Source organism: Rissa tridactyla, chromosome 2, assembly GCF_028500815.1.
Source record: "Rissa tridactyla isolate bRisTri1 chromosome 2, bRisTri1.patW.cur.20221130, whole genome shotgun sequence".
Classification (NCBI taxonomy): domain Eukaryota; kingdom Metazoa; phylum Chordata; class Aves; order Charadriiformes; family Laridae; genus Rissa; species Rissa tridactyla.
This window is the reverse complement of record NC_071467.1, coordinates 1026023-1096079: the sequence shown is the minus strand read 5'-3', so window position 1 is coordinate 1096079 and position 70057 is coordinate 1026023. Positions and strand designations below refer to the sequence as shown.

The window sequence follows — 70057 nt, the reverse complement described above, 5'->3', positions numbered from 1 at the left end:
AACGAGCCCTGCGTCAGGCAGTGCGAGGACTCACGCGTCGTCATCCAGCCCCCCACTGTGGTGGTCACCCTGCCAGGACCCATCCTCAGCTCCTTCCCCCAGAGCACCTTTGTCGGATCCTCCGCATCCGCTGCCGTGGGCAATGAACTCAGCGCCCAGGGAGTGCCCCTCTCCTCCGGTGGCTTCGGCTATGGCTACGGCTATGGCTTGGGAGGCCTTGGCTGCTACGGTGGCAGAAGAGGCTGCTACCCCTGCTAAGGGCCCTCGCCACCACCCCTGACACCAACCATGGCAAACTTGAACCAACAGCATAAATGGAGAACACACCTCCGGGCCCTTCCTAGCACACAGACCTGCTGGCCACGGATCATGCTCTCAAGGCACCAAGGAAACAGGGAAAGGCCAGCGCCAACTGCCTGGAACCACGGCCCATGCACTTCCTCCTCTTCTCTCACTTCCTTCTTTGCATCGCCCCTTCTCCTATGTCCACTACTCTCCGCTGCAACCACTCCCGGACAAGCCAAAGCCCAACAATGATCTCCACTATGCCACTCCCACTGTGGGCCAAGAAGACCTCGGTGCTTCGGCAAGATCTACTGCACTTAAGGGACTTCGCCTGATGGTTGCCCTACTAACACCTCAGACCATCTCCCTTCCCCTTAGCACCTCTGCCTTTGCAATCTTTTCCCTCAATAAAGTTCTCTTGCATCGCAGCCTAAGACGCCTCCACTTCCTTTCTTCTCACAAGGTTCTTCCAACCTCACCCAACACAAGGCCAGGGCTACAGAGACCATTAGGGTGCCTGGAAAAGGGCTACAGGATCTCTCTTAGGAAGTATGTCCCCAGCAAATAAAAACAGCACAGGGCAGAACAGGGGAGCTTCCAGAACCTCACACAAGACCTTCACTTGACCAAACAAAGCTTGGACATGTTAATGCACTTCTACCCAAGACTCTCACACAAGCTCCCCATGGCAGCGTGCACTTCACAGAATCACAGAATCACAGAAACTTCAGACTTGGAAGGGACCTCTAGAGATCATCTAGTCCAACTCCCCTGCTAAAGCAGGGTTGCCTAGAGCCCATTACTCAGGACTGCATCCAGGCGAGTCTTGAAAATCACCAGAGAAGGGGACTCCACACCCTCCCTGGGCAGCCTGTTCCAGTGCTCTGTCACCCTCACTGTAAAGAAGTTTTTCCCTGTATTTGAATGGAACTTCCTATGTTCTAACTTGTGCCCGTTGCCCCTCGTCCTGTCACTGGGAACCAATGAAGAGAGTCTGGCACCATCCTCCTTCAACCCACCCTTTAGATACTTATATGCCATAATAAGGTCTTCCCTCGGCCTTCTCTTCTACAGGCTAAAGAGTCCCAGCTCTCTCAGCCTTTCCTCGTAAGGGAGATGCTCCAGTCCCTCAATCATCTTAGTTGCCCTACGCTGGACCCGCTCCAGTACTTCCCTGTCTCTCTTGAACTGGGGAGCCCAAAACTGGATGCAGTATTCCAGTTGTGGCCTCAGCAGTGCAGAGTAGAGGGGGAGAATGACCTCCTTTGACCTACTGGCCACACTCTTCCCTATGCAGCCCAGGATTCCCTTGGCCTTTTTGGCAACAAGGGCATATTGTTGGCTCATGGATAATTTCTTGTCTACACTTCACCAGCTCTCCTCCCCAGCATGACACCGTGGCCAGCACAGCAGGCAGAATCACAGCAAACACAATCATTGACTGCACAAGAAACCACTGGAGATCATCTGCTTCAACACAGACTTCTAAAACGGGGTCATCTCGAGGAGGCTCTCCACGACCATGTCAAGTCAGCTTTTCAGTATCTCCAAGGATGGAGTCTCCAAAACCTCCCTGCACACCCAACTCCACTATTTGACCACCCTCCCACGGAAAAAGCCTTGCCTTCTCTTCCAAGGAAATGGCACGTCTTTTCAGCTTGCTCCATTCCCCCTTGCCCTGGCTGTGGGCGCCCATGAGGAGACTCTGACTCCCCTCTCCTCATTCCCTCCTGTCGTAGTTTCAGCTGGGCTAGAGTTGACTCTCTTACTAGCAGCTCGTACAGTGCTATGTTCTGGATTTGGGATGAGAAGGCGGTTGATAGGCTACTAATGTTTCCGGGTATTTCTAAGCACTCAAGGCCTTTTCTGCTCCTCAAACCGCCCCGCCAGCAAGTACGCTGGGAGTGCAAAAAAAAGGCTGGAGGTGACACGGCTGGGACAACTGACCCCAACTGACCAAAGACGTAGTCCATGCCATATGACGGCATGCTCGGTATATAAAGCTGATGGAAAAAAGAGGCGGGGGATGTTCAGACTTACGACATTTGCCTTCCCAGCAACCAGTATGTGTTGTGGAGCCCTGCTTTCCCGGAGACGGCTGAACACCTGCCTGCCACGGGAAGTAGTGAATTAACTCCATGTTTTGCTTTGCTTCATGCACAGCTGTTGCTCTACCTATTAAACTGTCTTTATCTCAACCCATGTGTCTTTTCACTTTTATACTTCTGATTCTCTTTCCCATCCTGCCATGGCAGGAGTGAGCACGCGGCTGCGGGATCCTAGTTGCTGGCTGGGGTTCTGGAATCATAGAATGGTTTACATTAGTAGGGACAGAATCCCAGAATCCCAGAATCCCAGAATGACAGGGGTTGGAAGGGACCTCTGGAGATCATCTAGTCCAACCCCCCTGCCAAAGCAGGGTCACTTGGAGCAGGTGGCACAGGAACACGTCCAGGTGGGTTTTGAATATCTCCAGAGACGGAGACGCCACACTCTCTCTGGGCACTCTCTTCCAGTGCTCTGCCACCCTCAAAGGCAAGAAGTTCCTCCTCATGTTTAGATGGCACTTCCTATGTTCAAGTTTGTGTATATTACCTGAACCTTACAGATCATCTAATTCCAACCCCCTGCCATGGGCAGGGACACCGCCCACCAGACCAGGTTGCTCAAAGCCCCACCCAGCCTGGCCTTGAACACCTCCAGGGATGGGGCCTTCGCAGCTGCCCTGTGCAACATGTTCCAGTGTCTCACCACCCTCAGAGGGAAAAATGTATTTCTCATATCTCATTTCAATCTACCCGCGTCCCGTGTGAAGCCATTACCCCTCCTCCTATCACTACGTGCCCTTGTAAAAAGTTCCTCTCCAACTTTCGTGGAGGCACCATTCAGACATTGGAAAGCTGCTATAAGGTCTCCCTGGTGTCTTCTCTTCTCCAGGCTGAACAACCCCAACTCTCTCAGCCTGTCCTCACAGCAGAGGGGCTCCAGCCCCCTCATCGTCTTCGTGGCCCTCCTCTGGCCCTCCTCCAACAGGGCCATGTCCTTCTTCTGTTGGGAACTCCACAGCTGGACGCAGTACTCCAGGTGGGGTCTCACGAGAGAAGAGCAGAGGGGCAGAGTCACCTCCCTCCACCTGATGGTCCTGCTTCTTTTGACACAGCCCATTATGCTGACACAGCCCAAAACCCGTTGGATTGCTGGCCTTCCAGCGCACACTGCCCGCTCATCTTGAGCTTCTCATCCACCAGCACCCCCAAGTCCCTCTCCTCAGGCCTCTTCTCAAGCCATTCTCTGCCCAACCTGAATTTGGGATTGGGATTGCCGTGACCCACGTGCATGACCTTGCGCTTGGCCTGCTTGAACTTCACGAGGTTTACACGGGCCCTCCTCTCAAGCCTCTCCAGGTCCCTCTGGATGGCATCCCTTCCCTCCAGCATGTCAACCGCACCACACACCTTGGTCTCATCGGTAAACTTTCTGAGGGTGCACTCGATCATAGAATCATAGAATCATAGAATTGCTGAGGTTGGAAGGGACCTTTAAGATCATCAAGTCCAACCTTTAACCTACCCTGACAAAAGCCACTTCTAAACCATGTCCCTAAGTGCCCCATCTACCCTTTTTTTAAACACCTCCAGGGGTGGTGAATCCACCACCTCCCTGGGCAGCCTATTCCAATGTTTAATAACCCTTTCAGTGAAAAAATGTTTCCTGATATCCAATCTAAACCTCCCCTGACATAACGTGAACCCATTTCCTCTCGTCCTATCACTTGTCACCAGGGAGGTCAGCCCCCATCTCTCTACAGCCACCTTTCAGGTAGTTGTAGAGGGTGATAAGGTCTCCCCTCAGCCTCCTCTTCTCCAGGCTAAACAACCCCAGCTCCCTCAGTCGTTCTTCATAAGGTTTGTCCTCCAGACCCCTCACCAGCTTTGTAGCCCTTCTCTGGACACCCTCCAACACCTCGATGTCCCTCTTGTAGCGAGGGGCCCAAAACTGAATGCAGTACTCGAGGTGGGGCCTCACCAGTGCCGAGTACAGGGGGACGATCACTTCCCTAGTCCGGCTCACCACACTATTCCTGATACAGGCTAGGATGCTGTTGGCCTTCTTGGCCACCTGGCCACACTGCTGGCTCATATTCAGCAGGCTGTCCACAAACACCCCCAGGTCCTTTTCTGCCGGGCTGCTTTCGAGCCACTCTGCCCCAATCCTGTAGCGCTGCATGGGGTTGTTGTGACCCAAGTGCAGCACCCGGCACTCGGCCTTGTTGAACCTCATACCATTGGTCTCAGCCCATCGGTCCAGCCTGTCCAGATCCCTCTGCAGAGCCAACCTACCCTCAAGCAGATCAACACGCCCGCCCAGTTTAGTGTCATCTGCAAACTTACTGAGGGTGCATTCGATCCCTTCATCCAGATCATTGATAAAGATATTAAAGAGAACCAGCCGCAGCACCAAGCCCTGGGGGACACCACATGTGACCGGACACCAACTGGATTTAACTCCATTTACCACCACTCTCTGGGCACGGCCATCCAGACAGTTTTTTACCCAGCAAAGAGTACACCTGTCCAGGCCATGAGCAGCCAGTTTCTCCAGGAGAATGCTGTGGGAAACAGTGTCAAGCGCTTTGCAAAACTCCAAGTAGATAACATCCACGGCTTTTCCCTCATCCACTAAGTGGGTCACCTTATCATAGAAGGATATTACGTTTGATAGGCACCACCTGCCCTTCACAAACCCATGCTGACTGGGCCTGATCACCCTGTTCTCCTGCATGTGCCGTGTAATGGCACCGAGGAGGATCTGTTCCATGACCTTCCCAGGCACCGAGGTCAGACTGACCGGCCTGTAGTTCCCCGGATCCTCCTTCCGGCCCTTCTTGTGGATGGGTGTCACATTGCCGACCTCCCGGGTTCTCCAGGACTGCTCATAAATGATGCAAAGTGGCCTGGCGAGCACTTCCGCCAGCTCTTTCGTACTGTCCATGGCACCGACAAAGACGTTAAACAGCACCGCTCCCAGTACCGACTCCTGAGGAACGTCACTCCTCACTGCTCACCACTTGGACATCAAACCCTTAATCAAAAGCCTTCGAGTGCGGCCATCCATCCAGTTCCTTATCCTCCGAGTGCTCCATTGGTCAAATCCATGTCGCTCCAATTTCGGGACCAGCATGTTGTGTGGGACAGTGTCAGACGCTTTGCACATATCCAGGTACATGACGTCTTTTGCTCTTCCCTTATCCACCAACACTGTAACCCTGTCAGAGAACGCCTTGCTGAAGCCATGTTGACTGTCACCGATCACCTCCAAATATTCCATGTGACTTAGCAGAGTTTCCAGGAGGATCTGCTCCATGATCTTGCCGGGCACAGAGGTAAAACTGACCGGACCGTACTTCCCCGCATCTTCCTTGTTTCTTTTTTGAAAAATGGGCGTCATGGTACCCCTTTTCCAAACAGTGGGAACTTCATCCACAGCCTTTCCCTCATCCATCCACTCAGAGGGTCCCCTTGACAAAGAAGGAGATCAGAGTGGTCAGGCAGGACCTGCCCCTCATAAAGCCATGCCGACCTCTCATACGGTTTGTCTGCGTCTGCTGAATGCCTTGAAAAATGCCAATACAACCAAGGCTTTGGCCTCTAAGACTGGCAATTAAAAGCTTCCACCAGGGGCCAACTGGACATGTCCTCAAGACGGGGCCATGAAAATGGAGAATTAGGGAAAAGAAAAGACAACCCACCTCATGACTCACCAGGCTGTGGCATGCAAGAGCTGCTTGCTGAAAAAACACTCTCGTGCGCAAAGCCTGTCCCGCTCCCCCACGACCAGCATAAAAGCCGGCCCAGCGCCTCTCTCCCTCACACACTTCTCCTCACGCCTTCTCCTCCACCCTCAACAAGGTGAGTCTCAACCCATGACCCTCCTTCTCCTCACCCACCTGGCCCCTCTCCTCCACCATGCTGTGCCCACAGCCTCAACAGCCCTCACGCCTCCACACTGCCACGCTCCCCACAGCCCCACAACAGCCCTCCACACTCCCTCGCCCTCCTCCAATACCGACCCTCACACCCCCACGACCCTCACCTTTCTCAACACCCTCTCTTCCAGGGACCCTCCACACCACACACATGGCCTACAACGACCTCTGCGGCCCATGCGGACCCACCCCGCTGGCTAACAGCTGCAACGAGCCCTGCGTCAGGCAGTGTGAGGCCTCCCGCATCGTCATCCAGCCCCCCACTGTAGTGGTCACCCTGACAGGACCCATTCTCACCTCCTTCCCCCAGAGCACTGCCGTCGCATCCTCTGCATCCGCTGCCGTGGGCAATGAACTCAGCGCCCAGGGAGTGCCCGTCTCCTCCGGCGGCTTCAGCTTCGGCTACGGCTATGGCTTGGGAGGCCTTGGCTGCTACGGTGGCAGAAGAGGCTGCTACCCCTGCTAAGGGCCCTCACCACCACCCCTGACAACAACCACCCACACCATGGAAGCCACGGCATGGATTGAGGAGGCAACTCAGGGCTGTTCTGGCACATGGCTTCACCATCCACAGCTCCTCCTCTCAAGGCACCAAGCAAGGAAGCAGGGAAGGGGCCAACCCAGACTGTCTGCAACCATGGCCCATGTACCTCCTCCTCTTCTAACACTTCCTTCTTTCCATCGCCCCTTCTGCTACGTTCACAACTCTCCGCTGCAAGCACTTGCTGAAGAGGCAAATACCACGTGGGACCTCCAGGGTGCCGCTCCTACTGCAGGCCAGGAAGATCTTGATGCTCTGGCAAGACCTAGCTCACACAGGGGACCTTGGATGATGGTCACCCTACCTGCAACTCAGACCGTCTCTCTCGCACTTAGCGCTTCTACCTTTGAACTTCTCTCTTCCCTCAATAAAGTTCTTCCGCATCCCAGTCTAAGACGCCTCCACTTCCTTTCTTCTCACAAAGTTCTTCCAACCTCACCCAACAGAAAGCCAGGGCTACAGTGCCCATCGGGGTGGGTGCAAGAGGGCCACAGGACCGGTCTTAGGAACTATGGCCCCAGCAACAGCAACAGCACAACAGAGGGGGCTTCCAGAACCTCACACAAGCCCTTCACTTAACAAAAGAAAGCCTTGGGCAACCTCACGCACTTCTACTCATGCCTCCAATGAAAGCTCCTCATGGCAGCACGCACTTCACCAGCTCTCTTCCCCAGCAAGACCCTCTGGCCAACACAGCAGGCAGAGTCACAGAAAACAGAATCCTTGACTGCACAAGGAACCTCTGGAGATAACCTCATTACACCCGACCTTCTCAAACGTGGTCAGATTGAGCACGCTGTTCAGCACCAGATCCAGTCAGCTTTTCAGTTTCTACATGATGGAGACTCCAACACCTCTCTGCGCAACCGCTTCCACTCTTGGACCACCCTCCCACGGAAAAAGCCTTGCCTTCTCTTCCAAGGAAATGGCACGTCTTTTCAGCTTTCTCCATTCACCCTTGCCCTGTCTGACTCCCCTCTCCTCATTCCCTCCTGACATGGCTGCAGCTGGGATAGAGTTGACTTGCTCAGCAGCTGGTAGAGTGCTAGGTTTTGCATTTGCGATGAGAATGGCGTTGAGAGCCCACTAATGGTTTTTGGTTGTTGCTAAGCACTCAAGGCCTTTTCTACTCTTCATACCACCCCACCACCAAGTAGGCTGGGCGTACAGAAAAAGCTGGGAGGTGAGGCGGCCGGTACAGCTGACCCCAGCTGACCAAAGGCATAGTCCATGCCACATGAGAGCACAGTGAGGGAAGAAAGAAGCGGGGAATGTTCAGAGTTATGGCATTTGTCTTCCAAGTAACCGTTATGTCTCATGGAGCCCTTCTTTCCTGGAGACGGCTGAACGCCTGCCTGCCTTGGGAAGTAGTGAAGGAACTCCTTCTTTTGCTTTGCTTGCTTGTGCATCTTTTGCTTTACTTATTAAACTGACATCTCAACGCACAAATTTTTTCACTTTTCCTCTTCGGATTCTCTTTCCCAGCCTGTTGTAGTGGGGAGTGAGCGAGTGGCTGCATGGTTCAGATTGCTGGCTGGCGTGAAACCAAGACACCTCCCATCCGGGATTTAGAGACATTGATGACATCTCCCCTACGCGGCCTTTTCTCCTGGCTGAAGAAACTCCCAGCTCTCTCAGCTTCTCCTCAAGGGAAGGATGCTCCAGTCCCTTCAGCGTCTTGGTGGCCCTGCACTCCACTTGCTCCACCACGTCCATGGCCTTCAAAAACTCACAGAATCGCTGAGGTTGGGAAAGACACTTAAGATCACTGATTCCATCCCTTAACCTAACACTACCAAGTGCCCCACCAAAGCAAGTCCCTTGGGGCCAAGTCTACTCTCTTCTAGATACCTCCAGGGCTGGTGACTCAACCGCTTCCCTGGGAAGCCTATTCCAGTGCTTGACAACCATTTCAGTGAAGACATTTTTCACCAGTGCCCATTACAGGGGGACGATCACTTCCATAGTCCTCCTGGACTCATGACTTCTGATACAGGCCACGATGCTACTGGCCGCCTTGGGCTCCAGGACACACTGCTGGCTCATACTCAGCTGGCTGTCAAACAACACCCCCAGCTCCTTTTCCAACGGGCAGCTTTCCAGCCGCTCTTCCCCAAGCCTGTAGTGTTGCATGGGGTTCTTGTGACCCAAGTGCAGGACCCGGCACTCAGCTTTTCTGAACCCCACACCACTGGCCTCCTCCCATCGATCCAGCCTGTCCAGATCGCTCTCTAAAGCGTCTTACCCTCAAGCAGATCCACACACTCACCCAACTTGGTGTTGCCTGCAAACATTCTGAGGGTGCACTCGACCCCCTTGTCCAGGTCGTTCGTAAAGATACTAAAGAGAACCAGCCCCAGTACTCAGCCCTGGGGAACACCACCTGTGGTGGCAACAATCTGGATTTACCTCCATTCACCTCTATGGGCCTGGCCATCCAGCCCGTTTTTTAGCCAGCGAAGTGTACGCCCGTCAGAGCCATGAGCAGGCAGTTTCTGCAGGAGAACGCTCTGGGAAACAGTGTCAACGGCTTTACTAAAGTCCAGTTAACAACACTCACAGCCCTTCACTCATCCACCCACTAAGCGCGTCCCCTTGACATAGAAGGAGATCAGGTTAGGCAAGCAGGACCTGCCCTTCATAAAGCCATGCTGGCTGGGCCTCATCACCTGGTTGGCCTCTATGTGCCATACGAAGGCGATCAAGATGATTAGCTCCATAACATTTCCCAGCTCCCAGGTCAGAAAGACAGACCTTTCTCTCAGCTACAAACTTACAAGCAATGGGGGCATCAAAGTGCCCACAGGGCACATCAACAGGGTGATGTGCCAGGCCTAAAGACAGGCTTAGCCAGCCACAAACGTGCCGCGAGATGATGTCACTGGAGATACCCCACCTCTCCTACGCCTTGCCTGTGACTGCTGAATTCCCTGACACACAGCATCCATGCACGTCCTCCAAAATACCTACTCACACTTAAAAGCTACCACCAGGGCCAAGTGGACACATTCACAAGACGACAACATGTAAAGGGAGCGTTGTGGGAAGGAAAACACACCCACCTCAGCACTTGACAGGCTGTGGCATGAAAGAGATGCTTGCTCAAAAATGCAGTCGTGCACGAAATTATGGCCGCAGCTCCGTACTCACGTGCTGCGTGCTTGCCTCCAACTCTCCTCAACAAGCTCCACCTTCCCTTTCTTCCCGTCACACACTGTGCAGAGAAATGGCCTCATCCATCGGCACTCGCCCCAAGTAAACAACCCAAAGGCCCTGGCCCACCAGTATCCCCTGCATGCCGATCCCACTCCCCCTCTGTCTCTTGACACACTCTCGGCCTCTCCAGGAACTCGCCTGCTTTTGCACGCTGCCTCATATGCAATCATGGAGGCACTTGGGTTGGAAAAGACCCTGAACAATCTTGACACCGTTCACCTATGACTACCAACTTCACCAAAAAAACATAGCCCTAAGTCCCACATCTACACGTCTTGTCATTACCTCCAGGGATGGTGATTCAACCACTTCCCGGAGGAGCCTCTTCCAGTGCTTCATAACCCTTCTGGGGATGACATTTTTCCCAGCATCCAAACTGAGCATCCCTATGCACCCTTTAAAGACCTTAATTCTTCTCCTATCACTTGTTACTTGGGATAAGGGACTGACACCTACCTCATTACCACCTCTTTTCAGGTGGGTGTAGTGAGCGATAAGGCGTGCCCTCAGCCTTTTTCTTTCTGCAAACTAAACATGCCCAGTTCCCTAAACTGCTCCTAGCAAGTCTTGTTCTCTACATCCTTCACCAGCTTCGTTGCTCATCTTCAGATGTGTCGCACCAGAGCCCAGGTTGCAAACTTGCCGGCCACAACTAAGGGGATCCCTACATAAGAGCCAAGAGGAGCCTTTGGGGAGCACGACCAGCCTCCCTACAGCACAGGGCTGCCACGATAATGCCCTGCTCTCACAAACAGCCCTCCTCTGCCTGCTTGAACTGCCTCCACCAGGGACGGCCCCAGCGGGGCACAAACCCAAACACGCAGCCTCCGTTCTCCCACCTACAACCTTAAAAACAAAAGGGGCACCAAGGCAGCCACAGAGCACACCCAACGGGAAAGGCCATGCCCAAAGACAGGCTTAGTGAGCTGGCAGCAAGGCAGGGAAGGAACAAGCGCAATGCAAGGGGCAGCGCCTAATGCCTGGCCCCCCTCCAAAGCCCAGACCAGCCTGCCAGGGCTGCGAGGAAATGACGCCCCCTCTTCACAATGCACCCACAAACCACACCACACAACTGCCACGGCATGAACTCCCTGATGACACCCCACCTCTCTTACGCTTTGGTCACGTCTTCTGACAACCCTGACGCGTGCCATCAACACAATGTTTAGGGCCTCTACTACTGGCACTTAAAAGTTGCCGCCAGGGCCGAGTGGACACATCATCAATAAGAGAACATGGAATTGGAGAATTTCAGAAAACAAAGAACACAACCACGTCATTACTCGTGAGGCTGTGTCATGCAAAAGTTGTTTGTGGAAAAGGCCATCATGCGCCAAGCCTGTCCCGCCCCTCCACGACCAGCATAAAAGCCGGCCCAGCGCCTCTCTCCCTCACACACTTCTCCTCACGCCGCCTCCTCCACCCTCAACAAGGTGAGTCTCAACACACTGACCCTCCTTGTCCTCACTCACTTGGCCCTTCTCCTCCAGCTCCCCACAGCCCCACACCACCCCTCCACACTCCCTCACCCTCCTCCAACACTGACCCACACATCCCCACGACCCTCACCTTTCTCCACACCCTCTCTTCCAGGGACCCTCCACACCACACACATGGCTTGCAACAACCTCTGCAGCCCCTGTGGACCCACCCCTCTGGCTAACAGCTGCAACGAGCCCTGCGTCAGGCAGTGCGAGGCCTCCCACGTCGTCATCCAGCCTTCCACCGTGCAGGTCACCCTGCCAGGACCCATCCTCACCTCCTTCCCCCAGAGCACCTTTGTCGGATCCTCTGCATCCGCTGCCGTGGGCAATGAACTCAGTGCCCAGGGAGTGCCCATCTCCTCCGGCGGCTTCGGCTTCGGGTACGGCTACGGCTTGGGAGGCCTGGGCTGCTTCAGCGGCAGGAGAGGCTGCTACCCCTGCTAAGGGCACTCACCACCACCCCTGACAAAACCCTGACATCCTGGAAGCCACGGTATTGATGGAGGACACATCCCTGGGTCTTTCCTAGCACATAGGCCTGCTGTCCAGGCATCTTTATCTCAAGGCTCCAAGGAAGAGGGATGGGGACAGTCCTTCTCTTCTCCCACTTCCTTCTTTGCAGTTCAACTTCTGCTATATCCACTACTCTCCGCTGCAACCACATTCTGACAAGCCAGAGACCAACAACGAGCTCCACTGTGCAACTCCCACTGCGGGGCAGGAAGACCTTGCTGCTCTGGCAAGATCTCTCTCACACAAGGGAGCTTGGATGATGGTCACCCTACCTGCAACTCTGACTAGCTCCCTTGCACTTGGCATTCCTGCCTTTGCATTCTTTTCCATCAATAAAGTTCTCCTGCATTCCACCTGAGATGCCTCCGTTTCCTTTTTTTCTCACAAGGCTCTTCCAGCCTCACTCAACACAAAGCCACAGCTACAGAGACCATCGGGGTGGGTGGAAAAGGGCCACAGGGCCGGTCTTAGGAACTACGGCCCCAGCAACAGGGGGGAGCAGCACAGGGGGGCTTCCAGAACCTGACACAAGCCCTTCACTTACCCAAACGCTTGGGCATATTAACGCACTTCCAACCAAGGCTCTGACACAAGCTCCCCATGCCAGCACGCACTTCACCAACTCTCTTCCGCAGCATGACCCTCTCACCAGCACAGCAGGCAGAATCACAGCAAACACAATCATTCACTGCACAAGGAACCTCTGGACATCATCTACCTCAACAACACCCGCTCAAAGAGAGTCAACTCAAGCAGGCACTCCACAGCCTTGTCCAGTCAGCTTTTCAGTATCTCCAAGGATGAAGTCTCCAACACCTCTCTCTACAACCCCTTTTCACCTGTTAGACCACCGTCACGGTCATACTGAAAAAGGCTGGCCTTCTCTTCCATGGAAGTGGCACGTCTTTTCAGCTTTTCTCATTCCCCATGCCTCGGCCATGGGCACCCATGACAAGAGTCTGACTCCCCTCTCCTCCTTCCCTCCTGACATCGCTTCACCTGCGATAGAGTTGACTTTCTCACTAGCAGCTGGTAGACTGCTAGGTTTTGCATGTGGGATGAGAATGGCGTTGAGAGCCCACTACTCTTTCTGGTTGTTGCTAAGCGCTCAAGGCCTTTTCTGCTCCTCACACTGCCCTGCCAGCGAGTAGGCTGGGAGTGCACAAAAGGCTGGGAAGTGACACGGCCAGGACAGCTGACCCCAACTGACCAAATGATAGTCCATGCCATGTGAAGGCGTGCTCGGTATGTAATGCATGGCAAAGATGAAAGAACGGTGTAATGAACGGACGTACGGCGTTTGTCTTTCCAAATAACTGATGTGCATCATGGAGCCCTTCTTTCCTGGAGACATGGCTGAACACTTGCATTCCAATGGGAAGTATTCAAAGAATTGTGTGGTTTCTTTGATGCCACTCATGGCTTTTGCTCTACCTACAGAACTATTTCTACCTCAGCACACGCATTTTTTCACTTTTCCTCTTCTGATTCTCTTCCCCATCCTGCCGAGGGGGAAGCGAGCGAGCGGCTGCATGGTTCTCAATGCTCGCTGGGTTTGCACCACGGAAACTCCCATCTGGGATTTAGAGACATTGATGACAGCTCATCAATGAACGTGGCCTTGCCTCCTGGCTGAGAAACCTCCCAGCTCTCTCTGCTTCTCCTCAATGAAGGATGCTTCAGTCCCTTCAGCATCTGGGTGGCCCTGCACTCCCCTTGCTCCACTAAGTCCATGGCCTTCCAGAAATCACAGAATCATTGAGGTTGTGTTTTGGGTGAATGCCAGCTGGCAACAAAGAACCATGCGGCCACTCGTTCACCACCCCCACAGCTGCAGGATGTGGGGGAGAATCGGAAGAAAGAGGGAAAACTCACGGCTTGAGATAAAGGCAGTTTAACAGAACAGCAGACGATAGAGGAAATCAAGAACAACAGAACTTGCAGAGGAATGTACAAAAAACGATTCATTTATCACCACTCACCAGCCTGACCTGGGAAGTCCCAAGCCCACTCCCAAGCAGCGATCTCCAACTCCCTCCCCCTGGAAGCTCCCCCAGCTATACACTGGGCACGGCATCTCATGGCATCGAGTACCTGTGTCCTGTCCTTCACTACTTCCCATGGGCAGGCAGGAGTTCAGCTGCCTGCAGGAAAGCAGGGCTCCATAATGCGTGATGTTTCTTGGGAAGACTAATGTCATAACTCCAAGAGTGCCTCCCGCCTTCTTTGTTCTTCCCCCAGCATTATGTATTGAGCATAATGTCGTACGGCACGGACTATCCCTTTGGTGAGTTCTGATCAGCTGTGCTGGCTGTGTCTCCTCCCAGCTTTTTGTGCCCTCCCAGCCTACTTGCTGGCAGGGTGGTGTGAGGAGCAGAAAAGGCCTTGAGTGCTTAGCAAGAGCTGAAAACAGTAGTGGGCTGTCAATAGCATTCTCATCCCAAATGCAAAACAGAGCACCCTACCAGCTGCCAGGAAGGGAGTCACTTCTATCCCAGCTGAAACCTTACTAAGGAGGGAATGAGGAGAGGGGAGTCAGACTCTTCTCTCAGGTGCCCACAACCAGGGCAAGTGATGATGGAGAAAGATGAAAAGAGGCGCCTTTTCCTTGGAAGACAAGGCATGCTGTTTTCAGCGTGAGTGTGGTCAAAGATTGGAACCGGCTGTGCAGAGAGGCGTTGGACCCTCCATCCTTGGAAATACTGAAGACCTGTGTGGACATGGTTGCGGAGAGCCTGCTTGAGCTGATGCTGTTTGAGCAGGTTCGGTTGAAGTAGAGGATGTCCATAGGATCCTTGGGCAGTCAATGATTCTCGTTGCTGTGATTCTGCCTGCTGTGCTGGCCACAGGGTCATGCTGGGGAAGAGAGTTGGCAAAGTGTGTGCTGCCATGGGGAGCTTGTGTCAGAGGCTGCAGTAGAAGTGCATTAGCATGTGCAAGCCTTTGTTTGGGTAAGTGAAGGGCTTGTGTCACGTTCTGGAAACCGCCCTGTGCTGCTCTGTGCTGCTGTTGTAGCTGGGGACATACTTCCTAAGAGAGGTCCTCTTGCCTTTTTACACCCACTGTGATGGTGCGTGGAGCCCTGTCATTGTGCCGGCTGCAGTTGGGAGCAACTGGAGACAAGTGTCCTGGTTTGAGGTAAAACAGAACCAATTTTCTGGTTTGTATTTTTACGTTTTAGCTGGGCCTCTTCTAACTGACTAAACCGGGAAATTAACAGCATATTGTTTAGGAAGTGTTCACTCTCACTGAGTGACAAGACCTGATTATACCAAGGAATGGTACGCAGAGACGCTCTCGCTTAGACGTATTCCTATAACAAGCGAGGTCAGCTAACTTCGTTATTTGCCTCGTTAGAGGGTCAGAAGTGGAAAAGCATAGAAGGGTGACACCTGTAAGGAGGAGCGGACAGGACAGGTCCTCTTATCTCTTCCTCTCCTCTCTTTGGGAAGGGGGGACATCTGTCATTGTGATTGGCCAATCCGGCCAAAACCACGGAAGAAGAAAGTGAAGGCGTCTCAGTTTTGGATGCAGAACTTTATTGAGGCAAAGCAGTGCACAGGCAGGAATGCCACGTGGAAGGGAGCCAGTCTGAGCTGCAGGTAGGCTGACCTTCATTCGAGGTCGCTTGTGAGAGACAGATCTTGCCAGAGCATCAAGGTCTTCCTGGCTGGGAGGGGAAATGGCACCCTGGAGGTCTTTGAGTTGTCAGCAAGTGTTTGCAGCAGAGTGTAGTGGACATAGCCGAAGGGGCGATGCAAAGAAGGAAGTGGGAGAAGAGGAGGAGGTACATGGGCCATGGTTGCAGACAGCTTGGGCTTGCCCCTTCCCTCCTCCCTTGCTTGGTGTCTTGAGAGGAGGAGCCATGGACGATAAAATCCTGTGCCAGCAACTACCTAGAAGTGCGTCTTCAATGCAAGCCGTGGCTTCCATGGTGTGGGTGGCTGGTGCCAGGGTTAGTGGCGAGGGCCCTTAGCAGGGGTAGCAGCCTCTTCTGCCACCGTAGCAGCCAAGGCCTCCCAAGCCGTAGCCGTAGCCGAAGCCGAAACCGCCAGAGGAGATGGGCACTCCCTGGGCGCTGAGTTCATTGCCCACGGCAGCAGATGCGGAGGATCCGACGGCGGTGCTCTGGGGGAAGGAGGTGAGGATGGGTCCTGGCAGGGTGACCTGCACGGCGGGAGGCTGGATGACGACGCGGGAGGCCTCGCACTGCCTGACGCAGGGCTCGTTGCAGCTGTTAGCCAGCGGGGTGGGTCCGCAGGGGCGGCAGAGGTCGTTGCAGGCCATGTCTGTGGTGTGGAGGGTGCCTGGAAGAGAGGGTGTGGAGAAAGGTGAGGGTCATGGGCGTGTGAGGGTCAGTGTTGGAAGAGGACGAGGGAGTGTGGAGGGCTGTTGTGGGGCTGTGGGGAGCGTGGCAGTAAGGAGGCGTGAGGGCTGCTGAGGCTGTCGGCACAGCATGGTGGAGGACAGGGGCCAGGTGGGTGAGGAAAAGGGGGGTCAGGGGGTTGAGGCTCACCTTATTGAGGCTGGAGGAGAAGGCGTGAGGAGAAGTGTGTGAGGGAGAGAGGCACTGGGCCGGCTTTTATGTTGGTCCTGGAGGGGCGGGACAGGCTTCGCGCATGACTTTTTTTTCACCAAGCAGCTCTTGCATGCTACAGGCACTCAAGTAATGACATGGGGTGTGTCTTCCTTCCCACAACAGTCCCTTTTCATGTCATCCTCTTGAGGTCGTCTCCATTTGGCCCTGGCAGCAGCTTCTGAGTGAGTGTAGGTAGTTGGGAGGGTTTGGATGGATGCTGTGTCACGGAATTCAGCAGACGCCACCAAAGCATAGAGAGGTCGGGTGTCTTCAGTGAGGTCATCCCACGGCAGTCCTGTGGTGTGGTTTGTGGTTGCGTTTTGAAGAGGGGGCCTCATTTTCTTGCAGCACTGCCAGGGTGGTTGAAACTTTGATGGTGTTGCAGGCGTGAGGTGCTGCCCCTTCCATGGCATTCGCTCCCTCCCTGCGCTGCTGCCAGCTCGCTCAGCCTGTCTTTAGGCCTGGCCTTTCTCCCTGCATCTGTTCTGTGGGTGTCTTAGTGCTTCTCTTGTTTGAGGGCTTGGTACAAAGGCGTTTTACAAAGCATGAGGGAAAGGCCGTGGATGTTGGTAACCTGGGCTTTAGAAAAGTCTTTCATGCCATTTCCCACAGCATTCTGCTGGAGAAACTGCCAGCTCATGGCTCGGATCGGGGTCCAGAAAAGCAAGGCTTCATGAGGCGTCCTGTTTTCTTGGGAATAGAAACCTCATAACACCAAACGTCCACCTGTTCTTTCTTCTTCCCCAGCATTTTATACTGAGCATGATGTCATATGGCATGGACTATCCCTTTGGTCAGCTAGGATCAGCTGTATCGGCCATGTCACCTCCAAAGTTCTTGTGCACTGCCAGCCTACTTGCTGGTTGGGCGGTATGAGGAGCAGAAAAAGCCTTGAGTACTTACAACAACCAAAACCTCTAATGGGCTGTCAACAGCATTCTCAACCCAAATGCAAGGGAGTCAGACTCTTCCCATGGGCACCCACGGCCAGGGAATGTGTTAATGGAGAAAGATGAAAAGTTGTGCCATTTCCTTGGAAGAGGAGGCAAGCCTTTTTCAGCATGAGGCTGGTCAAGCAGTGGGAAAAAGATTGCACTGGGAGGTGTTGGAGTCTCCATCCTTGGAGATTGTGAAAACCTGACTGGACGTGGTCCTGTAGAGCCTGCTGGAGGCGACCCCTTTGAGAAGTTTGGGTTGAAGTAGATGATGTCCAGAGGTTCCTTATGCAGTCGATGATTCTGTTTGCTGTGATTCTGCCTGCTGTGCTGGCCAAGGGGTGGTGCTGGGGGAGAGAGTTAGTGAAGTGTGTGCTGCCATGGGGAGCCTTTGTCAGAATGGTGGTTCAAAGTGCCTTAGTATTGCAAAGGCTTTGTTTGGTCAAGTGGAGGGCTTGTGTCAGGTTCTGGAAGCCCCCCTGTGCTGCCCTGTGCTGCTGTTCTTGGGGACATACTTCCTAAGAGGGGTCCTGTAGCCCTTTTCGCACTCACCCCAGTTGCCTCCTGAGCCCTGGCTTTGTGTTGCATGAGGTTGGAAGAGCCTTGGGAAAAGAAAGGAAGTGGAGGCATCTCATGCTGGGATGCAGAACTTTAACGAGTTTATTGCCAAAAGACCTGCTCCAGCATTGGTTTCTCTCCATGGGATCAAAGCCTCCTTTGGGAATCCACCTGCTTCGACAGGGGTTCCTCCACAGGCTGTAGGTAGATATCTGCTCCGCTGCGGACCGCCATGGGCTGCATATCTACAACATGCTTGACCATGGTCTTCAAAACGAGATGCAGGGAAATCTCTGCTCCAGTGCCTGGAGCACCTCCTCCCACTCCGTCTTCACTGACCTTGGGGCAGCGCCGAATGCCTGGCACCCCTCCAAAGCCCAGGCCGGCCTGCCAGGGCTGTGAGGAAATGGGGCCCCCTCTTCACAACGCACCCGCAAACCACACCACACAACTGACACAAAATGACCTCACTTATGACACACCACCTCTGGAATGCTTTGGCCATGTCTCCTGAATACCCTGAAACGCTGCATGCATGCACATCCTTCAAACTACTTACTCTAACTTAAAAGCTGCCACCAGGGTGAGATGGACATGAGGAGAAGATGAAAAGGGGCTGTTATGGTAAGGAAAACGCAACGCACATCATTCCTTGAGTGGCTGCAGCATGGAATGACTCATTGCTGAAAAACACAGTCAGGCGCCAAGCCTGTCCCACCCCTCCACGACCAGCATAAAAGCCGGCCCAGCGCCTCTCTCCCTCACACACTTCTCCTCACGCCTTCTCCTCCACCCTCAACAAGGTGAGTCTCAACCCCATGACCCTCCTTCTTCTCAACCACCTGGTCCCTCTCCTCCACCAAGCTCTGCCCACAGCCTCAAGAGCGCTCACGCCTCCACACTGCCACGCTCCCCACAGCCCCACAACAGCCCTCCACACTCCCTCGCCCTCCTCCAACACCGACCCTCAAACCCCCACCACCCTCACCTTTCTCAACACCCTCTCTTCCAGGGAAACTCCACACCACACACATGGCCTGCAACGACCTCTGCGGACCCTGCGGACCCACCCCGCTGGCTAACAGCTGCAACGAGCCCTGCGTCAGGCAGTGCGAGGCCTCCCGCGTCGTCATCCAGCCTTCCACCGTGCAGGTCACCCTGCCAGGACCCATTCTCAGCTCCTTCCCCCAGAGCACCTTTGTCGGATCCTCCGCATCCGCTGCCGTGGGCAATGAACTCAGCGCCCAGGGAGTGCCCATCTCCTCCGGCGGCTTCGGCTTCGGCTACGGCCACGGCTTGGGAGGCCTTGGCTGCTACGGTGGCAGAAGAGGCTGCTACCCCTGCTAAGGGCCATCGCCACCACCCCTCGTAGCTGATCTCTCTCGTGCAGGGGACTTTGGTTGATGGTTGCCCTACTAATACCTCAGACCATCTCCCTTCCCCTTAGCACCTCTGCCTTTGCAATCTTTTCCCTCAATAAAGTTCTCTTGCATCTCAGCCTCAAACGCCTCCACTTCCTTTCTTCTCACAAGGCTCTTCCAACGTCACCCAACACAAGGCCAGGGCTACAGAGACCATTGGGGTGGGTGGAAAAGGGCTAGAAGACCTCTCGTAGGAACTATGGCCCCAGCAAAAACAACAGCACAGGGCAGCGCAGGGGAGCTCCCAGAACCTGACACAAGCCCTTCACTTGCCCAAACAAAGGCTTGCACATAATAATCACAGAATCACAGAATCTTACTGGTTGGAAGGGACCTCTGAGATCATCGAGTCCAACCACAAAAAAAAAAAAAAAAAAAAAAAAAAAGCACCCACCTACTAAACTCCACACCCACAACCCCACACACAACACCCCACCACAAACAATAATCTTGGGCACTAGAGCATGCCCTGAAGAGCCATGTCTACACATTTCTTAAATACCTCCAGGGATGGTGACTCCACCACCTCCCTGGGCAGGCTGTTCCAGTGCCTGACCACTCTTTCAGTAAAGTCATTCTTCCTAATATCTAATCTAAATCTCCCTTGCCGCAGCTTCATACCATTTCCTCTGGTCCTGTCGCTATTCCCTTGGGAGAAGAGGCCAACCCCTGCCTCTCTACAGTTTCCTTTCAGGTAGCTGTAGAGGGCAATGAGGTCTCCCCTCAGCCTCCTCTTCTCCAAACTAAACATGCCCAGCTCCCTCAGCCTCTCCTCGTAGGACTTGTTCTCCAGACCCCTCACCAGCTTGGTGACTCTCCTCTGGACGCACTCCAGCACTTCAATGTCTTTCCTGTAGTGAGGGGCCCAAAACTGAACACAGTACTCGAGGTGAGGCCTCACCAGTGCCGAGTACAGAGGCACGATGACTTCCCTACTCCTGCTGGCCACGCTATTCCTGATACAAGCCAGGATGCCATTGGCCCCCTTGGCCACCTGGGCACACTGCTGGCTCATGTTAAGCCAGCTGTCCACTAACACTCCCAGGTCCTTTTCTGCCGGGCAGCTTTCCAGCCACTCTTCCCCAAGCCTGTAGCGTTGCCCGGGGTTGTTGTGACCAAAATGCAGGACCCGGCACCTGGCCTTCTTAAACCTCATCCCATTGGCCTTGGCCCATTGATCCAACCTGTCTAGATCCCTCTGTAAAGCCTTCCGACCCTCAAGCAGATCAACACTCCCACCTAGTTTGGTGTCATCCGCAAACTTACTGAGGGTGCATTCAATCCCCTTGTCTAGATCATCAATAAAGATATTGAACAAGACTGGCCCCAAGACTGAGCCCTGAGGGACACCACTGATGACCGGCCGCCAACCAGATTTTGCTCCATTAATCACAACTCTCTGGACACGGCCATCCAGCCAGTTTTTTATCCAGCGGAGGGTACACTTGTCTATGCCATGATTCTCCAGTTTCTCCAGGAGAATGCCGTGGGGGACGGTGTCGAAGGCCTTACCAAAGTCCAGGTAGACAACATCCACAGCCTTGCCCTCATCGAGAAAGCGGGTCACATGGTCATAGAAAGAGATCAAGTTGGTCAGGCAGGACCTCCCTTTCCTAAACCCATGCTGGCTGGCCCTGATCCCTTGGCTGCCCTGCACTTGCCTTGAGAGCTCACTCAGGATGATCCTCTCCATGATCTTTCCCGGTACCGAGGCCAGGCTGACAGGCCTGTAGTTTCCGGGATCCTCCTTCCGGCCCTTCTTGTAGATGGGCGTCACGTTGGCCACCCTCCAGTCATCCGGCACCTCTCCTGTTGACCAGGATTGTTGATAGATAATGGAGAGAGGCTTGGTGAGCTCTCCTGCCAGCTCCCTGAGAACTTTTGGGTGAATCCCGTCCGGCCCCATAGACTTATGCGTGTCCAGGTGCATAAGCAAATCATTAACTACTTCCTCCTGGATTACAGGGGAGTTGTCCTGTTCTCCGTTCTTATCTTCCAGCCCAAGAAGCTGAACACCCTGGGGGTAGCTGGTCTGACTATTAAAGACAGAGGCAAAGAAGGCATTAAGTAGCTCAGCCTTCTCCTCCTCCTTGGTTGCAAGGTTTCCCCCCGCATCCAGTAAGGGATGGACATTCTCTGTCACTCTCTTTTTGTTGATGTATTTATAGAAACTTTTTTTGTTGTCCCTTATGTTAATTGCCAGGTTGAGTTCCAGCTGGGCTTTTGCCTTCCTGATTTTTTCTCTGTATGACCTAACACGATCTCTGTACTCCTCCTGAGTTGCCTGTCCCCTCTTCCAAAGGTGGTAAACCTTCCTTTTTTCCTTAAGTCCCATCAAGAGCTCTTTGTTCATCCAGGCCGGCCATTTTCCCCGCCCTTTAATTGTGCGCCTCATGGGGACAGCCTGCTCCTGGGCCTTTAGGATTTCCCTCTTAAAGAGCGTCCAGCCTTCCTGGGCTCCTTTGTCTCTCAGGACTACCTCCCACGGGACTCTCCCAACCAGGGTTCTGAACAGGCTAAAGTCTGCCCACCGGAAGTCCAAGATGGAGGTTTTGTTAACCCCCTTCCTTACCTCACTATGGATGGAAAACTTAACCATTTCATGGTCACTAAGCCCAAGACGGCCTCCGACCTCCACGTCCCCCACTAGCCCTTCTTTGTTTGTGAACAGTAGGTCTAGCAAGGCACCTCCCCTGGTAGGCTCACCTACCATTTGTGTCAGGAAGTTATCCTCCATACACTCGAGGAACCTCCTAGCCTGCCTGCTCTCTGCTGTGTTATATTTCCAGCAGATGTCTGGTAAGTTGAAGTCCCCAACTAGAACAAGGGCTGGCGTTTGCGAGACTGCAGCCAGCCGCTTATAGAATACCTCATCAACCTGCTCATCCTGGTTGGGTGGTCTATAGCAGACTCCCAGCACAAAATCACCTTTGTTAGCCTTCCCTTTCACCCTTACCCATAAACACTCAACTTCTTCATCACTGGAGTCTACCTCTATAGAGTCAAACAACTCCCTAATGTACAGAGCCACACACACCCCCCCTCCTTCCTTGCCTATTCCTTCTGAAGAGCTTATAGCCACTCATTGCAGCATTCCAGTCATGACCATCATCCCACCACGTTTCCGTGATGGTGACTATGTCGCAGTTGTCCTGCTGCACAATGGCATATAGCTCATCCTGTTTGTTGCCCATGCTACGTGCATTAGCGTAGATGCACTTGACCTGGGCTACTGATTTCACCCCCATCTTTGGCCCTTGACACTCAGGTTCATTACCAGCAGGCCTGGTTTTATCCCCTTTCCCCTTAACTTTCGGCTTAAAGCTCTGTCCATGAGCTTTGTTAACTCTTAGCCTAGTACCCTTTTCCCCTTCTAGGAAAGGGTTTTCCCAATGTTCTCTAGCAGTAATTTCTAAACGTCTATCACCGTTCTCTGATGAAATGTCAGAGTGGGAGTCCTCACTAATGTGGTCTCCTTCAAACCATGGCATGCTTTCCTCAGGTTTAATCTTGACAGGCCCAGTTATCTCCCCTTCCCCCCTCCTATCTAGTTTAAAGACCGGTCAATGAGCCCTGCTAACTCCTGCCCCAAAATTCTTTTCCCCCTCTGCACTCCGCTATGTCCATGGCCTTCATAAACTCATAGAATCACTGGGGTTTGGAAAGACCCTTGCGATCATTGAATCCCACCCTTCATCTAACCCTACCAAGTCTACCACTAAAGTGTCCCTAAGTGCCAAGCCTACTGTCTTCTACAGACCTCCAGTGATGGTGAGTCAACCATTTCCCTGGCCAGCCTCTTCCAGTGCTTGACAAGCGCTAGCGTTGCAAGGAATTGTTGTAACCCAAGTGCAGGACCCAGCACTCAGCCTTGTTGAACTTCATACCATTGGCCTCGGCCACTTGATCCAGCCTGTCCACAGCCCTCTGTAGAACCATCCACCCTCAGGCACATCAACAAACCCACACAATATGGGTCACCAGCAAACTTAATGAGGGTGCACTCGATCCCGTCGTCCACATCGTTGATAAAGATATTAAACAGAAGTGGCCCCAATACTCAGCCTTGAGGAACACATCTTCTGACCAGCCACCACACTGAATTTAACTCCATTCACCAGAACTCTTTGGGCATAGCCACCCAAACGGTTTTTTAGGCAGTCAAGAGTATGCCCATCAGAGACATGAGCAGGCACTTTCTGCAGCAGAATAATGTGAGAAACAGTGTCAAAGGCTTTAGTAAAGCCAGGCTTAACAACATCCACAGCCTTGCCCTCATCCATCCACTAAGCGGCTCTCCTTGTCAAAGGACGAGATCAGGTTAGGCCAGCAGGACTCTTCATAAAGCCACGCTGACTGGGCCTCATCACCTGGGTGTCCTGTATGTGCCATGTGATGGCACTCAACATGATCAGCTCCATAACATTTCCAAGCACCAAGGTAAAACAGAGAGGCCTTTCTCTCTTATACTTACCAACAAGAGGGTCACCAAGGCACCCACAAAACACACCCAACGGGAAAAGCCAGCCTCAAAGACAGCCGCAGTCACCTGGGATCAAGGCCGGGATGGAGCAAATGCAGGGGAAGGGGCAGAACCTCATGACTGCCACACCATCAAAGTGCACAACAGACAGGGCTGCGAGGAAACGGGGGCCCCTCTTCGCAACACACCCACAAACCACACCACACCAGTGCCACGGCATGACCTCACTGAACACACGCCACCTCTCCTACGCTTTAGTCCCGTCTTCTGTTCAGCCTGACAAGCGACAACAAAACCAAGTCTTTGGCCTCTAATACTGGAACTTGAAAGCTGCCGGCGCGGCCAACTGGACACGTCCTCAAGTGGAGGACACGAAAAGGGAGTGATGTGGGAAGGAAATGACACCCCACCTGATTACTCGCCAGGCTGTGGCATGCAAGAGCTGCTTGCTGCAGAAAAGCATCATGCGCAAAGTCTCTCCCACCCCTCCAGGACCAGCATAAAAGCCGGCCCAGCAACTCTCCCTCACACACTTCTCCTCACGCCTTCTCCTCCACCCTCAACAAGGTGAGCCTCAACCCCATGACCCTCCTTCTCCTCACCCACCTGACCCCTCTCCTCCACCACGCTCTGCCCACAGCCTCAACACCCCTCATTCCGCCCCACCACCACACTCCCCACAACCCCACACCATCCTCCACACTCCCTCGCCCTCCTCCAACACTGACTCTCACACCCCCACAACCCTTCTCTTTCTCAACACCCTCTCTTCCAGGGACCCTCCACACCACACCCATGGCCTGCAACGACCTCTGCCGCCCCTGCGGACCCACCCCGCTGGCTAACAGCTGCAACGAGCCCTGCGTCAGGCAATGCGAGGACTCACGCGTCGTCATCCAGCCCCCCACTGTGGTGGTCACCCTGCCAGGACCCATCCTCACCTCCTTCCCCCAGAGCACCTTTGTCGGATCCTCCGCATCCGCTGCCGTGGGCAATGAACTCAGCGCCCAGGGAGTGCCCGTCTCCTCCGGTGGCTTCGGCTATGGCTACGGCTATGGCTTGGGAGGCCTTGGCTGCTACGGTGGCAGAAGAGGCTGCTACCCCTGCTAAGGGCCCTCGCCACCACCCCTGACACCAACCATGGCAAACTTGAACCAACAGCATAAATGGAGAACACACCTCCGGGCCCTTCCTAGCACACAGACCTGCTGGCCACGGATCATGCTCTCAAGGCACCAAGGAAACAGGGAAAGGCCAGCGCCAACTGCCTGGAACCACGGCCCATGCACTTCCTCCTCTTCTCCCACTTCCTTCTTTGCATCGCCCCTTCTCCTATGTCCACTACTCTCCGCTGCAACCATTCCCGGACAAGCCAAAGCCCACCAATGATGTCCACTATGCCACTCCCACTGTGGGCCAAGAAGACCTCGGTGCTTCGGCAAGATCTACTGCACTCAAGGGACTTCGCCTGATGGTTGCCCTACTAACACCTCAGACCATCTCCCTTCCCCTTAGCACCTCTGCCTTTGCAATCTTTTCCCTCAATAAAGTTCTCTTGCATCGCAGCCTAAGACGCCTCCACTTCCTTTCTTCTCACAAGGTTCATCCAACCTCACCCAACACAAGGCCAGGGCTACAGAGACCATTAGGGTGCCTGGAAAAGGGCTACAGGATCTCTCTTAGGAAGTATGTCCCCAGCAAATAAAAACAGCACAGGGCAGAACAGGGGAGCTTCCAGAACCTCACACAAGACCTTCACTTGACCAAACAAAGCTTGGACATGTTAATGCACTTCTACCCAAGACTCTCACACAAGCTCCCCATGGCAGCGTGCACTTCACAGAATCACAGAATCACAGAAACTTCAGACTTGGAAGGGACCTCTAGAGATCATCTAGTCCAACTCCCCTGCTAAAGCAGGGTTGCCTAGTGCCCATTACTCAGGACTGCATCCAGGCGAGTCTTGAAAATCTCCAGAGAAGGGGACTCCACACCCTCCCTGGGCAGCCTGTTCCAGTGCTCTGTCACCCTCACTGTAAAGAAGTTTTTCCCTGTATTTGAATGGAACTTCCTATGTTCTAACTTGTGCCCGTTGCCCCTCGTCCTGTCACTGGGAACCAATGAAGAGAGTCTGGCACCATCCTCCTTCAACCCACCCTTTAGATACTTATATGCCATAATAAGGTCTTCCCTCGGCCTTCTCTTCTCCAGGCTAAAGAGTCCCAGCTCTCTCAGCCTTTCCTCATAAGGGAGATGCTCCAGTCCCTCAATCATCTTAGTTGCCCTACGCTGGACCCGCTCCAATAGTTCTCTGTCTCTCTTGAACTGGGGAGCCCAAAACTGGATGCAGTATTCCAGTTGTGGCCTCAGCAGTGCAGAGTAGAGGGGGAGAATGACCTCCTTTGACCTACTGGCCACACTCTTCCCTATGCAGCCCAGGATTCCCTTGGCCTTTTTGGCAACAAGGGCACATTGTTGGCTCATGGATAATTTCTTGTCTACACTTCACCGGCTCTCCTCCCCAGCATGACACCGTGGCCAGCACAGCAGGCAGAATCACAGCAAACACAATCATTGACTGCACAAGAAACCACTGGAGATCATCTGCTTCAACACAGACTTCTAAAACGGGGTCATCTCGAGGAGGCTCTCCACGACCATGTCAAGTCAGCTTTTCAGTATCTCCAAGGACGGAGTCTCCAAAACCTCCCTGCACACCCAACTCCACTATTTGACCACCCTCCCACGGAAAAAGCCTTGCCTTCTCTTCCAAGGAAATGGCACGTCTTTTCAGCTTGCTCCATTCCCCCTTGCCCTGGCTGTGGGCGCCCATGAGGAGACTCTGACTCCCCTCTCCTCATTCCCTCCTGTCGTAGTTTCAGCTGGGCTAGAGTTGACTCTCTTACTAGCAGCTCGTACAGTGCTATGTTCTGGATTTGGGATGAGAAGGCGGTTGATAGGCTACTAATGTTTCCGGGTATTTCTAAGCACTCAAGGCCTTTTCTGCTCCTCAAACCGCCCCGCCAGCAAGTACGCTGGGAGTGCAAAAAAAAGGCTGGAGGTGACACGGCTGGGACAACTGACCCCAACTGACCAAAGACGTAGTCCATGCCATATGACGGCATGCTCGGTATATAAAGCTGATGGAAAAAAGAGGCGGGGGATGTTCAGACTTACGACATTTGCCTTCCCAGCAACCAGTATGTGTTGTGGAGCCCTGCTTTCCCGGAGACGGCTGAACACTTGCCTGCCACGGGAAGTAGTGAATTAACTCCATGTTTTGCTTTGCTTCATGCACAGCTGTTGTTCTACCTATTAAACTGTCTTTATCTCAACCCATGTGTCTTTTCACTTTTATACTTCTGATTCTCTTTCCCATCCTGCCATGGCAGGAGTGAGCACGCAGCTGCGGGATCCTAGTTGCTGGCTGGGGTTCTGGAATCATAGAATGGTTTACATTAGTAGGGACAGAATCCCAGAATCCCAGAATCCCAGAATGACAGGGGTTGGAAGGGACCTCTGGAGATCATCTAGTCCAACCCCCCTGCCAAAGCAGGGTCACTTGGAGCAGGTGGCACAGGAGGCACAGGAACACGTCCAGGTGGGTTTTGAATATCTCCAGAGATGGAGACGCCACACTCTCTCTGGGCACTCTCTTCCAGTGCTCTGCCACCCTCAAAGGCAAGAAGTTCCTCCTCATGTTTAGATGGCACTTCCTATGTTCAAGTTTGTGTATATTACCTGAACCTTACAGATCATCTAATTCCAACCCCCTGCCATGGGCAGGGACACCGCCCACCAGACCAGGTTGCTCAAAGCCCCACCCAGCCTGGCCTTGAACACCTCCAGGGATGGGGCCTTCGCAGCTGCCCTGTGCAACATGTTCCAGTGTCTCACCACCCTCAGAGGGAAAAATGTATTTCTCATATCTCATTTCAATCTACCCGCGTCCCGTGTGAAGCCATTACCCCTCCTCCTATCACTACGTGCCCTTGTAAAAAGTTCCTCTCCAACTTTCGTGGAGGCACCATTCAGACATTGGAAAGCTGCTATAAGGTCTCCCTGGTGTCTTCTCTTCTCCAGGCTGAACAACCCCAACTCTCTCAGCCTGTCCTCACAGCAGAGGGGCTCCAGCCCCCTCATCGTCTTCGTGGCCCTCCTCTGGCCCTCCTCCAACAGGGCCATGTCCTTCTTCTGTTGGGAACTCCACAGCTGGACGCAGTACTCCAGGTGGGGTCTCATGAGAGAAGAGCAGAGGGGCAGAGTCACCTCCCTCCACCTGATGGTCCTGCTTCTTTTGACACAGCCCATTATGCTGACACAGCCCAAAACCTGTTGGATTGCTGGCCTTCCAGCGCACACTGCCCGCTCATCTTGAGCTTCTCATCCACCAGCACCCCCAAGTCCCTCTCCTCAGGCCTCTTCTCAAGCCATTCTCTGCCCAACCTGAATTTGGGATTGGGATTGCCGTGACCCACGTGCATGACCTTGCGCTTGGCCTGCTTGAACTTCACGAGGTTTACACGGGCCCTCCTCTCAAGCCTCTCCAGGTCCCTCTGGATGGCATCCCTTCCCTCCAGCATGTCAACCGCACCACACACCTTGGTCTCATCGGTAAACTTTCTGAGGGTGCACTCGATCATAGAATCATAGAATCATAGAATTGCTGAGGTTGGAAGGGACCTTTAAGATCATCAAGTCCAACCTTTAACCTACCCTGACAAAAGCCACTTCTAAACCATGTCCCTAAGTGCCCCATCTACCCTTTTTTTAAACACCTCCAGGGGTGGTGAATCCACCACCTCCCTGGGCAGCCTATTCCAATGTTTAATAACCCTTTCAGTGAAAAAATGTTTCCTGATATCCAATCTAAACCTCCCCTGACATAACGTGAACCCATTTCCTCTCGTCCTATCACTTGTCACCAGGGAGGTCAGCCCCCATCTCTCTACAGCCACCTTTCAGGTAGTTGTAGAGGGTGATAAGGTCTCCCCTCAGCCTCCTCTTCTCCAGGCTAAACAACCCCAGCTCCCTCAGTCGTTCTTCATAAGGTTTGTCCTCCAGACCCCTCACCAGCTTTGTAGCCCTTCTCTGGACACCCTCCAACACCTCGATGTCCCTCTTGTAGCGAGGGGCCCAAAACTGAATGCAGTACTCGAGGTGGGGCCTCACCAGTGCCGAGTACAGGGGGATGATCACTTCCCTAGTCCGGCTCACCACACTATTCCTGATACAGGCTAGGATGCTGTTGGCCTTCTTGGCCACCTGGCCACACTGCTGGCTCATATTCAGCCGGCTGTCCACAAACACCCCCAGGTCCTTTTCTGCCGGGCTGCTTTCGAGCCACTCTGCCCCAACCCTGTAGCGCTGCATGGGGTTGTTGTGACCCAAGTGCAGCACCCGGCACTCGGCCTTGTTGAACCTCATACCATTGGTCTCAGCCCATCGGTCCAGCCTGTCCAGATCCCTCTGCAGAGCCAACCTACCCTCAAGCAGATCAACACGCCCGCCCAGTTTAGTGTCATCTGCAAACTTACTGAGGGTGCATTCGATCCCTTCATCCAGATCATTGATAAAGATATTAAAGAGAACCGGCCCCAGCACCGAGCCCTGGGGGACACCACATGTGACCGGACACCAACTGGATTGAACTCCATTTACCACCACTCTCTGGGCACGGCCATCCAGACAGTTTTTCACCCAGCAAAGAGTACACCTGTCCAGGCCATGAGCAGCCAGTTTCTCCAGGAGAATGCTGTGGGAAACAGTGTCAAGCGCTTTGCAAAACTCCAAGTAGATAACATCCACAGCTTTTCCCTCATCCACTAAGTGGGTCACCTTATCATAGAAGGATATTAGGTTTGATAGGCACCACCTGCCCTTCACAAACCCATGCTGACTGGGCCTGATCACCCTGTTCTCCTGCATGTGCCGTGTAATGGCACCGAGGAGGATCTGTTCCATGACCTTCCCAGGCACCGAGGTCAGACTGACCGGCCTGTAGTTCCCCGGATCCTCCTTCCGGCCCTTCTTGTGGATGGGTGTCACATTGCCGACCTCCCGGGTTCTCCAGGACTGCTCATAAATGATGCAAAGTGGCCTGGCGAGCACTTCCGCCAGCTCTTTCGTACTGTCCATGGCACCGACAAAGACGTTAAACAGCACCACTCCCGGTACCGACTCCTGAGGAACGTCACTCCTCACTGCTCACCACTTGGACATCAAACCCTTAATCAAAAGCCTTCGAGTGCGGCCATCCATCCAGTTCCTTATCCTCCGAGTGCTCCATTGGTCAAATCCATGTCGCTCCAATTTCGGGACCAGCATGTTGTGTGGGACAGTGTCAGACGCTTTGCACATATCCAGGTACATGACGTCTTTTGCTCTTCCCTTATCCACCAACACTGTAACCCTGTCAGAGAACGCCTTGCTGAAGCCATGTTGACTGTCACCGATCACCTCCAAATATTCCATGTGACTTAGCAGAGTTTCCAGGAGGATCTGCTCCATGATCTTGCCGGGCACAGAGGTAAAACTGACCGGACCGTACTTCCCCGCATCTTCCTTGTTTCTTTTTTGAAAAATGGGCGTCATGGTACCCCTTTTCCAAACAGTGGGAACTTCATCCACAGCCTTTCCCTCATCCATCCACTCAGAGGGTCCCCTTGACAAAGAAGGAGATCAGAGTGGTCAGGCAGGACCTGCCCCTCATAAAGCCATGCCGATCTCTCATACGGTTTGTCTGCGTCTGCTGAATGCCTTGAAAAATGCCAATACAACCAAGTCTTTGGCCTCTAAGACTGGCAATTAAAAGCTTCCACCAGGGGCCAACTGGACACGTCCTCAAGACGGGGCCATGAAAATGGAGAATTAGGGAAAAGAAAAGACAACCCACCTCATGACTCACCAGGCTGTGGCATGCAAGAGCTGCTTGCTGAAAAAACACTCTCGTGCGCAAAGCCTGTCCCGCTCCCCCACGACCAGCATAAAAGCCGGCCCAGCGCCTCTCTCCCTCACACACTTCTCCTCACGCCTTCTCCTCCACCATCAACAAGGTGAGTCTCAACCCCATGACCCTCCTTCTCCTCACCCACCTGGCCCCTCTCCTCCACCACGCTCTGCCCACAGCCTCAACAGCCCTCACGCCTCCACACTGCCACGCTCCCCACAGCACCACAACAGCCCTCCACACTCGCTCACCCTCCTCCAACACTGACCCTCACACCCCCACGACCCTCACCTTTCTCAACACCCTCTCTTCCAGGCACCCTCCACACCACAGGCATGGCCTACAATGACCTCTGCCGCCCCTGCGGACCCACCCCGCTGGCTAACAGCTGCAATGAGCCCTGCGTCAGGCAGTGTGAGGCCTCCCGCATCGTCATCCAGCCCCCCACTGTAGTGGTCACCCTGCCAGGACCCATCCTCACCTCCTTCCCCCGGAGCACTGCTGTAGGATCCTCCGCATCCGCTGCCGTGGGCAATGAACTCAGCGCCCAGGGAGTGCCCGTCTCTTCCGGCGGCTTCAGCTTCGGCTACGGCTATGGCTTGGGAGGCCTTGGCTGCTACGGTGGCAGAAGAGGCTGCTACCCCTGCTAAGGGCCCTCACCACCACCCCTGACAACAACCACCCACACCATGGAAGCCACGGCATGGATTGAGGAGGCAACTCAAGCATGTTCTGGCACATGGCTTCACCATCCACAGCTCCTCCTCTCAAGGCACCAAGCAAGGAAGCAGGGAAGGGGCCAACCCAGACTGTCTGCAACCATGGCCCATGTACCTCCTCCTCTTCTAACACTTCCTTCTTTCCATCGCCCCTTCTGCTACGTTCACAACTCTCCGCTGCAAGCACTTGCTGAAGAGGCAAATACCACGTGGGACCTCCAGGGTGCCGCTCCTACTGCAGGCCAGGAAGACCTTGATGCTCTGGCAAGACCTAGCTCACACAGGGGACCTTGGATGATGGTCACCCTACCTGCAACTCAGACCGTCTCTCTCGCACTTAGCGCTTCTACCTTTCAACTTCTCTCTTCCCTCAATAAAGTTCTTCCGCATCCCAGTCTAAGACGCCTCCACTTCCTTTCTTCTCACAAAGTTCTTCCAACCTCACCCAACAGAAAGCCAGGGCTACAGTGCCCATCGGGGTGGGTGCAAGAGGGCCACAGGACCGGTCTTAGGAACTATGGCCCCAGCAACAGCAACAGCACAACAGAGGGGGCTTCCAGAACCTCACACAAGCCCTTCACTTAACAAAAGAAAGCCTTGGGCAACCTCACGCACTTCTACTCATGCCTCCAATGAAAGCTCCTCATGGCAGCATGCACTTCACCAGCTCTCTTCCCCAGCAAGACCCTCTGGCCAACACAGCAGGCAGTCACAGAAAACAGAATCCTTGACTGCACAAGGAACCTCTGGAGATAACCTCATTACACCCGACCTTCTCAAACGTGGTCAGATTGAGCACGCTGTTCAGCACCAGATCCAGTCAGCTTTTCAGTTTCTACATGATGGAGACTCCAACACCTCTCTGCGCAACCGCTTCCACTCTTGGACCACCCTCCCACGGAAAAAGCCTTGCCTTCTCTTCCAAGGAAATGGCACGTCTTTTCAGCTTTCTCCATTCACCCTTGCCCTGTCTGACTCCCCTCTCCTCATTCCCTCCTGACATGGCTGCAGCTGGGATAGAGTTGACTTGCTCAGCAGCTGGTAGAGTGCTAGGTTTTGTGTTTGCGATGAGAATGGCGTTGAGAGCCCACTAATGGTTTTTGGTTGTTGCTAAGCTCTCAAGGCCTTTTCTGCTCTTCATACCACCCCACCACCAAGTAGGCCCGGTGTACAGAAAAAGCTGGGAGGTGAGGCGGCCGGTACAGCTGACCCCAGCTGACCAAAGGCATAGTCCATGCCACATGAGAGCACAGTGAGGGAAGAAAGAAGCGGGGAATGTTCAGAGTTATGGCATTTGTCTTCCAAGTAACCGTTATGTCTCATGGAGCCCTTCTTTCCTGGAGACGGCTGAACGCCTGCCTGCCTTGGGAAGTAGTGAAGGAACTCCTTCTTTTGCTTTGCTTGCTTGTGCATCTTTTGCTTTACTTATTAAACTGACATCTCAACGCACAAATTTTTTCACTTTTCCTCTTTGGATTCTCTTTCCCAGCCTGTTGTAGTGGGGAGTGTGCAAGTGGCTGCATGGTTCAGATTGCTGGCTAGCGTGAAACCAAGACACCTCCCATCCGGGATTTAGAGACATTGATGACATCTCCCCTACACGGCCTTTTCTCCTGGCTGAAGAAACTCCCAGCTCTCTCAGCTTCTCCTCAAGGGAAGGATGCTCCAGTCCCTTCAGCGTCTTGGTGGCCCTGCACTCCACTTGCTCCACCACGTCCATGGCCTTCAAAAACTCACAGAATCGCTGAGGTTGGGAAAGACACTTAAGATCACTGATTCCATCCCTTAACCTAACAATACCAAGTGCCCCACCAAAGCAAGTCCCTTGGGGCCAAGTCTACTGTCTTCTAGATACCTCCAGGGCTGGTGACTCAACCGCTTCCCTGGGAAGCCTATTCCAGTGCTTGACAACCATTTCAGTGAAGACATTTTTCACCAGTGCCCACTACAGGGGGACGATCACTTCCATAGTCCTCCTGGACTCATGACTTCTGATACAGGCCACGATGCTACTGGCCGCCTTGGGCTCCAGGGCACACTGCTGGCTCATACTCAGCTGGCTGTCAAACAACACCCCCAGCTCCTTTTCCAACGGGCAGCTTTCCAGCCGCTCTTCCCCAAGCCTGTAGTGTTGCATGGGGTTCTTGTGACCCAAGTGCAGGACCCGGCACTCAGCTTTTCTGAACCCCACACCACTGGCCTCCTCCCATCGATCCAGCCTGTCCAGATCGCTCTCTAAAGCGTCTTACCCTCAAGCAGATCCACACACTCACCCAACTTGGTGTTGCCTGCAAACATTCGGAGGGTGCACTCGACCCCCTTGTCCAGGTCGTTGGTAAAGATACTAAAGAGAACCAGCCCCAGTACTCAGCCCTGGGGAACACCACCTGTGGTGGCAACAATCTGGATTTACCTCCATTCACCTCTATGGGCCTGGCCATCCAGCCCGTTTTTTAGCCAGCAAAGTGTACGCCCGTCAGAGCCATGAGCAGGCAGTTTCTGCAGGAGAACGCTCTGGGAAACAGTGTCAACGGCTTTACTAAAGTCCAGTTAACAACACTCACAGCCCTTCACTCATCCACCCACTAAGCGCGTCCCCTTGACATAGAAGGAGATCAGGTTAGGCAAGCAGGACCTGCCCTTCATAAAGCCATGCTGACTGGGCCTCATCACCTGGTTGGCCTCTATGTGCCATACGAAGGCGATCAAGATGATTAGCTCCATAACATTTCCCAGCTCCCAGGTCAGAAAGACAGACCTTTCTCTCAGCTACAAACTTACAAGCAATGGGGGCATCAAAGTGCCCACAGGGCACATCAACAGGATGTGGCAGGCCTAAAGACAGGCTTAGCCAGCCACAAACGTGCCACGAGATGATGTCACTGGAGATACCCCACCTCTCCTACGCCTTGCCTGTGACTGCTGAATTCCCTGACACACAGCATCCATGCACGTCCTCCAAAATACCTACTCACACTTAAAAGCTACCACCAGGGCCAAGTGGACATATTCACAAGACGACAACATGTAAAGGGAGCGTTGTGGGAAGGAAAACACACCCACCTCAGCACTTGACAGGCTGTGGCATGAAAGAGATGCTTGCTCAAAAATGCAGTCGTGCACGAAATCATGGCCGCAGCTCCGTACTCACGTGCTGCGTGCTTGCCTCCAACTCTCCTCAACAAGCTCCACCTTCCCTTTCTTCCCGTCACACACTGTGCAGAGAAATGGCCTCATCCATCGGCACTCGCCCCAAGTAAACAACCCAAAGGCCCTGGCCCACCAGTATCCCCTGCATGCCGATCCCACTCCCCCTCTGTCTCTTGACACACTCTCGGCCTCTCCAGGAACTCGCCTGCTTTTGCACGCTGCCTCATATGCAATCATGGAGGCACTTGGGTTGGAAAAGACCCTGAACAATCTTGACACCGTTCACCTATGACTACCAACTTCACCAAAAAAACATAGCCCTAAGTCCCACATCTCCACGTCTTGTCATTACCTCCAGGGATGGTGATTCAACCACTTCCCGGAGGAGCCTCTTCCAGTGCTTCATAACCCTTCTGGGATGACATTTTTCCCAGCATCCAAACTGAGCATCCCTATGCACCCTTTAAAGACGTTAATTCTTCTCCTATCACTTGTTACTTGGGATAAGGGACTGACACCTACCTCATTACCACCTCTTTTCAGGTGGGTGTAGTGAGCAATAAGGCGTGCCCACAGCCTTTTTCTTTCTGCAAACTAAACATGCCCAGTTCCCTAAACTGCTCCTAGCAAGTCTTGTTCTCTACATCCTTCACCAGCTTCGTTGCTTATCTTCAGATGTGTCGCACCAGAGCCCAGGTTGCAAACTTGCCGGCCACAACTAAGGGGATCCCTACATAAGAGCCAAGAGGAGCCTTTGGGGAGCACGACCAGCCTCCCTACAGCACAGGGCTGCCACGATAATGCCCTCCTCTCACAAACAGCCCTCCTCTGCCTGCTTGAACTGCCTCCACCAGGGACGGCCCCAGCGGGGCACAAACCCAAACACGCAGCCTCCGTTCTCCCACCTACAACCTTAAAAACAAAAGGGGCACCAAGGCAGCCACAGAGCACACCCAACGGGAAAGGCCATGCCCAAAGACAGGCTTAGTGAGCTGGCAGCAAGGCAGGGAAGGAACAAGCGCAATGCAAGGCACAGCGCCTAATGCCTGGCCCCCCTCCAAAGCCCAGACCAGCCTGCCACGGCTGCAAGAAAATGACGCCCCCTCTTCACAACGCACCCACAAACCATACCACACAAGTGCCACGGCATGAACTCCCTGATGACACCCCACCTCTCTTACGCTTTGGTCACGTCTTCTGACAACCCTGATGCGTGCCATCAACACAATGTTTAGGGCCTCTACTACTGGCACTTAAAAGTTGCCGCCAGGGCCGAGTGGACACATCATCAATAAGAGAACATGGAATTGGAGAATTTCAGAAAACAAAGAACACAACCACGTCATTACTCGTGAGGCTGTGTCATGCAAAAGTTGTTTGTGGAAAAGGCCATCATGCGCCAAGCCTGTCCCGCCCCTCCACGACCAGCATAAAAGCCGGCCCAGCGCCTCTCTCCCTCACACACTTCTCCTCACGCCGCCTCCTCCACCCTCAACAAGGTGAGTCTCAACACACTGACCCTCCTTGTCCTCACTCACTTGGCCCTTCTCCTCCAGCTCCCCACAGCCCCACACCACCCCTCCACACTCCCTCGCCCTCCTCCAACACTGACCCACACATCCCCACGACCCTCACCTTTCTCCACACCCTCTCTTCCAGGGACCCTCCACACCACAGACATGGCTTGCAACAACCTCTGCCGCCCCTGCGGACCCACCCCGCTGGCTAACAGCTGCAACGAGCCCTGCGTCAGGCAGTGCGAGGCCTCCCGCGTGGTCATCCAGCCTTCCACCGTGCAGGTCACCCTGCCAGGACCCATCCTCACCTCCTTCCCCCAGAGCACCTTTGTCGGATCCTCCGCATCCGCTGCCGTGGGCAATGAACTCAGTGCCCAGGGAGTGCCTGTCTCCTCCGGCGGCTTCGGCTTCGGGTACGGCTACGGCTTGGGAGGCCTTGGCTGCTTCAGCGGCAGGAGAGGCTGCTACCCCTGCTAAGGGCACTCACCACCACCCCTGACAAAACCCTCACAGCCTGGAAGCCACGGTATTGATGGAGGACACATCCCTGGGTCTTTCCTAGCACATAGGCCTGCTGTCCATGCATCTTTATCTCAAGGCTCCAAGGAAGAGGGATGGGGACAGTCCGTCTCGTCTCCCACTTCCTTCTTTGCAGTTCAACTTCTGCTATATCCACTACTCTCCGCTGCAACCACATTCTGACAAGCCAGAGACCAACAACGAGCTCCACTGTGCAACTCCCACTGCGGGGCAGGAAGACCTTGCTGCTCTGGCAAGATCTCTCTCACACAAGGGAGCTTGGATGATGGTCACCCTACCTGCAACTCTGACTAGCTCCCTTGCACTTGGCATTCCTGCCTTTGCATTCTTTTCCATCAATAAAGTTCTCCTGCATTCCACCTGAGATGCCTCCGTTTTCTTTTTTTCTCACAAGGCTCTTCCAGCCTCACTCAACACAAAGCCACAGCTACAGAGACCATCGGGGTGGGTGGGAAAGGGCCACAGGGCCGGTCTTAGGAACTATGGCCCCAGCAACAACCACAGCACAGAGCAGCACAGGGGGGCTTCCAGAACCTGACACAAGCCCTTCACTTACCCAAACGCTTGGGCATATTAACGCACTTCCAACCAAGGCTCTGACACAAGCTCCCCATGCCAGCACGCACTTCACCAACTCTCTTCCGCAGCATGACCCTCTCACCAGCACAGCAGGCAGAATCACAGCAAACACAATCATTCACTGCACAAGGAACCTCTGGACATCATCTACTTCAACAACACCCGCTCAAAGAGAGTCAACTCAAGCAGGCGCTCCACAGCCTTGTCCAGTCAGCTTTTCAGTATCTCCAAGGATGAAGTCTCCAACACCTCTCTCTACAACCCCTTTTCACCTGTTAGACCACCGTCACGGTCATACTGAAAAAGGCTGGCCTTCTCTTCCATGGAAGTGGCACGTCTTTTCAGCTTTTCTCATTCCCCATGCCTCGGCCATGGGCACCCATGACAAGAGTCTGACTCCCCTCTCCTCGTTCCCTCCTGACATCGCTTCACCTGCGATAGAGTTGACTTTCTCACTAGCAGCTGGTAGACTGCTAGGTTTTGCATGTGGGATGAGAATGGCGTTGAGAGCCCACTACTCTTTCTGGTTGTTGCTAAGCGCTCAAGGCCTTTTCTGCTCCTCACACTGCCCTGCCAGCAAGTAGGCTGGGAGTGCACAAAAGGCTGGGAAGTGACACGGCCAGGATAGCTGACCCCAACTGACCAAATGATAGTCCATGCCAGGTGAAGGCGTGCTCAGTATATAATGCATGGCAAAGATGAAAGAACGGTGTAATGAACGGACGTACGGCATTTGTCTTTCCAAATAACTGATGTGCATCATGGAGCCCTTCTTTCCTGGAGACATGGCTGAACACTTGCATTCCAATGGGAAGTATTCAAAGAATTGTGTGGTTTCTTTGATGCCACTCATGGCTTTTGCTCTACCTACAGAACTATTTCTACCTCAGCACACGCATTTTTTCACTTTTCCTCTTCTGATTCTCTTCCCCATCCTGCCGAGGGGGAAGCGAGCGAGCGGCTGCATGGTTCTCAATGCTCGCTGGGTTTGCACCACGGAAACTCCCATCTGGGATTTAGAGACATTGATGACAGCTCATCAATGAACGTGGCCTTGCCTCCTGGCTGAGAAACCTCCCAGCTCTCTCTGCTTCTCCTCAATGAAGGATGCTTCAGTCCCTTCAGCATCTGGGTGGCCCTGCACTCCCCTTGCTCCACTAAGTCCATGGCCTTCCAGAAATCACAGAATCATTGAGGTTGTGTTTTGGGTGAATGCCAGCTGGCAACAAAGAACCATGCGGCCACTCGTTCACCACCCCCACAGCTGCAGGATGTGGGGGAGAATCGGAAGAAAGAGGGAAAACTCACGGCTTGAGATAAAGGCAGTTTAACAGAACAGCAGACGATAGAGGAAATCAAGAACAACAGAACTTGCAGAGGAATGTACAAAAAACGATTCATTTATCACCACTCACCAGCCTGACCTGGGAAGTCCCAAGCCCACTCCCAAGCAGCGATCTCCAACTCCCTCCCCCTGGAAGCTCCCCCAGCTATACACTGGGCACGGCATCTCATGGCATCGAGTACCTGTGTCCTGTCCTTCACTACTTCCCATGGGCAGGCAGGAGTTCAGCTGCCTGCAGGAAAGCAGGGCTCCATAATGCGTGATGTTTCTTGGGAAGACTAATGTCATAACTCCAAGAGTGCCTCCCGCCTTCTTTGTTCTTCCCCCAGCATTATGTATTGAGCATAATGTCGTACGGCACGGACTATCCCTTTGGTGAGTTCTGATCAGCTGTGCTGGCTCTGTCTCCTCCCAGCTTTTTGTGCCCTCCCAGCCTACTTGCTGGCAGGGTGGTGTGAGGAGCAGAAAAGGCCTTGAGTGCTTAGCAAGAACTGAAAACAGTAGTGGGCTGTCAATAGCATTCTCATCCCAAATGCAAAACAGAGCACCCTACCAGCTGCCAGGAAGGGAGTCGCTTCTATCCCAGCTGAAACCTTACTAAGGAGGGAATGAGGAGAGGGGAGTCAGACTCTTCTCTCAGGTGCCCACAACCAGGGCAAGTGATGATGGAGAAAGATGAAAAGAGGCGCCTTTTCCTTGGAAGAGAAGGCATGCTGTTTTCAGCGTGAGTGTGGTCAAAGATTGGAACCGGCTGTGCAGAGAGGCGTTGGACCCTCCATCCTTGGAAATACTGAAGACCTGTGTGGACATGGTTGCGGAGAGCCTGCTTGAGCTGATGCTGTTTGAGCAGGTTCGGTTGAAGTAGAGGATGTCCATAGGATCCTTGGGCAGTCAATGATTCTCGTTGCTGTGATTCTGCCTGCTGTGCTGGCCACAGGGTCATGCTGGGGAAGAGAGTTGGCAAAGTGTGTGCTGCCATGGGGAGCTTGTGTCAGAGGCTGCAGTAGAAGTGCATTAGCATGTGCAAGCCTTTGTTTGGGTAAGTGAAGGGCTTGTGTCACGTTCTGGAAACCGCCCTGTGCTGCTCTGTGCTGCTGTTGTAGCTGGGGACATACTTCCTAAGAGAGGTCCTCTTGCCTTTTTAAACCCACTGTGATGGTGCGTGGAGCCCTGTCACTGTGCCGGCTGCAGTTGGGAGCAACTGGAGACAAGTGTCCTGGTTTGAGGTAAAACAGAACCAATTTTCTGGTTTGTATTTTTACGTTTTAGCTGGGCCTCTTCTAACTGACTAAACCGGGAAATTAACAGCATATTGTTTAGAAAGTGTTCACTCTCACTGAGTGACAAGACCTGATTATACCAAGGAATGGTACGCAGAGACGCTCTCGCTTAGACGTATTCCTATAACAAGCGAGGTCAGCTAACTTCGTTATTTGCCTCGTTAGAGGGTCAGAAGTGGAAAAGCATAGAAGGGTGACACCTGTAAGGAGGAGCGGACAGGACAGGTCCTCTTATCTCTTCCTCTCCTCTCTTTGGGAAGGGGGGACATCTGTCATTGTGATTGGCCAATCCGGCCAAAACCACGGAAGAAGAAAGTGAAGGCGTCTCAGTTTTGGATGCAGGAGAACTTTATTGAGGCAAAGCAGTGCACAGGCAGGAATGCCACGTGGAAGGGAGCCAGTCTGAGCTGCAGGTAGGCTGACCTTCATTCGAGGTCGCTGGTGAGAGACAGATCTTGCCAGAGCATCAAGGTCTTCCTGGCTGGGAGGGGAAATGGCACCCTGGAGGTCTTTGAGTTGTCAGCAAGTGTTTGCAGCAGAGTGTAGTGGACATAGCCGAAGGGGCGATGCAAAGAAGGAAGTGGGAGAAGAGGAGGAGGTACATGGGCCATGGTTGCAGACAGCTTGGGCTTGCCCCTTCCCTCCTCCCTTGCTTGGTGTCTTGAGAGGAGGAGCCATGGACGATAAAATCCTGTGCCAGCAACTACCTAGAAGTGCGTCTTCAATGCAAGCCGTGGCTTCCATGGTGTGGGTGGCTGGTGCCAGGGTTAGTGGCGAGGGCCCTTAGCAGGGGTAGCAGCCTCTTCTGCCACCGTAGCAGCCAAGGCCTCCCAAGCCGTAGCCGTAGCCGAAGCCGAAGCCGCCGGAGGAGATGGGCACTCCCTGGGCGCTGAGTTCATTGCCCACGGCAGCGGATGCGGAGGATCCGACGGCGGTGCTCTGGGGGAAGGAGGTGAGGATGGGTCCTGGCAGGGTGACCTGCACGGCGGGAGGCTGGATGACGACGCGGGAGGCCTCGCACTGCCTGACGCAGGGCTCGTTGCAGCTGTTAGCCAGCGGGGTGGGTCCGCAGGGTCCGCAGAGGTCGTTGCAGGCCATGTCTGTGGTGTGGAGGGTGCCTGGAAGAGAGGGTGTGGAGAAAGGTGAGGGTCATGGGCGTGTGAGGGTCAGTGTTGGAAGAGGACGAGGGAGTGTGGAGGGCTGTTGTGGGGCTGTGGGGAGCGTGGCAGTAAGGAGGCGTGAGGGCTGCTGAGGCTGTCGGCACAGCATGGTGGAGGACAGGGGCCAGGTGGGTGAGGAAAAGGGGGGTCAGGGGGTTGAGGCTCACCTTATTGAGGGTGGAGGAGAAGGCGTGAGGAGAAGCGTGTGAGGGAGAGAGGCACTGGGCCGGCTTTTATGTTGGTCCTGGAGGGGCGGGACAGGCTTCGCGCATGACTTTTTTTTCACCAAGCAGCTCTTGCATGGTACAGGCACTCAAGTAATGACATGGGGTGTGTCTTCCTTCCCACAACAGTCCCTTTTCATGTCATCCTCTTGAGGTCGTCTCCATTTGGCCCTGGCAGCAGCTTCTGAGTGAGTGTAGGTAGTTGGGAGGGTTTGGATGGATGCTGTGTCACGGAATTCAGCAGACGCCACCAAAGCATAGAGAGGTCGGGTGTCTTCAGTGAGGTCATCCCACGGCAGTCCTGTGGTGTGGTTTGTGGTTGCGTTTTGAAGAGGGGGCCTCATTTTCTTGCAGCGCTGCCAGGGTGGTTGAAACTTTGATGGTGTTGCAGGCGTGAGGTGCTGCCCCTTCCATGGCATTCGCTCCCTCCCTGCGCTGCTGCCAGCTCGCTCAGCCTGTCTTTAGGCCTGGCCTTTCTCCCTGCATCTGTTCTGTGGGTGTCTTAGTGCTTCTCTTGTTTGAGGGCTTGGTACAAAGGCGTTTTACAAAGCATGAGGGAAAGGCCGTGGATGTTGGTAACCTGGGCTTTAGAAAAGTCTTTCATGCCATTTCCCACAGCATTCTGCTGGAGAAACTGCCAGCTCATGGCTCGGATCGGGGTCCAGAAAAGCAAGGCTTCATGAGGCGTCCTGTTTTCTTGGGAATAGAAACCTCATAACACCAAACGTCCACCTGTTCTTTCTTCTTCCCCAGCATTTTATACTGAGCATGATGTCATATGGCATGGACTATCCCTTTGGTCAGCTAGGATCAGCTGTATCGGCCATGTCACCTCCAAAGTTCTTGTGCACTGCCAGCCTACTTGCTGGTTGGGCGGTATGAGGAGCAGAAAAAGCCTTGAGTACTTACAACAACCAAAACCTCTAATGGGCTGTCAACAGCATTCTCAACCCAAATGCAAGGGAGTCAGACTCTTCCCATGGGCACCCACGGCCAGGGAATGTGTTAATGGAGAAAGATGAAAAGTTGTGCCATTTCCTTGGAAGAGGAGGCAAGCCTTTTTCAGCATGAGGCTGGTCAAGCAGTGGGAAAAAGATTGCACTGGGAGGTGTTGGAGTCTCCATCCTTGGAGATTGTGAAAACCTGACTGGACGTGGTCCTGTAGAGCCTGCTGGAGGCGACCCCTTTGAGAAGTTTGGGTTGAAGTAGATGATGTCCAGAGGTTCCTTATGCAGTCGATGATTCTGTTTGCTGTGATTCTGCCTGCTGTGCTGGCCAAGGGGTGGTGCTGGGGGAGAGAGTTAGTGAAGTGTGTGCTGCCATGGGGAGCCTTTGTCAGAATGGTGGTTCAAAGTGCCTTAGTATTGCAAAGGCTTTGTTTGGTCAAGTGGAGGGCTTGTGTCAGGTTCTGGAAGCTCCCCTGTGCTGCCCTGTGCTGCTGTTGTTGGGGACATACTTCCTAAGAGGGGTCCTGTAGCCCTTTTCGCACTCACCCCAGTTGCCTCCCGAGCCCTGGCTTTGTGTTGCATGAGGTTGGAAGAGCCTTGGGAAAAGAAAGGAAGTGGAGGCATCTCATGCTGGGATGCAGAACTTTAACGAGTTTATTGCCAAAAGACCTGCTCCAGCATTGGTTTCTCTCCATGGGATCAAAGCCTCCTTTGGGAATCCACCTGCTTCGACAGGGGTTCCTCCACAGGCTGTAGGTAGATATCTGCTCCGCTGCGGACCGCCATGGGCTGCATATCTACAACATGCTTGACCATGGTCTTCAAAACGAGATGCAGGGAAATCTCTGCTCCAGTGCCTGGAGCACCTCCTCCCACTCCGTCTTCCCTGACCTTGGGGCAGCGCCGAATGCCTGGCACCCCTCCAAAGCCCAGGCCGGCCTGCCAGGGCTGTGAGGAAATGGGGCCCCCTCTTCACAACGCACCCGCAAACCACACCACACAACTGACACAAAATGACCTCACTTATGACACACCACCTCTGGAATGCTTTGGCCATGTCTCCTGAATACCCTGAAACGCTGCATGCATGCACATCCTTCAAACTACTTACTCTAACTTAAAAGCTGCCACCAGGGTGAGATGGACATGAGGAGAAGATGAAAAGGGGCTGTTATGGTAAGGAAAACGCAACGCACATCATTCCTTGAGTGGCTGCAGCATGGAATGACTCATTGCTGAAAAACACAGTCAGGCGCCAAGCCTGTCCCACCCCTCCACGACCAGCATAAAAGCCGGCCCAGCGCCTCTCTCCCTCACACACTTCTCCTCACGCCTTCTCCTCCACCCTCAACAAGGTGAGTCTCAACCCCATGACCCTCCTTCTTCTCAACCACCTGGTCCCTCTCCTCCACCAAGCTCTGCCCACAGCCTCAAGAGCGCTCACGCCTCCACACTGCCACGCTCCCCACAGCCCCACAACAGCCCTCCACACTCCCTCGCCCTCCTCCAAAACCGACCCTCACACCCCCACCACCCTCACCTTTCTCAACACCCTCTCTTCCAGGGAAACTCCACACCACACACATGGCCTGCAACGACCTCTGCGGCCCATGCGGACCCACCCCGCTGGCTAACAGCTGCAACGAGCCCTGCGTCAGGCAGTGCGAGGCCTCCCGCGTCGTCATCCAGCCTTCCACCGTGCAGGTCACCCTGCCAGGACCCATTCTCACCTCCTTCCCCCAGAGCACCTTTGTCGGATCCTCCGCATCCGCTGCCGTGGGCAGTGAACTCAGCGCCCAGGGAGTGCCCGTCTCCTCCGGCGGCTTCGGCTTCGGCTACGGCTACGGCTTGGGAGGCCTTGGCTGCTACGGTGGCAGAAGAGGCTGCTACCCCTGCTAAGGGCCACCGCCACCACCCTTCGTAGCTGATCTCTCTCGTGCAGGGGACTTTGGTTGATGGTTGCCCTACTAATACCTCAGACCATCTCCCTTCCCCTTAGCACCTCTGCCTTTGCAATCTTTTCCCTCAATAAAGTTCTCTTGCATCTCAGCCTCAAACGCCTCCACTTCCTTTCTTCTCACAAGGCTCTTCCAACCTCACCCAACACAAGGCCAGGGCTACAGAGACCATTGGGGTGGGTGGAAAAGGGCTAGAAGACCTCTCGTAGGAACTATGGCCCCAGCAAAAACAACAGCACAGGGCAGCGCAGGGGAGCTCCCAGAACCTGACACAAGCCCTTCACTTGCCCAAACAAAGGCTTGCACATAATAATCACAGAATCACAGAATCTTACTGGTTGGAAGGGACCTCTGAGATCATCGAGTCCAACCACAAAAAAAAAAAAAAAAAAAAAAAAAAGCACCCACCTACTAAACTCCACACCCACAACCCCACACACAACTCCCCACCACAAACAATAATCTTGGGCACTAGAGCATGCCCTGAAGAGCCATGTCTACACATTTCTTAAATACCTCCAGGGATGGTGACTCCACCACCTCCCTGGGCAGGCTGTTCCAGTGCCTGACCACTCTTTCAGTAAAGTCATTCTTCCTAATATCTAATCTAAATCTCCCTTGCCGCAGCTTCATACCATTTCCTCTGGTCCTGTCGCTATTCCCTTGGGAGAAGAGGCCAACCCCTGCCTCTCTACAGTTTCCTTTCAGGTAGCTGTAGAGGGCAATGAGGTCTCCCCTCAGCCTCCTCTTCTCCAAACTAAACATGCCCAGCTCCCTCAGCCTCTCCTCATAGGACTTGTTCTCCAGACCCCTCACCAGCTTGGTGACTCTCCTCTGGACGCACTCCAGCACTTCAATGTCTTTCCTGTAGTGAGGGGCCCAAAACTGAACACAGTACTCGAGGTGAGGCCTCACCAGTGCCGAGTACAGAGGCACGATGACTTCCCTACTCCTGCTGGCCACGCTATTCCTGATACAAGCCAGGATGCCATTGGCCCCCTTGGCCACCTGGGCACACTGCTGGCTCATGTTAAGCCGGTTGTCCACTAACACTCCCAGGTCCTTTTCTGCCGGGCAGCTTTCCAGCCACTCTTCCCCAAGCCTGTAGCGTTGCCCGGGGTTGTTGTGACCAAAATGCAGGACCCGGCACCTGGCCTTCTTAAACCTCATCCCATTGGCCTTGGCCCATTGATCCAACCTGTCTAGATCCCTCTGTAAAGCCTTCCGACCCTCAAGCAGATCAACACTCCCACCTAGTTTGGTGTCATCCGCAAACTTACTGAGGGTGCATTCAATCCCCTTGTCTAGATCATCAATAAAGATATTGAACAAGACTGGCCCCAAGACTGAGCCCTGAGGGACACCACTGATGACCGGCCGCCAACCAGATTTTGCTCCATTAATCACAACTCTCTGGGCACGGCCATCCAGCCAGTTTTTTATCCAGCGGAGGGTACACTTGTCTATGCCATGATTCTCCAGTTTCTCCAGGAGAATGCCGTGGGGGACGGTGTCGAAGGCCTTACCAAAGTCCAGGTAGACAACATCCACAGCCTTGCCCTCATCGAGAAAGCGGGTCACATGGTCATAGAAAGAGATCAAGTTGGTGAGGCAGGACCTCCCTTTCCTAAACCCATGCTGGCTGGCCCTGATCCCTTGGCTGCCCTGCACTTGCCTTGAGAGCTCACTCAGGATGATCCTCTCCATGATCTTTCCCGGTACCGAGGTCAGGCTGACAGGCCTGTAGTTTCCGGGATCCTCCTTCCGGCCCTTCTTGTAGATGGGCGTCACGTTGGCCACCCTCCAGTCATCCGGCACCTCTCCTGTTGACCGGGATTGGCAATAGATAATGGAGAGAGGCTTGGTGAGCTCTCCTGCCAGCTCCCTGAGAACTTTTGGGTGAATCCCGTCCGGCCCCATAGACTTATGCGTGTCCAGGTGCATAAGCAAATCATTAACTACTTCCTCCTGGATTACAGGGGAGTTGTCCTGTTCTCCGTTCTTATCTTCCAGCCCAAGAAGCTGAACACCCTGGGGGTAGCTGGTCTGACTATTAAAGACAGAGGCAAAGAAGGCATTAAGTAGCTCAGCCTTCTCCTCGTCCTTGGTTGCAAGGTTTCCCCCCGCATCCAGTAAGGGATGGACATTCTCTGTCACTCTCTTTTTGTTGATGTATTTATAGAAACTTTTTTTGTTGTCCCTTATGTTAATTGCCAGGTTGAGTTCCAGCTGGGCTTTTGCCTTCCTGATTTTTTCTCTGTATGACCTAACACGATCTCTGTACTCCTCCTGAGTTGCCTGTCCCCTCTTCCAAAGCTGATAAACCTTCCTTTTTTCCTTAAGTCCCATCAAGAGCTCTTTGTTCATCCAGGCCGGCCATTTTCCCCGCCCTTTAATTGTGCGCCTCATGGGGACAGCCTGCTCCTGGGCCTTTAGGATTTCCCTCTTAAAGAGCGTCCAGCCTTCCTGGGCTCCTTTGTCTCTCAGGACTACCTCCCACAGAACTCTCCCAACCAGGGTTCTGAACAGGCTAAAGTCTGCCCACCGGAAGTCCAAGATGGAGGTTTTGTTAACCCCCTTCCTTACCTCACTATGGATGGAAAACTTAACCATTTCATGGTCACTAAGCCCAAGACGGCCTCCGACCTCCACGTCCCCCACTAGCCCTTCTTTGTTTGTGAACAGTAGGTCTAGCAAGGCACCTCCCCTGGTAGGCTCACCTACCATTTGTGTCAGGAAGTTATCCTCCATACACTCGAGGAACCTCCTAGCCTGCCTGCTCTCAGCCGTGTTATATTTCCAGCAGATGTCTGGTAAGTTGAAGTCCCCAACTAGAACAAGGGCTGGCGTTTGCGAGACTGCAGCCAGCCGCTTATAGAATACCTCATCAACCTGCTCATCCTGGTTGGGTGGTCTATAGCAGACTCCCAGCACAAAATCACCTTTGTTAGCCTTCCCTTTCACCCTTACCCATAAACACTCAACTTCTTCATCACTGGAGTCTATCTCTATAGAGTCAAACAACTCCCTAATGTACAGAGCCACACACACCCCCCCTCCTTCCTTGCCTATTCCTTCTGAAGAGCTTATAGCCACTCATTGCAGCATTCCAGTCATGACCATCATCCCACCACGTTTCCGTGATGGTGACTATGTCGCAGTTGTCCTGCTGCACAATGGCATATAGCTCATCCTGTTTGTTGCCCATGCTACGTGCATTAGCGTAGATGCACTTGACCTGGGCTACTGATTTCACCCCCATCTTTGGCCCTTGACACTCAGGTTCATTACCAGCAGGCCTGGTTTTATCCCCTTCCCCCTTAACTTTCGGCTTAAAGCTCTGTCCATGAGCTTTGTTAACTCTTAGCCTAGTACCCTTTTCCCCTTCTAGGAAAGGGTTTTCCCAATGTTCTCTAGCAGTAATTTCTAAACGTCTATCACCGTTCTCTGATGAAATGTCAGAGTGGGAGTCCTCACTAATGTGGTCTCCTTCAAACCATGGCATGCTTTCCTCAGGTTTAATCTTGACAGGCCCAGTTATCTCCCCTTCCCCCCTCCTATCTAGTTTAAAGACCGGTCAATGAGCCCTGCTAACTCCTGCCCCAAAATTCTTTTCCCCCTCTGCACTTCGAACCAACCTTCTGGCACAAGCTCCCCATGGCAGCACACACTTCACCAACTCTCTTCCCCAATACGACCCCCTGGCCACCACAACTGGTAGAATCACAACAAACTGAATCTTTGCACGAGGATCTGGACATCATCTACTTCCACCCAGTCTGCCCACACGGGCTCAGCTGGAGCACCTTGTTCAGCACCATGTCCAGTCAGGTGTTCAGTATCTCCAAGGATGGAGTCTCCAACACTCCTCTGAAGAAATGGTTCCCCTTCTTAACCACCTTCACACTGAAAAAGCCCTGCCTTCTCTTCCAAAGAAATGGCATGTCTTTTCATCTTTCTCCGTTCACACTTGCCCTGGCCATGGGCACCCTGAGAAGAGTCTCACTCCCCTGTCCTCATTCCCTCTTCTCATCGGTTCACCTGGGATAGAGTTGACTTTCTCCCTAGTAGCTGGTAGAGTGCTCTGTTTTGCATTTGGGATGAGAATGCTGTTGACAGCCCACTACTGTTTTCAGTTCTCGCTAAGCACTCAAGGCCTTTTCTGCTCCTCACACCGCCCCACCAGCAAGTATGCTCGGAGTGCACAAAATGCTGGGAGGAGACACGGCCGGGACAGTTGACCAGAACTCACCAAAGGGAGAGTGAATGCCGTATTGTCGTTATGCTCAATTCATAATGCTGGGGGAAGTAGAAAGGAGGAGGGGGCACTTTGGGAGTTATGACGTTTGTCTTCCCAAGGAAACATCACGCGTGATGGAGCCCTGCTTTCCTGCAGACGGCTGAACTCCTGCCTGCCCATGGGAGGTGGTGAAGCAATTCCTTGGTTTGCTTTGTTTGCGTGCACAGCTTTTCCTTTACTTATAACTCTCTTTATCTCAACGCACAAATTTTCTCTCTTTTCCTCTTCTGATTTGCTTCCCTATGCCACCGTGGTGGAAATGAGCGAGTGGCTGTGTGGTCCTACTTGCCAGTTGGAGTTCATCTCCCATACCTGCCATTCAGGATTCAGAGACATCGATGACACCTCCCCTTCAGGTCCTTGCCTCCTGGTTGATAAACCTCCCAGCTCACTCAGCTTCTCCTCGGAGGAAAGGTGCTCCAGTCCCTTCAGCGCCTTTGTGGCTGTGCACTTGACTTGCTCCGCTATGTCCATGGCCTTCATAAACTCATAGAATCACTGGGGTTTGGAAAGACCCTTGAGATCATTGAATCCCACCCTTCATCTAACCCTACCAAGTCTACCACTAAAGTGTCCCTAAGTGCCAAGCCTACTGTCTTCTACAGACCTCCAGTGATGGTGAGTCAACCATTTCCCTGGCCAGCCTCTTCCAGTGCTTGACAAGCGCTAGCGTTGCAAGGAATTGTTGTAACCCAAGTGCAGGACCCAGCACTCAGCCTTGTTGAACTTCATACCATTGGCCTCGGCCACTTGATCCAGCCTGTCCACAGCCCTCTGTAGAACCATCCACCCTCAGGCACATCAACAAACCCACACAATATGGGTCACCAGCAAACTTAATGAGGGTGCACTCGATCCCGTCGTCCACATCGTTGATAAAGATATTAAACAGAAGTGGCCCCAATACTCAGCCTTGAGGAACACATCTTCTGACCAGCCACCACACTGAATTTAACTCCATTCACCAGAACTCTTTGGGCATGGCCACCCAAACGGTTTTTTAGGCAGTCAAGAGTATGCCCATCAGAGCCATGAGCAGGCACTTTCTGCAGCAGAATAATGTGAGAAACAGTGTCAAAGGCTTTAGTAAAGCCAGGCTTAACAACATCCACAGCCTTGCCCTCATCCATCCACTAAGCGGCTCTCCTTGTCAAAGGACGAGATCAGGTTAGGCCAGCAGGACTCTTCATAAAGCCACGCTGACTGGGCCTCATCACCTGGGTGTCCTGTATGTGCCATGTGATGGCACTCAACATGATCAGCTCCATAACATTTCCAAGCACCAAGGTAAAACAGAGAGGCCTTTCTCTCTTATACTTACCAACAAGAGGGTCACCAAGGCACCCACAAAACACACCCAATGGGAAAAGCAAGCCTCAAAGACAGCCGTAGTCACCTGGGATCAAGGCCAGGATGGAGCAAATGCAGGGGAAGGGGCAGCACCTCGTGACTGCCACACCATCAAAGTGCACAACAGACAGGGCTGCGAGGAAACGGGGGCCCCTCTTCGCAACACACCCACAAACCACACCACACCAGTGCCACGGCATGACCTCACTGAACACACCCCACCTCTCCTACGCTTTAGTCCCGTCTTCTGTTCGGCCTCACAAGCGACAACAAAACCAAGTCTTTGGCCTCTAATACTGGAACTTGAAAGCTGCCGGCGCGGCCAACTGGACACGTCCTCAAGTGGAGGACACAAAAAGGGAGTGATGTGGGAAGGAAATGACACCCCACCTGATTACTCGCCAGGCTGTGGCATGCAAGAGCTGCTTGCTGCACAAAAACATCATGTGCAAAGTCTCTCCCACCCCTCCAGGACCAGCATAAAAGCCGGTCCAGCAACTCTCCCTCACACACTTCTCCTCACGCCTTCTCCTCCACCCTCAACAAGGTGAGCCTCAACCCCATGACCCTCCTTCTCCTCACCCACCTGACCCCTCTCCTCCACCACGCTCTGCCCACAGCCTCAAAACCCCTCATTCCGCCCCACCACCACACTCCCCACAACCCCACACCATCCTCCACACTCCCTCGCCCTCCTCCAACACTGACTCTCACACCCCCACGACCCTTCTCTTTCTCCACACCCTCTCTTCCAGGCACCCTCCACATCACACACATGGCCTGCAACGACCTCTGCCGCCCCTGCGGACCCACCCCGCTGGCTAACAGCTGCAACGAGCCCTGTGTCAGGCAGTGCGAGGACTCACGCGTCGCCATCCAGCCCCCCACTGTGGTGGTCACCCTGCCAGGACCCATCCTCAGCTCCTTCCCCCAGAGCACCTTTGTCGGATCCTCTGCATCCGCTGCCGTGGGCAATGAACTCAGCGCCCAGGGAGTGCCCGTCTCCTCCGGTGGCTTCGGCTATGGCTACGGCTATGGCTTGGGAGGCCTTGGCTGCTACGGTGGCAGAAGAGGCTGCTACCCCTGCTAAGGGCCCTCGCCACCACCTCTGACACCAACCATGGCAAACTTGAACCAACAGCATAAATGGAGAACACACCTCCGGGCCCTTCCTAGCACACAGACCTGCTGGCCACGGATCATGCTCTCAAGGCACTTCCTCCTCTTCTCCCACTTCCTTCTTTGCATCGCCCCTTCTCCTATGTCCACTACTCTCCGCTGCAACCACTCCCGGACAAGCCAAAGCCCAACAATGATCTCCACTATGCCACTCCCACTGTGGGCCAAGAAGACCTCGGTGCTTCGGCAAGATCTACTGCACTCAAGGGACTTCGCCTGATGGTTGCCCTACTAACACCTAAGACCTTCTCCCTTCCCCTTAGCACCTCTGCCTTTGCAATCTTTTCCCTCAATAAAGTTCTCTTGCATCGCAGCCTAAGACGCCTCCACTTCCTTTCTTCTCACAAGGTTCATCCAACCTCACCCAACACAAGGCCAGGGCTACAGAGACCATTAGGGTGCCTGGAAAAGGGCTACAGGATCTCTCTTAGGAAGTATGTCCCCAGCAAATAAAAACAGCACAGGGCAGAACAGGGGAGCTTCCAGAACCTGACGCAAGACCTTCACTTGACCAAACAAAGCTTGGACATGTTAATGCACTTCTACCCAAGACTCTCACACAAGCTCCCCATGGCAGCGTGCACTTCACAGAATCACAGAATCACAGAAACTTCAGAGTTGGAAGGGACCTCTAGAGATCATCTAGTCCAACTCCCCTACATGTGCTGTGTAATGGCACCGAGGAGGATCTGTTCCATGACCTTCCCAGGCACCGAGGTCAGACTGACCGGCCTGTAGTTCCCCGGATCCTCCTTCCGGCCCTTCTTGTGGATGGGTGTCACATTGCCAACCTCCAGTCAGCTGGGACCTCCCCGGTTCTCCAGGACTGCTCATAAATGATGCAAAGTGGCCTGGCGAGCACTTCCACCAGCTCTTTCGTACTGTCCATGGCACCGACAAAGACCTTAAACAGCACCGCTCCCAGTACCGACTCCTGAGGAACCTCACTCCTCACTGCTCACCACTTGGACATCAAACCCTTAATCAAAAGCCTTCGAGTGCGGCCATCCATCCAGTTCCTTATCCTCCCAGTGCTCCATTGGTCAAATCCATGTCGCTCCAATTTTGGGACCAGCATGTTGTGTGGGACAGTGTCAGACGCTTTGCACATATCCAGGTACATGACGTCTTTTGCTCTTCCCTTATCCACCAACACTGTAACCCTGTCAGAGAACACCCCCAAATTTGTCAGGCTTGACTTGCCCTTGCTGAGGCCATGTTGACTGTCACCGATCACCTCCAAATATTCCATGTGACTTAGCAGAGTTTCCAGGAGGATCTGCTCCATGATCTTACTGGGCACAGAGGTAAAACTGACTGGCCCATACTTCCCCGCATCTTCCTTTTTTCTTTTTTGAAAAATGGGCGTCACGGTACCCCTTTTCCAAACAGTGGGAACTTCATCCACAGCTTTTCCCTCATCCATCCACTCAGAGGGTCCCCTTGACAAAGAAGGAGATCAGAGCGGTCAGGCAGGACATGCCCCTCATAAAGCCATGCTGACTGGCTTTGACCACCTGGTTGTCCCGTACCTGCCACCTGATGGCACTCCAGATGATCTCTCCAGAACCCTTCCTGGCACTGATTTCACACTGACAAACCTCTTTCCCAGTTACAAGCTTGCAAACCAGAGGGACACCAAGACACCCAAAGGAAAAAACAACAGAAAAGGCCAGGCCTAAAGACAGCTTGAACGAGCTGGCAGCAAGGAACGTTGAGAACGAATGCGATGGAAGGGGTACCACATCACGCCCAGCACACCATCAAAATCCACAACTGCATGCCAGGGCTGCGAGGAAATGAGGCCGCTTCTTCACCATGCACCCACAAACCATACCACATGAATGCCACGGGAAGACCTCACTGAAGACATCCCACCTCTCATACGCTTTGGCTGCGTCTGCTGAATGCCTTGGCAAGTAAAAGCTTCCGCCACGGGCCAACTGCACACGTCCTCGAGACGGGGACATGAAAATGGAGAATTAGGGAAAAGAAAACACACCCCACCTCATGACTCGCCAGACTGTGGCATGCAAGAGCTGCTTGCTGAAAAAACACTCTCGTGCGCAAACCCTGTCCCGCCCCTCCACGACCAGCATGAGCCCTTTCTCAGGCAGTGCGAGGCCTCCCACGTCGTCATCCAGCCTCCCGCCGTGCAGGTCACCCTGCCAGGACCCATCCTCACCTCCTTCCCCCGGAGCACTGCTGTCGGATCCTCCGCATCCGCAGCCGTGGGCAATGAACTCAGCACCCAGGGAGTGCCCATCTCCTCCAGCGGCTTTGGCTTCGGCTTCGGCTTCGGCCTCGGCTACGGCTATGGCTTGGGAGGCCTTGGCTGCTACGGTGGCAGAAGAGGCTGCTACCCCTGCTAAGGGCCCTCACCACCACCCCTGACAACAACCACCCACACCATGGAAGCCACGGCATGGATTAAGGAGGCAACTCAAGCATGTTCTGGCACATGGCTTCACCATCCACAGCTCCTCCTCTCAGGGCACCAAGCAAGGAAGCAGGGAAGGGGACAGACCAGACTGTCTGCAACCATGGCCCATGTACCTCCTCCTCTTCTCCCACTTCCTTCTTTCCATCGCCCCTTCTGCTACGTTCACAACTCTCCGCTGCAAGCACTTGCTGAAGAGGCAAATACCACGTGGGACCTCCAGGGTGCCGCTCCTACTGCAGGCCAGGAAGACCTTGATGCTCTGGCAAGACCTAGCTCACACAGGGGACCTTGGATGATGGTCACCCTACCTGCAACTCAGACCGTCTCTATCGCACTTAGCGCTTCTACCTTTGAACTTCTCTCTTCCCTCAATAAAGTTCTTCTGCATCCCAGCCTAAGACACCTCCTCTTCCTTTCTTCTCACAAGGTTCTTCCAACCTCACCCAACAGAAAGCCAGGGCTACAGTGCCCATCGGGGTGGGTGCAAGAGGGCCACAGGACCGGTCTTAGGAACTATGGCCCCAGCAACAGCAACAGCACAACAGAGGGGTCTTCCAGAACCTCACACAAGCCCTTCACTTAACAAAAGAAAGCCTTGGGCAACCTCACACACTTCTACTCATGCCTCCAATGAAAGCTCCTCATGGCAGCACGCACTTCACCAGCTCTCTTCCCCAGCAAGACCCTCTGGCCAACACAGCAGGCAGAGTCACAGAAAACAGAATCCTTGACTGCACAAGGAATCTCTGGAGATAACCTCATTACACCTGACCTTCTCAGCGTGGCCAGATTGAGCACGCTGTTCAGCACCAGATCCAGTCAGCTTTTCAGTTTCTACAAGAATGGAGACTCCAACACCTCTCTGCGCAACCGCTTCCACTCTTGGACCACCCTCCCACGGAAAAAGCCTTGCCTTCTCTTCCAAGGAAATGGCACGTCTTTTCAGCTTTCTCCATTCACCCTTGCCCTGTCTGACTCCCCTCTCCTCATTCCCTCCTGACATGGCTGCAGCTGGGATAGAGTTGACTTGCTCAGCAGCTGGTAGAGTGCTAGGTTTTGCATTTGCGATGAGAATGGCGTTGAGAGCCCACTAATGGTTTTTGGTTGTTGCTAAGCTCTCAAGGCCTTTTCCGCTCTTCATACCACCCCACCACCAAGTAGGCCCGGTGTACAGAAAAAGCTGGGAGGTGAGGCAGCCGGTACAGCTGACCCCAGCTGACCAAAGCCATAGTCCATGCCACATGAGAGCAGGCTGAGGGAAGAAAGAAGCGGGGAATGTTCAGAGTTATGGCATTTGTCTTCCAAGTAACCGTTATGTCTCATGGAGCCCTTCTTTCCTGGAGACGGCTGAACGCCTGCCTGCCTTGGGAAGTAGTGAAGGAACTCCTTCTTTTGCTTTGCTTGCTTGTGCATCTTTTGCTTTACTTATTAAACTGACATCTCAACGCACAAATTTTTTCACTTTTCCTCTTCGGATTCTCTTTCCCAGCCTGTTGTAGTGGGGAGTGTGCAAGTGGCTGCATGGTTCAGATTGCTGGCTGGCGTGAAACTAAGACACCTCCCATCCGGGATTTAGAGACATTGATGACATCTCCCCTACGCGGCCTTTTCTCCTGGCTGAAGAAACTCCCAGCTCTCTCAGCTTCTCCTCAAGGGAAGGATGCTCCAGTCCCTTCAGCGTCTTGGTGGCCCTGCACTCCACTTGCTCCACCACGTCCATGGCCTTCAAAAACTCACAGAATCGCTGAGGTTGGGAAAGACACTTAAGATCACTGATTCCATCCCTTAACCTAACACTACCAAGTGCCCCACCAAAGCAAGTCCCTTGGGGCCAAGTCTACTCTCTTCTAGATACCTCCAGGGCTGGTGACTCAACCGCTTCCCTGGGAAGCCTATTCCAGTGCTTGACAACCATTTCAGTGAAGACATTTTTCACCAGTGCCCATTACAGGGGGACGATCACTTCCATAGTCCTCCTGGACTCATGACTTCTGATACAGGCCACGATGCTACTGGCCGCCTTGGGCTCCAGGACACACTGCTGGCTCATACTCAGCTGGCTGTCAAACAACACCCCCAGCTCCTTTTCCAACGGGCAGCTTTCAGGCCGCTCTTCCCCAAGCCTGTAGCGTTGCATGGGGTTCTTGTGACCCAAGTGCAGGACCCGGCACTCAGCTTTTCTGAACCCCACACCATTGGCCTCCTCCCATTGATCCAGCTTGTCCAGATCGCTCTCTAAAGCGTCTTACCCTCAAGCAGATCCACACACTCGCCCAACTTGGTGTTACCTGCAAACATTCTGAGGGTGCACTCGACCCCCTTGTCCAGGTCGTTCGTAAAGATACTAAAGAGAACCAGCCCCCGTACTCAGCCCTGGGGAACACCACCTGTGGTGGCAACAATCTGGATTTACCTCCATTCACCTCTATGGGCCTGGCCATCCAGCCCGTTTTTTAGCCAGCAAAGTGTACGCCCGTCAGAGCCATGAGCAGGCAGTTTCTGCAGGAGAACGCTCTGGGAAACAGTGTCAACGGCTTTACTAAAGTCCAGTTAACAACACTCACAGCCCTTCACTCATCCACCCACTAAGCGCGTCCCCTTGACATAGAAGGAGATCAGGTTAGGCAAGCAGGACCTGCCCTTCATAAAGCCATGCTGGCTGGGCCTCATCACCTGGTTGGCCTCTATGTGCCATACGAAGGCGATCAAGATGATTAGCTCCATAACATTTCCCAGCTCCCAGGTCAGAAAGACAGACCTTTCTCTCAGCTACAAACTTACAAGCAATGGGGGCATCAAAGTGCCCACAGGGCACATCAACAGGGTGTGGCAGGCCTAAAGACAGGCTTAGCCAGCCACAAACGTGCCGCGAGATGATGTCACTGGAGATACCCCACCTCTCCTACGCCTTGGCTGTGACTGCTGAATTCCCTGACACGCAGCATCCATGCACGTCCTCCAAAATACCTACTCGCACTTAAAAGCTACCACCAGGGCCAAGTGGACACATTCACAAGACGACAACATGTAAAGGGAGCGTTGTGGGAAGGAAAACACACCCACCTCAGCATTTCACAGGCTGTGGCATGAAAGAGATGCTTGCTCAAAAATGCAGTCATGCACGAAATCATGGCCTCAGCTCCGTACTCACGTGCTGCGTGCTTGCCTCCAACTCTCCTCAACAAGCTCCACCTTCCCTTTCTTCCCGTCACACACTGTGCAGAGAAATGGCCTCATCCATTGGCACTCGCCCCAAGTAAACAACCCAAAGGCCCTGGCCCACCAGCCTCCCCTGCATGCCGATCCCACTCCCCCTCTGTCTCTTGACACACTCTCTGGCTCTCCAGGAACTCGCCTGCTTTTGCACGCTGCCTCATATGCAATCATGGAGGCACTTGGGTTGGAAAAGACCCTGAACAATATTGACACCGTTCACCTATGACTATGAACTTCACAAAAGAAACATCGCCCTAAGTCCCACATCTACACGTCTTGTCATTACCTCCAGGGATGGTGATTCAACCACTACCCGGAGGAGCCTCTTCCAGTGCTTCATAACCCTTCTGGGGATGACATTTTTCCCAGCATCCAAACTGAGCATCCCTATGCACCCTTTAAAGACGTTAATTCTTCTCCTATCACATGTTACTCGGGATAAGGGACTGACACCTACCTCATTACCACCTCTTTTCAGGTGGGTGTAGTGAGCGATAAGGCGTGCCCTCAGCCTTTTTCTTTCTGCAAACTAAACATGCCCAGTTCCCTAAACCGCTCCTAACAAGTCTTGTTCTCTACATCCTTCACCAGCTTCATTGCTCATCTTCAGAGAGATGAGAATGTTCAGATGAGAACATTTCCCAGCTCCCAGGTCAGAAAGACAGACCTTTCTCTCAGCTACAAACTTACAAGCAATGGGGGCACCAAAGTGCCCACAGGGCACATCAAGAGGGTGTGGCAGGCCTAAAGACAGGCTTAGCCAGCCACAAACGTGCCACGAGATGATGTCACTGCCCTGTTCCCTAAACTGCTCCTAACAAGTCTTGTTCTCTACATCCTTCACCAGCTTCGTTGCTCATCTTCAGATGTGTCGCACCAGAGCCCAGGTTGCAAACTTGCCGGCCACAACTAAGGGGATCCCTACACAAGAGGCAAGAGGAGCCTTTGGGGACCACGACCAGCCTCCCAACAGCGCAGGGCTGCCACGATAATGTCCTGCTCTCACAAACAGCCCTCCTCTGCCTGCTTGAACCGCCTCCACCAGGGACGGCCCCAGCGGGGCACAAACCCAAACACGCAGCCTCTTTTCTCCCACCTACAACCTTAAAAACAAAAGGGGCACCAAGACAGCCACAGAGCACACCCAACGGGAAAGGCCATGCCCAAAGACAGGCTTAGTGAGCTGGCAGCAAGGCAGGGAAGGAACAAGCGCAATGCAAGGCACAGCGCCTAATGCCTGGCCCCCCTCCAAAGCCCAGACCAGCCTGCCACGGCTGCAAGAAAATGACGCCCCCTCTTCACAACGCACCCACAAACCACACCACACAACTGCCACGGCATGAACTCCCTGATGACACCCCACCTCTCTTACGCTTTGGTCACGTCTTCTGACAACCCTGACGCGTGCCATCAACACAATGTTTAGGGCCTCTACTACTGGCACTTAAAAGTTGCCGCCAGGGCCGAGTGGACACATCATCAATAAGAGAACATGAAATTGGAGAATTTCAGAAAACAAAGAACACAACCACATCATTACTCATGAGGCTGTGTCATGCAAGATTTGCTTGTGGAAAAGGCCATCATGCGCCAAGCCTGTCCCGCCCCTCCAGGATCAGCATAAAAGCCGGCCCAGCTCCTCTCTCCCTCACACACTTCTCACACCTTCTCCTCCAGCCTAAACAAGGTGAGTCTCAACACCCTGACCCTCCTTCTCCTCACCCACCTGGCCCTTCTCCTCCAGCTCCCCACAGCCCCACACCAGCCCTCCACACTCCCTCGTCCTCTTCCAACACCAACCCTCCAACCCCCCACCCTCACCTTTCTCAACACCCTCTCTTCCAGGCACCCTCCACACCACAGACATGGCCTGCAACGACCTCTGCGGACCCTGCGGACCCACCCCGCTGGCTAACAGCTGCAACGAGCCCTGCGTCAGGCAGTGCGAGGCCTCCCGCGTCGTCATCCAGCCTCCCGCCGTGCAGGTCACCCTGCCAGGACCCATCCTCAGCTCCTTCCCCCAGAGCACCTTTGTCGGATCCTCCGCATCCGCTGCCGTGGGCAATGAACTCAGCGCCCAGGGAGTGCCCATCTCCTCCGGCGGCTTCGGTTTCGGCCTCGGCTATGGCTACGGCCTCGGCTACGGCTTGGGAGGCCTGGGCTGCTTCAGCGGCAGAAGAGGCTGCTACCCCTGCTAAGGGCACTCACCACCACCCCTGACAAAACCCTCACAGCCTGGAAGCCACGGTACTGATGGAGGACACATCCTTGGCTCTTTCCTAGCACATAGGCCTGCTGTCCACGCATCTTTATCTCAAGGCTCCAAGGAAGAGGGATGGGGACAGTCCTTCTCTTCTCCCACTTCCTTCTTTGCAGTTCAACTTCTGCTATATCCACTATTCTCCGCTGCAACCACATTCTGACAAGCCAGAGCCCAACAACGAGCTCCACTGTGCAACTCCCACTGCGGGGCAGGAAGACCTTGCTGCTCTGGCAAGATCTCTCTCACACAAGGGAGCTTGGATGATGGTCACCCTACCTGCAACTCTGACTAGCTCCCTTGCACTTGGCATTCCTGCCTTTGCATTCTTTTCCATCAATAAAGTTCTCCTGCATTCCACCTGAGATGCCTCCGTTTCCTTTTTTTCTCACAAGGCTCTTCCAGCCTCACTCAACACAAAGCCACAGCTACAGAGACCATCGGGGTGGGTGGAAAAGGGCCACAGGGCCGGTCTTAGGAACTATGGCCCCAGCAACAACCACAGCACAGAGCAGCACAGGGGGGCTTCCAGAACCTGACACAAGCCCTTCACTTACCCAAAGGCTTGGACATATTAACACACTTCCAACCAAGGCTCTGACACAAGCTCCCCATGCCAGCACGCACTTCACCAACTCTCTTCCGCAGCATGACCCTCTCACCAGCACAGCAGGCAGAATCACAGCAAACACAATCATTCACTGCACAAGGAACCTCTGGACATCATCTACTTCAACAACACCCACTCAAAGAGAGTCAACTCAAGCAGGCGCTCCACAGCCTTGTCCAGTCAGCTTTTCAGTATCTCCAAGGATGAAGTCTCCAACACCTCTCTCTACAACCCCTTTTCACCTGTTAGGCCACGGTCACGGTCATACTGAAAAAGGCTGGCCTTCTCTTCCATGGAAGTGGCACGTCTTTTCAGCTTTTCTCATTCCCTATGCCTCGGCCATGGGCACCCATGACAAGAGTCTGACTCCCCTCTCCTCATTCCCTCCTGACATCGCTTCACCTGCGATAGAGTTGACTTTCTCACTGGCAGCTGGTAGACTGCTAGGTTTTGCATGTGGGATGAGAATGGCGTTGAGAGCCCACTACTCTTTCTGGTTGTTGCGTATCCCGCAGCACAACATCTATGCGTCTTCTCAGTTCTTCCAGGGATGGTGACTCAACCATTTCCCTGGCCAGCCTCTTCCAGCACTTCACAACCCTGCTGGTGAAGACATTTTTCATACGATCAAACCAGAGTCTCGCTTGGTGAAAAATGAGGCCATTTCCTCTTGTCCTAGCACCTGAAACACGCCACGATGCTACTGGCCTTCTTGGACACCAGGGCACACTGCTTGCTCATACTCAGCTGGCTGTCAAACAACACCCCCAGCTCCTTTTTCACCGGGCAGCTCTCCAGACGCTCTTCCCTGAGCCTGTAGCATTACAAGGAGTTGTTGTGACCCAAGTGCAGGACCCAGCACTTGTTGAACCTCATACCATTGGCCTCAGCCACTTGATCCAGCTTGTCCACATCCAACTTGTGCGTTGAGAGAAAGACAGTTTAATAAGGAGAGCAAAAGCTGTTCACGCAAACAAAGCAAATCAAGGAATTCCTTCACTACTTCCCATGGGCAGGCAGGAGTTCAGCTGCCTGCAGGAAAGCAGGGCTCCATGATGCGTGATGTTTCTTGGGAAGACTAATGTCATAACTCCAAGAGTGCCTCCCGCCTTCTTTGTTCTTCCCCCAGCATTATGTATTGAGCATAATGTCGTACGGCACGGACTATCCCTTTGGTCAGTTCTGGTCAGCTGTGCTGGCTGTGTCTCCTCCCAGCTTTTTGTGCCCTCCCAGCCTACTTGCTGGCAGGGTGGTGTGAGGAGCAGAAAAGGCCTTGAGTGCTTAGCAAGAGCTGAAAACAGTAGTGGGCTGTCAATAGCATTCTCATCCCAAATGCAAAACAGAGCACCCTACCAGCTGCCAGGAAGGGAGTCACTTCTATCCCAGCTGAAACCTTACTAAGGAGGGAATGAGGAGAGGGGAGTCAGACTCTTCTCTCAGGTGCCCACAACCAGGGCAAGTGATGATGGAGAAAGATGAAAAGAGGCGCCTTTTCCTTGGAAGACAAGGCATGCTGTTTTCAGAGTCAGTGTGGTCAAAGATTGGAACCGGTTGCGCAGAGAGGCGTTGGAACCTCCGTCCTTGGAAATACTGAAGACCTGAGTGGACATGGTTGCGGAGAGCCTGCTTGAGCTGACGCTGTTTGAGCAGGTTCGGTTGAAGTAGAGGATGTCCAGAGGTTCCTTGGGCAGTCAATGATTCTCGTTGCTGTGATTCTGCCTGCTGTGCTGGCCACAGGGTCATGCTGGGGAAGAGAGTTGGCAAAGTGTGTGCTGCCATGGGGAGCTTGTGTCAGAGGCTGCAGTAGAAGTGCATTAGCATGTGCAAGCCTTTGTTTGGGTAAGTGAAGGGCTTGTGTCACGTTCTGGAAACCGCCCTGTGCTGCTCTGTGCTGCTGTTGTGGCTGGGGACATACTTCCTAAGAGAGGTCCTCTTCCCTTTTTACACCCACTGTGATGGTGCGTGGAGCCCTGTCACTGTGCCGGCTGCAGTTGGGAGCAACTGGAGACAAGTGTCCTGGTTTGAGGTAAAACAGAACCAATTTTCTGGTTTGTATTTTTACGTTTTAGCTGGGCCTCTTCTAACTGACTAAACTTTGAAATTAAGAGCTTATTGTTCAGAAAGTGTTCACTCTCACTGAGTGACAAGACCTGATTATACCAAGGAATGGTACGCAGAGACGCTCTCGCTTAGACGTATTCCTATAACAAGCGAGGTCAGCTAACTTTGTTATTTGCCTCGTTAGAGGGTCAGAAGTGGAAAAGCATAGAAGGGTGACACCTGTAAGGAGGAGCGGACAGGACAGGTCCTCTTATCTCTTCCTCTCCTCTCTTTGGGAAGGGGGGACATCTCTCATTGTGATTGGCCAATCCGGCCAAAACCACGGAAGAAGAAAGTGAAGGCGTCTCAGTTTTGGATGCAGGAGAACTTTATTGAGGCAAAGCAGTGCACAGGCAGGAATGCCACGTGGAAGGGAGCCAGTCTGAGCTGCAGGTAGGCTGACCTTCATTCGAGGTCGCTTGTGAGAGAAGGTCTTGCCAGAGCATCAAGGTCTTCCTGGCTGGGAGGGGAAATGGCACCCTGGAGGTCTTTGAGTTGTCAGCAAGTGTTTGCAGCAGAGTGTAGGGGACATAGCCGAAGGGGCGATGCAAAGAAGGAAGTGGGAGAAGAGGAGGAGGTACATGGGCCATGGTTGCAGACAGCTTGGGCTTGCCCCTTCCCTCCTCCCTTGCTTGGTGTCTTGAGAGGAGGAGCCATGGACGATAAAATCCTGTGCCAGCAACTACCTAGAAGTGCGTCTTCAATGCAAGCCGTGGCTTCCATGGTGTGGGTGGCTGGTGCCAGGGTTAGTGGCGAGGGCCCTTAGCAGGGGTAGCAGCCTCTTCTGCCACCGTAGCAGCCAAGGCCTCCCAAGCCGTAGCCGTAGCCGAAGCCGAAACTGCCAGAGGAGATGGGCACTCCCTGGGCGCTGAGTTCATTGCCCACGGCAGCAGATGCGGAGGATCCGACGGCGGTGCTCTGGGGGAAGGAGGTGAGGATGGGTCCTGGCAGGGTGACCTGCACGGCGGGAGGCTGGATGACGACGCGGGAGGCCTCGCACTGCCTGACGCAGGGCTCGTTGCAGCTGTTAGCCAGCGGGGTGGGTCCGCAGGGTCCGCAGAGGTCGTTGCAGGCCATGTCTGTGGTGTGGAGGGTGCCTGGAAGACAGGGTGTGGAGAAAGGTGAGGGTCATGGGCGTGTGAGGGTCAGTGTTGGAAGAGGACGAGGGAGTGTGGAGGGCTGGTGTGGGGCTGTGGGGAGCGTGGCAGTAAGGAGGCGTGAGGGCTGCTGAGGCTGTCGGCACAGCATGGTGGAGGACAGGGGCCAGGTGGGTGAGGAAAAGGGGAGTCAGGGGGTTGAGGCTCACCTTATTGAGGTTGGAGGAGAAGGCGTGAGGAGAAGTGTGTGAGGGAGAGAGGCACTGGGCCGGCTTTTATGTTGGTCCTGGAGGGGCGGGACAGGCTTCGCGCATGACTTTTTTTTCACCAAGCAGCTCTTGCATGGTACAGGCACTCAAGTAATGACATGGGGTGTGTCTTCCTTCCCACAACAGTCCCTTTTCATGTCATCCTCTTGAGGTCGTCTCCATTTGGCCCTGGCAGCAGCTTCTGAGTGAGTGTAGGTAGTTGGGAGGGTTTGGATGGATGCTGTGTCACGGAATTCAGCAGACGCCACCAAAGCATAGAGAGGTCGGGTGTCTTCAGTGAGGTCATCCCACGGCAGTCCTGTGGTGTGGTTTGTGGTTGCGTTTTGAAGAGGGGGCCTCATTTTCTTGCAGCGCTGCCAGGGTGGTTGAAACTTTGATGGTGTTGCAGGCGTGAGGTGCTGCCCCTTCCATGGCATTCGCTCCCTCCCTGCGCTGCTGCCAGCTCGCTCAGCCTGTCTTTAGGCCTGGCCTTTCTCCCTGCATCTGTTCTGTGGGTGTCTTAGTGCTTCTCTTGTTTGAGGGCTTGGTACAAAGGCGTTTTACAAAGCATGAGGGAAAGGCCGTGGATGTTGGTAACCTGGGCTTTAGAAAAGTCTTTCATGCCATTTCCCACAGCATTCTGCTGGAGAAACTGCCAGCTCATGGCTCGGATCGGGGTCCAGAAAAGCAAGGCTTCATGAGGCGTCCTGTTTTCTTGGGAATAGAAACCTCATAACACCAAACGTCCACCTGTTCTTTCTTCTTCCCCAGCATTTTATACTGAGCACGATGTCATATGGCATGGACTATCCCTTTGGTCAGCTAGGGTCAGCTGTATCGGCCATGTCACCTCCAAAGTTCTTGTGCACTGCCAGCCTACTTGCTGGTTGGGCGGTATGAGGAGCAGAAAAAGCCTTGAGTACTTACAACAACCAAAACCTCTAATGGGCTGTCAACAGCATTCTCAACCCAAATGCAAGGGAGTCAGACTCTTCCCATGGGCACCCACGGCCAGGGAATGTGTTAATGGAGAAAGATGAAAAGTTGTGCCATTTCCTTGGAAGAGGAGGCAAGCCTTTTTCAGCATGAGGCTGGTCAAGCAGTGGGAAAAAGATTGCACTGGGAGGTGCTGGAGTCTCCATCCTTGGAGATAGTGAAAACCTGACTGGACGTGGTCCTGTAGAGCCTGCTGGAGGCGACCCCTTTGAGAAGTTTGGGTTGAAGTAGATGATGTCCAGAGGTTTCTTATGCAGTCGATGATTCTGTTTGCTGTGATTCTGCCTGCTGTGCTGGCCAAGGGGTGGTGCTGGGGGAGAGAGTTAGTGAAGTGTGTGCTGCCATGGGGAGCCTTTGTCAGAATGGTGGTTCAAAGTGCCTTAGTATTGCAAAGGCTTTGTTTGGTCAAGTGGAGGGCTTGTGTCAGGTTCTGGAAGCCCCCCTGTGCTGCCCTGTGCTGCTGTTGTTGGGGACATACTTCCTAAGAGGGGTCCTGTAGCCCTTTTCGCACTCACCCCAGTTGCCTCCCGAGCCCTGGCTTTGTGTTGCATGAGGTTGGAAGAGCCTTGGGAAAAGAAAGGAAGTGGAGGCATCTCATGCTGGGATGCAGAACTTTAACGAGTTTATTGCCAAAAGACCTGCTCCAGCATTGGTTTCTCTCCATGGGATCAAAGCCTCCTTTGGGAATCCACCTGCTTCGACGGGGGATCCTCCACAGGCTGTAGGTAGATATCTGCTCCACTGTGGACCACCATGGGCTGCATATCTACAACATGCTTGACCATGGTCTTCAAAACGAGATGCAGGGAAATCTCTGCTCCAGTGCCTGGAGCACCTCCTCCCACTCCGTCTTCCCTGACCTTGGGGCAGCGCCGAATGCCTGGCACCCCTCCAAAGCCCAGGCCGGCCTGCCAGGGCTGTGAGGAAATGGGGCCCCCTCTTCACAACGCACCCGCAAACCACACCACACAACTGACACAAAATGACCTCACTTATGACACACCACCTCTGGAATGCTTTGGCCATGTCTCCTGAATACCCTGAAACGCTGCATGCATGCACATCCTTCAAACTACTTACTCTAACTTAAAAGCTGCCACCAGGGTGAGATGGACATGAGGAGAAGATGAAAAGGGGCTGTTATGGTAAGGAAAACGCAATGCACATCATTCCTTGAGTGGCTGCAGCATGGAATGACTCATTGCTGAAAAACACAGTCAGGCGCCAAGCCTGTCCCACCCCTCCATGACCAGCATAAAAGCCGGCCCAGCGCCTCTCTCCCTCACACACTTCTCCTCACGCCTTCTCCTCCACCCTCAACAAGGTGAGTCTCAACCCCATGACCCTCCTTCTTCTCAACCACCTGGCCCCTCTCCTCCACCACGCTCTCCCCACAGCCTCAACAGCCCTCACGCCTCCACACTGCCACGCTCCCCACAGCACCACAACAGCCCTCCACACTCTCTCGCCCTCCTCCAACACCGACCCTCACACCCCCACGACCCTCACCTTTCTCAACACCCTCTCTTCCAGGGAAACTCCACACCACAGACATGGCCTGCAACGACCTCTGCCGCCCCTGCGGACCCACCCCGCTGGCTAACAGCTGCAACGAGCCCTGCGTCAGGCAGTGCGAGGCCTCCCGCGTCGTCATCCAGCCTTCCACCGTGCAGGTCACCCTGCCAGGACCCATTCTCAGCTCCTTCCCCCAGAGCACCTTTGTCGGATCCTCCGCATCCGCTGCCGTGGGCAATGAACTCAGCGCCCAGGGAGTGCCCATCTCCTCCAGCGGCTTCGGCTTCGGCTACGGCTTGGGAGGCCTTGGCTGCTACGGTGGCAGAAGAGGCTGCTACCCCTGCTAAGGGCCATCGCCACCACCCTTCGTAGCTGATCTCTCTCGTGCAGGGGACTTTGGTTGATGGTTGCCCTACTAATACCTCAGACCATCTCCCTTCCCCTTAGCACCTCTGCCTTTGCAATCTTTTCCCTCAATAAAGTTCTCTTGCATCTCAGCCTCAAACGCCTCCACTTCCTTTCTTCTCACAAGGCTCTTCCAACCTCACCCAACACAAGGCCAGGGCTACAGAGACCATTGGGGTGGGTGGAAAAGGGCTAGAAGACCTCTCGTAGGAACTATGGCCCCAGCAAAAACAACAGCACAGGGCAGCGCGGGGGAGCTCCCAGAACCTTACACAAGCCCTTCACTTGCCCAAACAAAGGCTTGCACATAATAATCACAGAATCACAGAATCTTACTGGTTGGAAGGGACCTCTGAGATCATCGAGTCCAACCACAAAAAAAAAAAAAAAAAAAAAAAAAGCACCCACCTACTAAACTCCACACCCACAACCCCACACACAACGCCCCACCACAAACAATAATCTTGGGCACTAGAGCATGCCCTGAAGAGCCATGTCTACACATTTCTTAAATACCTCCAGGGATGGTGACTCCACCACCTCCCTGGGCAGGCTGTTCCAGTGCCTGACCACTCTTTCAGTAAAGTCATTCTTCCTAATATCTAATCTAAATCTCCCTTGCCGCAGCTTCATACCATTTCCTCTGGTCCTGTCGCTATTCCCTTGGGAGAAGAGGCCAACCCCTGCCTCTCTACAGTTTCCTTTCAGGTAGCTGTAGAGGGCAATGAGGTCTCCCCTCAGCCTCCTCTTCTCCAAACTAAACATGCCCAGCTCCCTCAGCCTCTCCTCATAGGACTTGTTCTCCAGACCCCTCACCAGCTTGGTGACTCTCCTCTGGACGCACTCCAGCACTTCAATGTCTTTCCTGTAGTGAGGGGCCCAAAACTGAACACAGTACTCGAGGTGAGGCCTCACCAGTGCCGAGTACAGAGGCACGATGACTTCCCTACTCCTGCTGGCCACGCTATTCCTGATACAAGCCAGGATGCCATTGGCCCCCTTGGCCACCTGGGCACACTGCTGGCTCATGTTAAGCCGGTTGTCCACTAACACTGCCAGGTCCTTTTCTGCCGGGCAGCTTTCCAGCCACTCTTCCCCAAGCCTGTAGCGTTGCCCGGGGTTGTTGTGACCAAAATGCAGGACCCGGCACCTGGCCTTCTTAAACCTCATCCCATTGGCCTTGGCCCATTGATCCAACCTGTCTAGATCCCTCTGTAAAGCCTTCCGACCCTCAAGCAGATCAACACTCCCACCTAGTTTGGTGTCATCCGCAAACTTACTGAGGGTGCATTCAATCCCCTTGTCTAGATCATCAATAAAGATATTGAACAAGACTGGCCCCAAGACTGAGCCCTGAGGGACACCACTGATGACCGGCCGCCAACCAGATTTTGCTCCATTAATCACAACTCTCTGGGCACGGCCATCCAGCCAGTTTTTTATCCAGCGGAGGGTACACTTGTCTATGCCATGATTCTCCAGTTTCTCCAGGAGAATGCCGTGGGGGACGGTGTCGAAGGCCTTACCAAAGTCCAGGTAGACAACATCCACAGCCTTGCCCTCATCGAGAAAGCGGGTCACATGGTCATAGAAAGAGATCAAGTTGGTCAGGCAGGACCTCCCTTTCCTAAACCCATGCTGGCTGGCCCTGATCCCTTGGCTGCCCTGCACTTGCCTTGAGAGCTCACTCAGGATGATCCTCTCCATGATCTTTCCCGGTACCGAGGTCAGGCTGACAGGCCTGTAGTTTCCGGGATCCTCCTTCCGGCCCTTCTTGTAGATGGGCGTCACGTTGGCCACCCTCCAGTCATCCGGCACCTCTCCTGTTGACCGGGATTGGCAATAGATAATGGAGAGAGGCTTGGTGAGCTCTCCTGCCAGCTCCCTGAGAACTTTTGGGTGAATCCCGTCCGGCCCCATAGACTTATGCGTGTCCAGGTGCATAAGCAAATCATTAACTACTTCCTCCTGGATTACAGGGGAGTTGTCCTGTTCTCCGTTCTTATCTTCCAGCCCAAGAAGCTGAACACCCTGGGGGTAGCTGGTCTGACTATTAAAGACAGAGGCAAAGAAGGCATTAAGTAGCTCAGCCTTCTCCTCGTCCTTGGTTGCAAGGTTTCCCCCCGCATCCAGTAAGGGATGGACATTCTCTGTCACTCTCTTTTTGTTGATGTATTTATAGAAACTTTTTTTGTTGTCCCTTATGTTAATTGCCAGGTTGAGTTCCAGCTGGGCTTTTGCCTTCCTGATTTTTTCTCTGTATGACCTAACATGATCTCTGTACTCCTCCTGAGTTGCCTGTCCCCTCTTCCAAAGGTGGTAAACCTTCCTTTTTTCCTTAAGTCCCATCAAGAGCTCTTTGTTCATCCAGGCCGGCCATTTTCCCCGCCCTTTAATTGTGCGCCTCATGGGGACAGCCTAAAGGCTCCTGGGCCTTTAGGATTTCCCTCTTAAAGAGCGTCCAGCCTTCCTGGGCTCCTTTGTCTCTCAGGACTACCTCCCACAGAACTCTCCCAACCAGGGTTCTGAACAGGCTAAAGTCTGCCCACCGGAAGTCCAAGATGGAGGTTTTGTTAACCCCCTTCCTTACCTCACTATGGATGGAAAACTTAACCATTTCATGGTCACTAAGCCCAAGACGGCCTCCGACCTCCACGTCCCCCACTAGCCCTTCTTTGTTTGTGAACAGTAGGTCTAGCAAGGCACCTCCCCTGGTAGGCTCACCTACCATTTGTGTCAGGAAGTTATCCTCCATACACTCGAGGAACCTCCTAGCCTGCCTGCTCTCTGCTGTGTTATATTTCCAGCAGATGTCTGGTAAGTTGAAGTCCCCAACTAGAACAAGGGCTGGCGTTTGCGAGACTGCAGCCAGCCGCTTATAGAATACCTCATCAACCTGCTCATCCTGGTTGGGTGGTCTATAGCAGACTCCCAGCACAAAATCACCTTTGTTAGCCTTCCCTTTCACCCTTACCCATAAACACTCAACTTCTTCATCACTGGAGTCTATCTCTATAGAGTCAAACAACTCCCTAATGTACAGAGCCACACCCCCCCCCCCCTCCTTCCTTGCCTATTCCTTCTGAAGAGCTTATAGCCACTCATTGCAGCATTCCAGTCATGACCATCATCCCACCACGTTTCCGTGATGGTGACTATGTCGCAGTTGTCCTGCTGCACAATGGCATATAGCTCATCCTGTTTGTCACCCATGCTACGTGCATTAGCGTAGATGCACTTGACCTGGGCTACTGATTTCACCCCCATCTTTGGCCCTTGACACTCAGGTTCATTACCAGCAGGCCTGGTTTTATCCCCTTCCCCCTTAACTTTCGGCTTAAAGCTCTGTCCATGAGCTTTGTTAACTCTTAGCCTAGTACCCTTTTCCCCTTCTAGGAAAGGGTTTTCCCAATGTTCTCTAGCAGTAATTTCTAAACGTCTATCACCGTTCTCTGATGAAATGTCAGAGTGGGAGTCCTCACTAATGTGGTCTCCTTCAAACCATGGCATGCTTTCCTCAGGTTTAATCTTGACAGGCCCAGTTATCTCCCCTTCCCCCCTCCTATCTAGTTTAAAGACCGGTCAATGAGCCCTGCTAACTCCTGCCCCAAAATTCTTTTCCCCCTCTGCACTTCGAACCAACCTTCTGGCACAAGCTCCCCATGGCAGCACACACTTCACCAACTCTCTTCCCCAATACGACCCCCTGGCCACCACAACAGGTAGAATCACAACAAACTGAATCTTTGCACGAGGATCTGGACATCATCTACTTCCACCCAGTCTGCCCACACGGGCTCAGCTGGAGCACCTTGTTCAGCACCATGTCCAGTCAGGTGTTCAGTATCTCCAAGGATGGAGTCTCCAACACTCCTCTGAAGAAATGGTTCCCCTTCTTAACCACCTTCACACTGAAAAAGCCCTGCCTTCTCTTCCAAAGAAATGGCATGTCTTTTCATCTTTCTCCGT

The 70057-nt window shown here is 53.6% G+C and overlaps 5 protein-coding genes across 5 annotated transcripts in view; all 5 read left to right on the top strand.

Moving 5' to 3' along the window:
• Positions 1 to 6737, top strand: part of LOC128905430 (feather keratin-like) — a 6794-nt gene extending 57 nt beyond the window's left edge. Inside the window, exons 1-2 of the mRNA XM_054191527.1 lie at positions 1 to 210; positions 6672 to 6737. The exon at positions 1 to 210 is cut by the window's left edge and continues 57 nt beyond it. Coding sequence (XP_054047502.1) covers positions 1 to 210; positions 6672 to 6737 — 276 coding nt within the window. The remainder of the gene's footprint in view (positions 211 to 6671) is intronic.
• Positions 6738 to 11055: 4318 nt separating this feature from the next.
• On the top strand, positions 11056 to 11956 carry LOC128906306 (feather keratin-like). Its single transcript, XM_054193387.1, has 3 exons — positions 11056 to 11149; positions 11351 to 11461; positions 11622 to 11956. The coding sequence occupies exons 1-3, from the start codon at positions 11056 to 11058 to the stop codon at positions 11954 to 11956; spliced, it is 540 nt and encodes a 179-aa protein (XP_054049362.1).
• Positions 11957 to 14745: 2789 nt separating this feature from the next.
• On the top strand, positions 14746 to 36813 carry LOC128906299 (feather keratin-like). The gene is made up of 4 exons (XM_054193377.1): positions 14746 to 14798; positions 24457 to 24506; positions 30994 to 31056; positions 36479 to 36813. The coding sequence occupies exons 1-4, from the start codon at positions 14746 to 14748 to the stop codon at positions 36811 to 36813; spliced, it is 501 nt and encodes a 166-aa protein (XP_054049352.1).
• LOC128905819 (feather keratin-like) lies at positions 24797 to 25111 on the top strand. Its single transcript, XM_054192372.1, has one exon. The coding sequence runs from the start codon at positions 24797 to 24799 to the stop codon at positions 25109 to 25111; it is 315 nt and encodes a 104-aa protein (XP_054048347.1).
• A 28908-nt stretch (positions 36814 to 65721) lies between the features above and the next one.
• LOC128904903 (feather keratin-like) lies at positions 65722 to 66030 on the top strand. The gene has a single exon (XM_054189901.1). The coding sequence runs from the start codon at positions 65722 to 65724 to the stop codon at positions 66028 to 66030; it is 309 nt and encodes a 102-aa protein (XP_054045876.1).
• The last annotated feature ends 4027 nt before the right edge of the window (positions 66031 to 70057 follow it).

Coding starts and splice junctions, on each gene's coding strand:
- LOC128906306 (XM_054193387.1), top strand. CDS start 11,056: ATGACGCCCCCTCTTCACAATGCACCCACAAACCACACCACACAACTG. Junction 11,150..11,350: donor CCCACCTCTCTTACGCTTTG/GTCACGTCTTCT, acceptor TTTGTGGAAAAG/GCCATCATGCGCCAAGCCTG. Junction 11,462..11,621: donor CCTCCTCCACCCTCAACAAG/GTGAGTCTCAAC, acceptor CCTCTCTTCCAG/GGACCCTCCACACCACACAC.
- LOC128906299 (XM_054193377.1), top strand. CDS start 14,746: ATGGTTGCGGAGAGCCTGCTTGAGCTGATGCTGTTTGAGCAGGTTCGG. Junction 14,799..24,456: donor TTTGAGCAGGTTCGGTTGAA/GTAGAGGATGTC, acceptor TGCTTGCTGCAG/AAAAGCATCATGCGCAAAGT. Junction 31,057..36,478: donor TCTCCTCCACCATCAACAAG/GTGAGTCTCAAC, acceptor CCTCTCTTCCAG/GGACCCTCCACACCACAGAC.
- LOC128905819 (XM_054192372.1), top strand. CDS start 24,797: ATGGCCTGCAACGACCTCTGCCGCCCCTGCGGACCCACCCCGCTGGCT.
- LOC128904903 (XM_054189901.1), top strand. CDS start 65,722: ATGGCCTGCAACGACCTCTGCCGCCCCTGCGGACCCACCCCGCTGGCT.